Here is a 72,089-nt window from a genome sequence, read left to right as displayed (position 1 = left end):
CAATGAACTTTTATGCGTATTGTCGGACATAGCCGCAAGTAGTTTTAAATGACTTTTTTTCCTTTGAAATGTAATTTTGCTGTCAGACTGTTCTAAACACGGGAAACATGCGCCCCTTTACAGGCATACTATAGACACCCACCAGGTACGAAATTTAAAGGAATATTACACTTTTATTGTTCCACATTAAGCATTATTAAAATCACTGCTCCCGAAAAAACGGCCATTTTTAAAACCTTTTTTTTGCATTTATCCATGTCCCCTGGGGAAGGGCCCAGGTCCCCAAACACTTTTTATGACAATACCATGCATATAAGCCTTTAAAATTAGCACTTTTGATTTTTCCCATAGACTCTTAAAGGGTGTTCCGTGGCTTTCGAATTTGCCGCGAACACACCAAATTGTTTGCTGTTCGGCGAACTGGTGAACAGCCGATCTTCGAGTCGAACATGAGTACGATTCAAACTCGAAGCTCATCCCTAATGCTTTGCAATATCAGCAGCAGAAGAACCATGGCTGTGGGCAGGGCCATCTTTAATATCGATTGTACCCTGGGCAAATATTTTCTTGGTCCCTCCTAAATCCACTTATCAACTATTTGCGGGCAGTGTGGGCTCAAGGGGCAGCTGCTTTGGCCCCCCCACAACAATGACTGGGCCCGGGGCAGCTGCCCCTTTTGCCCTGTGTTAAAGACAGCCCTGGCTGTGGGCATGTGAACATCCCCCTGTATTGTAGGCATTGGGTGGGCAGTCAGGTGGGTGGTAAAACCGTAACCCCCAGATATCTCCATAAAGAGTACCTGCCACAGCCATTTCCATATTTCCTGTGATAACATTAAAAGTGATTAAAAAAAAATTTTTAAGGGACAGTAGAAAAAAAAAGTGATTCCGTGCAAACGCAAGCGTCGGTCCCACACTCATGAAAACAGCGATCGTCCCACACATGTGAGGTATCACCACAAACGTCAGATCAAGGCCAGTAATTCTATCACCAGACCTCCTCGGTAAATCTAAAATGGTAACCTGTAAAGGCTTATAAATCCTCACCTATGGGTAAGAAATGTATGTTGTTTGTCGCCGTTGCAGGGGCCTGCGCAATTTTAACCACTCCCGGACCGTCCACCGTGGATATACGTTGCTACTTTGACGTTAAATACCTTTGTTATGGCAGCTTCCATAACCTTGGTATATTTTTATTCATGGCCGGCGGTCTTCTTTCACATAAAAGAGGTCTCAGCGGTGGATTCACCACGAGATCACTTTTATGGGTGGCGGGAGAGGTGCCCCCCCTCCCGCCGCCTCCTGGGCATCTCCGCCACTTACCAGAGCCACTGGAAGCGGCAGAGACGATCCTGTGGCCTGCTGGGCAGGAAGTCGATTGAGTGCGTGATGGCCCCCACTCGACTCTATGCTCTTGGAGGACCAGAGTGACGTCACTTCTGCCCTCTGGCTTTAAAGGGACATTTTTTTTTTCATTGGAAAAAAAAAAAAGACTTTTTTATTTTATTGGTGAGATCTGACCCCAGATCTCACATTAAAGAGGTCCTGTCATGCTTCTTTTCTATTTCAATGGATATTTACATTCCTTTTAATAGGAATAAAATTGGTTCAATTTTTTTTTTAAAGTGTAAAAATAAAAAATAAAAAGTAAAACAAATAAGAGAAATTAAATAAAAAATGAAAGCGTCCCTTCCCTCCGAGCTCACGCTCGAAACGAACGCATACCCAAGTCGCGCTCCTCATATGTAAACGGTGTTCAAATCACACATGTCAGGTATTGCCACGATCTGGCCTTAGAGGGACATTTTTTTTATTATTGAAAAAAAAAAGAGACGTTTTTTTTTTTATATTGGTGAGATCTAACCCCAGATCTCACATCAAAGAGGTCCTGTCATGCTTCTTTTCTATTTCAAGGGATGTTTACATTCCTTGTAATGGGAATAAATTTGATTCAATTTTTTTTTTAAAGGGATAGTGTAAAAATAAAAAGTAAAATAAATAAGAAAAAAAAAAGAAATTTAAAGCGTCCCCTCCCTCCGAGCTCATGTTTGAAGCGAACGCATACGCAAGTTATGCCCACATATGTAAACGGCGTTCGAACCACACATGTGAGGTATTGCCACGATCTGGCCTTAAAGGGAAATTTTTTTTTTTATTGAAAAAAAGAGACATTTTTTTTTTATTGGTGAGATCTGACCCCAGATCTCACATTAAAGAGGTCCTGTCATGCTTCTTTTCTATTTCAAGGGATTCCTTGTAATATGAATACAATTGATTCCATTTTTTTTTTAAAGGGATAGTGTAAAAAAAAAAAAAAAAGTAAAATAAATAAGAAAAATAAAATAAAAATTTAAAGCGTCCCTTCCCTCCCCGAGCTCACGCTCAAAGCAAACGCATACGCAAGTCGCGCTCCACATATGTAAACGGTGTTGAAACCACACATGTGAGGTATCGCCACGATCGATAGAGTGAGAGCAATAATTCTAGTAAAAGACCTCCTCTGTAACTCAAAACTGGTAACCTGTAGAAATTTTTAAATATCACCTATGGAGATTTTTAAGTACCAAAGTTTGTCGTCATTCCACGAGCGGGCGCAATTTTGAAGCGTGACATGTTGGGTATCAATTTACTCAGCCTAACATTACCTTTCACATCATAGAAAAAAATTGGGCTAACTACTGTTTTATTATTTTTTTTCAAAAAAGTGTATTTTTTTACCAAGAAAATTGCGTTCGTAAGACCGCTGCGCAAATACGGTGTGACATAAAGTATTGAAACGATCTCCATTTTATTCAAACATTAAAACATATATTCAAACATTAAAATATATAATGTTTGGGGGTTCTAAGTTATTTTTTAGCAAAAAAAAAAAAAATGATTTTAGCTTATAAACAACAAGTGTCAGAAATATGCTCGGTCTGCGTAACATCCTCTTTTAAATTTTACCAAACAATTGGGTATTATATTATTTTTTTTGTGAATTAAAATTCTGAAAAGTGTATTTTTTCCCCCAAATGAATTGAAAAACCACTGCGCAATTACTGTGTGACTTAAATTTAATTAAATTAAACCAACATTTTATTCTCTGGGGCTCCTGCTTTAAAAAATATATATATAACATTTGGGAGTTCTAAGTCATTTTCTAGCAAAAAAAAAATGCAGACTTTTAAATTAAAGAAAAAAAAGTAAGGTAAGGTGAGAGTTGTCTTATTTCGGAAATGATCTTTTTCGGAACATTTTGTTAATCCAGAGAAGGATGACCCGTGTCTTGGGGAGATCTATCTAGCTGAACTATCTGCTTACTGGAGAGGAGCATTGATTGGAGGAGTGGATAACCCCTGTCGGCTGACGTTTGTGTGAGCGTTTACGATCTCTATAACCTGAGATCCAACTGTTCTGGTAAGCGGCGCTGATTATATGTGGAAAAGGAGCACCGGGTGAAGCACCGTGTTCATAAACCACTCCGCACTTTTTGAAGCACTTGTTGGACTTTTTTTCTTAAATCAGACTAAGGCTCATGCCGAAACGCGTCATCTGTTTGCTATTTGATGCTCATATGTAGACAATACATTTTTATAACAAGGAGTTTCTGGCTCTTCTCTCCTATATGTTGGACTTTTTTTTAAAATCTTTTACCCTAGTACTGTTTTAAAAAAAAAAATTCCGTTATACATATAGACTTCGAATTTGCACACTTTATATCACATTATTGTTTACATTTGGATTGTGGGCTTATATACTGTATATATATTTTTTCCTAGTTTATTTTTTTAGCTGTTTGTGTCACTTTGGAGAGAAAGGATAAAGAAAAGTGAAAACAAGTATTTCTTTATAAAATGATTAGGGCAATTGTGCACAAACAAGGGCAATTCGTGGCCGGATCACAAGGTGACTATGCAGAGCAGCCACATTCACCGACCTTTGTAGTTCCATTTGTGCACAAGCACCATATTCCCAATTCCTTACCTTGAGAGAGTATCGCAAGGCCCAAAGTCCGATCGGCCAAAAGCAACAAAGAAGATTGCAGATGGAAAAGTAGAGGTAAGTGCTTTGCTTTCTACGTAGACCATTGCCCCCATATCCCGAGACTATCACCAACGCCTGGCCTTGTTGGTTGAGAGGCTCTTCAACTTCACGGTCAATTCCTTGTTGGAAGCCAAGGTGGCAGGTGGGTTCCTTCTGCGGGGGTATGAACGTTAGTGGATAGTACTGAGGAGGTGAAGAGCTCTCATTTGTCTCATTGGCCTCGTCGTTGACCTGGAAACCCGATTTGGTGTATCTGTCAGATTCTTCCATTTTTCACCTAAAATCCAAAGACGGTCTGAGTGACGAGTTAAGGTGTTCAGGTCGTTGACTAGGAAGAGAATTAGGACAGTTTGGAGAGGACTATGTCATTTTGTTGCTCCATTTACATAAACCCACCTACCATATAGGATGCTCCCCTCCTCCATCATCTACCTAGCCCAGACATTTTCCCTGGTGAAAAGGAAATTAGAGCTCCGTTTTATCTTATCAGTGGAAGATATTGGTGAAGAGGAACCAGTTGGGAGTTTCTTTTTATGGTTGGTTTATGGCCACTGACTGGTTTATGTAGTTAGATTTATGTCACTTTTTCAAGTTTGTTTGCAATATACCAGATATATTTATACTGTATATCTAAAGGTCGGCCATACACCTGCTTGCAATCTACTTGAACCATCTGCTAATGATGTGCTAATAACCAACAACACTCCAACAATCCAATTATATACCAACCATTGAGTTCACTTATGCTGTATCTTTGTTGTATTCTTTGAAGCCCTTATGAAAGGCACAGAGCTACGGCCCCAAAATGCATTGGCTTTGCAACCTACACTATATTACCAAAAGTATTGGGACGCCTGCATTTACATGAACTTTAATGGCATCCCAGTCTTAGACCGTAGGGTTCAATATTGTGTTGGCCCACCCTTTGCAGCTATAATAGCTTCAACTCTTCTGGGAAGGCTGTCCACAAGGTTTAGGAGTGTGTCTATGGGAATGTTTGACCATTCTTCCAGAAGTGCATTTGTGAGGTCGGGCGCTGATGTTGGACGAGAAGGCCTGGCTCACAGTCTCCGCTCTAATTCATCCCAAAGGTGTTCTATGGAGTTGAGGTCGGGAATCTGTGCAGGCCAGTCAAGTTCCTCCACCCCAAACTCGCTCATCCATGTCTTTATAGACCTTGCTTTGTGCACTAAAAAAGAGAAAGGCTCTGACAAAGAGCAGTAAACAGTGTGTGCCACATCCCATGAGTCTGAAAAAGACCAAAAAACTCCCCTATGGTGGGATTTTCCAGGCACTACCATAAATAATACAGTATAGGTACAAAAATAGTTTTTATTACAAAAATCGAACAAAGTAGATAATTTAACAAAATATACAAATCAAATACAGAAACTATGTACAATGGGATACTTCAAAAGCAGAGTACATATCGTTGAGAATACAAATAGCATAACAATGGAGAAAAGACCAAAGGTCGGGATATAATAAGTCTCACTGAACCGACGCGTTTCAGAGAATCCTTCATCAGGGTTCACCAAGTGAGAGTTACCATCTATGGGATTACAGAGTAAAAGAAAGTAACATCACACACAAAGCAGATGACAGTCCCCCCTCACCCAGTGAAGGTATGTGTGAAAGTCATACTCACTTCCAAAGTACAAATGCTATAAGAGTATCCAAGGCATAAAATCAACTTCACAAAGGTCTCCCAGGCCGTGTGCATGTAAAGGTAGCCTAATGGCTGGCCATACAGGATGGTATTGTAGAGGACTGATGTAACAGAGGAAATCCCAATTTGTGCTAAAGAACGCCGCGCCTAAGGGTTTGGCGTGGCGTTTTCTGCTCAGGCTGGGGTCCAAACGTCTCAGGACCTGAAACCAAGGACACAACCCCATAAATAATGATAATTTAAACAGTCGAAGTGTGCAGTGATAGCTGCTAGGATCGATAGTATATCAGATCCCAAAATGTGTAAGGGGTATGTACACATATGTAGGGACCAGCAATAGGGAACCTGTAACTGGATCCAGAGGTAAGACCTACAGTTTGTCATATAGGGGAGAGGCTGAAAGTCCGGGCTGGCCACCATACAGCTACAGGTAGTAAAAAAGACCTGGTTTGGAGAAAAGAAGGTGATTCTAATGTAGGTGTGTATATTCCAATAAGGAAAAAAGGCCAAACAGCATCTTGAATAAACATAAAAATAAAAAAGAGGAAAGGAAAATAACCCAAATTGCTATAAATCACCTTCTTAGGCAGCCCAGGGACACAGCATCAGTGAAACGTCCTCCTCCGATCACAGGATCAGAGTGAATGGGCTCATTGTTTATATCCACCAGGTTATGCTGTCAGCTGATTATAATGAAAATCAGCTGAAAGGATGTGTATTGCCCTGAGCTCTCTCATCCCACCCCCCAACAACTGAATAGTTATCAGCCTGAAAGGGATGTGCACTCAGCCTACCAGAGGAAATCCCAATTTATGCTAAAGAACGCTGCGCCTGAGGGTTTGGCGCGGCGTTTGTGCACAGGCTGGGGTCCAAACGTCTCAGGACCCGAAACCAAGGACACAACCCCATAAATAACAATAATTAAAACAGTCAAAGTGTGCAGTGATAGCTACTAGGATCGATAGTGTATCAGATCCCAAAATGTGTAAGGGATATGTACACATATGTAGGGACCAGCAACAGGGAGCATACCTGTGAACTGGATCCAGAGGTGAGACCTATAGTTTGTCATAACAGCTGAATAGTTATCAGCCTGAAAGGGATGTGCACTCAGCCTGGTCCAATCAATGGGCCCCCTGAGTGTGGACCGCACCACGCCTCCCTGCAAGCACCGGCCCCGAAGACGCACTGTGCATGCACGCCAGCCAAGCTGGAACGCAAGGCAGCAGCAAACATCACGGCGCCGCGCATCGGAGTTGCGCGCCGCCGTCCACTCCCACCGGCACGGCAAGCCTGCACTGGAGACAGCCAAGGTCAGGGATGGAGGAGCGTCAAAAAGCAACTCCCCCCAGCGTGTCCCAGAGAGGGACACCCTTGCCGTGCCGGGTCTGCGCACAAAGATAGCAACAGCTAAGTAAAAGTGGGCTTAAGCACCTATACCATCCATAACAAAAAAAGGAAAAAAGAATCTGCAAAAAAGAATCAATGATAATAACATGGCATGCATGCATGAGATTCATGCATGTAGAGATGCACAACCAAGATAGTATATGGATATAACGCAAATGCAACCTCAGCATGGAAGACAATTGTGAAGTCGTTACACGGAAAGAAAAAAACCAAACAGCCACAGATCAGGCATCCAGGGTTCGGACCTACTCATGTATCAATCTTGGAGTCTGATCTGGTAAAGACCACATTAATGCCCCCATCCCCAACAAATGTAGAGGCATTAGGTGTAAGCAAGCCCCTCTAATATCAAAGGAAACTTATATTTGGTATCCCACGTAAAAAATGTGTATATGGGGGCAACAAAAGCCATCATAAAAGTGAGAACAGATAAGGGGGAGATAGGGGGGCCGGGGTCAAATATAGACCCCCTGCATCCAACAGTAAAGCAACATGGGGTGCTAACATGGGAAATGCTGAGAAGTATGCCTACTTCTCCATACCCCCGGAGTCAAAGCCCTCCAAGAATGGCTTGAAGCATGTTGTATCATTGAGTCCCGGGGGCCTGGTCGCCCGCAGATTGTAAATCCATCTCAGTTCGAGCTGGAGGAGATCCTTATTCCAATCTCCCCCCCCTCAAACTGGGGTGCACTCGATCCAAAATTAAAAATTAGATTTTTGGGAACAGTCCCTGATGAACCAGGGCAGTATGTCTCCCCAGTGGTAGATCGGGGTTGCATGTCTGCATGCTCCTGATGTGGCGGTATGCCCTATACCAGAATTCCAATTTGGTCTTCCCGACATAGAAGCATCCACAATCACACCGGAGCATGTACACAACCCCCTTGGTCTTACAGTTGGCAAAGTGTTTGGGCCTGAAGGTACAGCCATCAGGTAGAGTTGGATTTTTGGTAGTATACATATACTTACAGTTCCCACAGGCCCCACACATAAACGTGCCACTATATTTGCAGTGCTGGGCAAAATTCTCATCCCTGAATTCGCTCCTTACCAGCCTGGAGGACAAAGAAGTAGCCCTCCTAAAAGTAAAGAGCGGACTCTCGGGAAGGAGTCTATTCAAGTTTGGGTCCATAGTAAGAATGTGCCAAAACTTAGACACAATTCTTTTGACTTCTGCGTGTTGATTGCAATATTTGGTGATAATACACAGGGGGGTTATCCTGGTTCTTATGTTTTTGCGAATAAATCAGAGCCTGTCTAGTATGCGTAATGGCCCGCCTATAAGCCTTTTTGAGAGAGATATGTGAATATCCTCTCTCAAGGAGTCTTGCACGCAGATTATTTGCTTCGATTTTAAAGGTCGCTTTGTCGGTGCAATTCCTGCGCACACTCAGGTACTGGCTGTATGATATAGACCTTATAAGGCTTGGTGGATGAAAACTAGAGGCATGTAGGATGGTGTTCCCAGCAGTGGCCTTCCGATAGAAGCCACTGCTGAGTCCACCATCCTGACCTCTGTAAACCATAACGTCCAGAAAGGCAATCTCACTGTGACTCGATGACATGGTAAAATTAAGGTTAAAGCGGTTCCTGTTCATGCACTCTAGGCATGACTGCAAGAGCTCTATGGGGCCATCCCAGATGGTGAAAATGTCGTCGATGTATCTGAACCACATAAGGAAGTGGTTCGTATACATCGACGAGTTCTCATCACTGAGAAATGTGGTTTCCCATTCCCCCAGGTACAGGTTCGCGTAGGATGGGGCACAACAAGTCCCCATCGCCACTCCCTGTACCTGGAGGAAATGGGATCCATCAAAAGTAAAAATGTTGTGATACAGGATATATTCTAGCAACTGTAGGATGAATTCGTTGTAGGCCCAATCTCCATCCCGTCTCTGGTAAATAGCCTTCTTGACAGCTCTAAGCCCCCCAGCATGGGGAATAGAGCTGTACAAGGCCTCTACGTCAATGGTTACCAAGTATGCATTATCTGGTATAAAGAGGTTTTCAATGATTTTGAGGAAATGTATAGTATCCTTCACAAAAGATTGTAAGCTGATAACATGGGGTTTGAGATATTCATCAATTAAACGACTTGCGTTTTCACTGATGGACTCTCTACTAGAGATAATTGGTCTCCCAGTTGGATTGTGGCTGTCTTTGTGAATTTTTTGGTAATGAATAAAAAGTTGGTACAACCGGAAATTTGACTCTGATATATTCCCAGATGGTTTTGTTGATGACTTTATTATTGTATGCTGTATCCACCAAAGAGTAATATTCTTGGTGGAACCTATTTACCAAGTCTCTCGTAATTTTCTTGTATCAATTCTTATTCATTAAAATTCTCTGGCACATCGAGATATACTGAGCATTGTCCATCAGGACAATGTTGCCCCCCTTCTCAGAGGGTTTGATAACTATTGACTTGTTGTCACTGAGTTCCTTAAGTGCCTGTCTATCAGCCATGTTGATGTTAATCGTTTTGGGAGTGCGAATGTGTAACCTATCAATTTCTCCATATACCAGTTTAAGAAACATGGAGATGTTCGGGTTGGAGCTGGGGGGTGGAAACTGGACCGATTTTTTCTTAAGTTTGGACCCTTGTTTGGACTCCTGTGCCGACCCCTCCTTATTATCCAAAGGAAGAGATAGCACTGTGGGCAAGTCAATGCGGTCAATGAGATCAGCCGTGTCACTCTCCTCAAGGAGTGACACCAGCTGATCAATAGCCTGATTTTCTTGGGGTGTTAGATCTATGGATCCCTGGGGTTTTTGGTACATGTTCTTTAACATGAGTTTGCGTGCAAACATTTCTAGATCTTTGACGACCTCAAACCTGTCCATGTTTTCATTTGGGCAGAATCCGAGTCCTTTCTGGAGTAAGCGAGCTTCACTGTCCGTAAGAACGTGGGAGGAGAGGTTGACAATGCTGAAAGCCCCAATGGGTGAATCAACACTGTCAGAGAGAAGCCCCTCCCTATCATGATCTATGTTCTGTTTGTGCACTGGTCCAAATCACTCGTTGGGGATTATGGTGTGGGGGGTTGTTTTTCAGGGGTTGGGCTTGGCCCATTAGTTCCTGTGAAAGGAGTTAGCATACCCAGACATTTTGGACAATTTCATGCCCCCAACTTTGTGGGAACAGTTTGGGGATGTCCCTTTCCTGTTCCAACATGACTGCGCACCAGTGCACAAAGCAAGGTCCATAAAGACATGGGTGAGCGAGTTTGAGGTGGAGGAACTTGACTGGTCAAACATTCCCATAGACACACTCCTAAACCTTGTGGACGGCCTTCCCAGAAGAGTTGAAGCTGTTATAGCTGTAAAGGGCGGTCCAACTCAATATTGAACCCTACGGACGAAGACTGGAATGTCATTAAAGTTCATGTGCGTGTAAAGGCAGGCGTCTCAATACTTTTGGTGTATCTTTGGAATAAATTTGTATTTAGACTTGGATATCACGGTACAGCTCTTCAGTTCTTCATGAACGTATCTCATTGTAATAAGAAAGGCCACTGTGAAGAAATAGTTTGAAATATAGCACAAATTATGAAGGAAGGCTTTTATTCAAATAAAATGGTATTTGTATGTATTTTTACCATTTTTATCCAAACGTGTGGACAAATGGTTCTTTCAGGCGCCATAAAAGGTCTTTTGTAAGGGCTAATTCACATTGGCCCTCAGCCAAATCACAGAGCAGCCAGAGCGATTCAACGCTCTGACTGCTCTGCATTGCTGGCTCACTAGGGGGCAGTGTGGTGCACTATTTAGCGCACCACACTGTCCTTTTTTTTGTACAAGCTTTATTTGAAGTGTACAAAATGTAACACTTCATTCAATGCAAAGTGGAGAAGCGCAATGCCCTGCGTTGCCTGACATTGCAGTGCGATTCGGGTGTGTGCGCTATGCGATAAAGTGCAGCATGTCTGCGTTGTATCCCATCATTTGTCCGGTATTTATAGCATTCAATAACATATACCGTTTTGTATCTTTTTTTTCTTAAACCTGAGTGTTCCTCTTTGAAGAATCTCTTCTGTTACCATATTGCAATTTGATTCAGAGGAACTGGTTTGTCTGCTGAGTTTTTTTACAATCAGCACACAGACAATAGGCTTGTGAGTGTCCCCTAGCAGATTGCTAGTTCTAGGTGTGGTTACACACAGAGTCTGACACTCTTATTGTTAGGTGAGACCAGACTAATCTTCTTTTTCATTATCATTGAATAGTGACCCATCATTGGTGTCAATAAGAGGAATAGTGCCCCATCATTGGTATTAGGTGGAGGAATAGTGCCCCATCATTGGTGTCAGTGGGAGGAATAGTGCCCCATCGTTGGTATTTGGTGGAGCAGTAGTGCCCCATAATTGGTGTCAGCGGGAGGAATAGTGTCCCATCATTGGTGTCAGTGGGAGAAAAAGTGTCCCATCATTGGTGTCAATGAGAGGAATAAAGCCCCATCATTGGTATTAGGTGGAGGAATAGTGCCCCATCATTGGTCTCAGTGGGAGGAATAGTGCCCCATCATTGGTGTCAATGAGAGGAATAGTGCCCCATCATTGGTATTAGTGGGAGGAATAGTGCCCCATCATTGGTATTAGTGGGAGGAATGGTGCCCCATCATTGGTGTCAGTGGGAGGAATAGTGCCCCATCATTGGTGTCAGTGGGAGGAATAGCGCCCCATCATTGGTGTCAATGAGAGAAATAGTGCCCAATCATTGTTATTAGTCGGAGGAATAGTGCCCCATCATTGGTATCAGTAGGAGGAATAGTGTCCCATTATTGGTATCAGTGGGAGGAATAGTGCCCCATCATTGGTGTCAGTGGGAGGAATAGTGTCCCATCATTGGTGTCAGTGGGAGGAATAGTGCCCCATCATTGTTATTAGTCGGAGGAATAGTGCCCCATCATTGGTGTCAGTGGGAGGAATAGTGCCCCATCATTGGTATTGGTGGGAGGAATCATGTCCCATCATTGATACTAGTGGGAGGAATAGTGCCCCATCATTGGTGTCAGTGGGAGGAATAGTGCCCCATCATTGGTGTCAGTGGGAGGAATAGTGCCCCATCATTGGTGTCAGTGGGATGAATAGTGCTCCACCCATCATTGGAGCACAGGTGTGTCAGGAGGAAGGTGTCTCTGGAGCTCCTCCAGGTGATCCGTGTGAGAGGGGAGTGGTGGTGAAATCTCTCCCAGCCCTCCTGGCCCCTTTCTGGGGAAGCCATGGAGGACAGCGGGGCCTCTCCTGCTGGAAGCTCGCAGCCATCTCCTGGGCCATCAGGTGACATGCCTTCCTCTGTACAAACCATGGCTTGTGATCTTTCTGCCCCTGGTAAGGATGAAGGCTCAGAGGCAATTCAGGAGCGAGTGGTGGCCGGGATTAAAGCCCTGAATAGGGAGAGAGACAAGCTGTATAAACTGAGAGCGAAGCTGAAGCGCTTGAGAAGGCAGCGTGAGGGCTTGCATAGCCAGAAGCGTGGGTCCATGGATCCGGAGATCCAACTGGCCAAGGTCCGGGTGGAACATCAGGAGACCATTGTGTCCATGATGGAAGGCAGAGATGGGCCATTTAAGGAAAAGTTTTGCAATGATAAAAGGTTTGCGAGGAAGACAAAGATGGAGGTGGAGGAGGAGACCCCCAGTTCTGACCCCCTGCCCCCTCAGGTAGAGGTAAGAAGCCCCATGCCTTCCCAGGACTCAGGAGGCATGCTCAGGGCCATCCAGATAATGGAGTCTCCTGTGCGGGGGGATCATCTGCAATTTGGTGATGAGGACATAACAGATAATGTGCCTGATAATGTCAAGCCCCAAGCAGGGGATGAAACTGTTTTTGTACCATCTAACACCATGAGCAATGTTGAAAGTGTGCCCAGTGACACTCAAGTTTCTAATGCTATGTGTAGCAATGTTGTACCTTCTGATGATGCAGCGCAGCAAGAGCTGCATTTAAAAAAATGACATTTCTGAAAAGGAACTACAGGTGTCAGCAGAGCCTATTAACTCTCCTTTGGCTGAGTCTAAAGCTGTTTGCCCCACAGCTGCTGGAGACTCTACAGTGCAGCATCAGGAGACAGCTGGTATTGCAGCAACTGTGACTATTCCTGATGGGAAATTGAACGTGTGTGTGTGACTGATAGCAATTGTGCAAGTGTGATGGACAATTGTCCCAGCTCAGTCCAAGCAAATAATAATAATGAACAGACTACTGTGACATCAGTGTGGGGCCTTGGCCCTGATAAACCTACATTTGCTCAGGTGGTACGCTCTGCTCCTGGTAGCTCCACTCCCAAGCGGGTTTTCCCCCTGCAGCCTACCACTTTGGGCACCCCGGGATCTGGTCTTGGGTCTCTGGCTTCTGCTGGGGGTCCGAGAAGAAATGTGATAATTCTCAAATGGGAAGGTGGTGCAATCCCTCCAGCACGGCGTGCAGTGGTGGACGTGATTTTGGAGATGGGTTTTGGGGCAAACGACCTGTATGCCCTAATACATGTAGCTGGGACACGGGAATATATTATTAGCTTCACCAGGCCAGAGGGTCTTGACCTGTTCTGGGAGCGATATGAGGCTCAGTGCAGGTCAAGACCTGAATGGGAAGGTCTGGCCCCAGTTGCGGTTTCGCAAAGGTCAACGGTGAAAAAGATAACCATCATACTCACCAATGAGAGTGTTCCTGCTCGGGACCTAGAGGTCTGGTTAAGGAACTATGGTGAAGTTTTGACTAAGCCCAGCAAAATCCTTGATGAGTGTAACATCTGGACTGGGGGCTGGTCAGTAACAGTCAGGTTGGGCAGGGATGGAAATGTTGTCCGTCACCTGCCCTCCTCAGCTTTTATAGGGAGGGATAGGATGACTATTTTCTACCCTGGTCAACCGAAGCTGTGTCACCACTGTGGAGAAAAGGGGCATTTGAGCTCTTCCTGTTCAGCCTTGATATGTTCAGTGTGTCGGGGTCAGGGTCATATGGCTAAGGACTGCACCGAGATGATCAGGTGCAACCTGTGCCTGCGCCTTGGCCACCCCTACAGCAGATGTCCTGAAGCCTGGCACAATATGGAGAAGGAGGTAATTGATGACATGTCAAGGCTGGACGGGATGGAAGGTGAGGCCCCTGGTGTACCATCCTCCTCTGCGGTGACTGACTCCCCTGGTCATGCTCAGGGTCCCTCCCCAGTTCCTGTGGCCACCCCTCCTGTGTCTGTAAGTATTCCTTCTGTATCTGTCTCTGTGTCCCCCCAGCCTACTGTACCCTTTCCTCTTGTGTTAGAACCTTCCAAGTCTGTGCCCCCGAGTCAGTTACCCCCCAGGAGTCTACCCCTTCTAAGTCTGATTCAAAGGGGGCACCCCCCCACCAGGAGTGGTAGTGGGTACTAAAAAGGTTGCTTCTTCCTCTCTAAAGGAGTCTTCTGTAAGGACTTCAAAGAAAAAAACAAGAGATGAGGGCATCTCTGAAGCGAACCTGCAGTACCTGGAGGAGAGAAGGAAGGTTGGAAAGTGGAAGAAGCACGTGGTGAGGACGGAACAGGCTCCAGTGCCTGTCTCCAACCGTCATAGGTCCTCTACGTGGGATATTTCCTCATCTGGAGCTTCTTCGGAGCGAAGTTCCGATTCTGAGATGGAGTTTGTTCAGCCAATTAGACGCTGAAATTTTATTTTTTCAAGAGACTAGGCTCACCTCCTTGGCAGATATTCATATGGCCAAGAGAGAGTGGAGGTATGGTCCATCTTACTGGTCTCTTGTGGCCGAGCCTTACGGCAGTGTGGCGGTGTTGTTTAGAACTGGAATGGTAACTGTCCGGCGGGTTATTGAGGTGGAGATTGGGAGATGTATGGTCTTAGACATCCTTGTGGGAGGGCAGGACCTGTGCCTAATTAATGTCTATGGGCCGCACACAAAGTGGGACAGGAAATGCCTTTTTACAAGGATCAAGCCATTTCTTTTTACATCCCGGCAAGTGGTCTTTGGAGGTGACATTAATACAGTAACTAGACCCAAGGACAGGAAGGACTTCAAGGACAGGCTGGGATATGATAGCTTTTTTTTTAAATAGTATGGTTAGGGATGTGGGTCTTGTGGATGTGCACATTAAGCACCTCCCGGATGACACTGGGTTCACCTTTCATCGAGGTAATAGTCAGAGTAGGATAGATAGGTTTTGTTTGAAGGAGACCTCTGCTTTCTCACCCCCAGTGGTGCAGGCAGTAGAGTTCTCTGATCACTGTATGCTATCTGTGGTCCTGAATGCTTCAGACGCCCCTCAGAGGGGTAAGGGCATCTGGAGATTGAATTCGACTCTACTCAAGGAAGAACATGTTAGACAATCCTTTGAGGAATTCTTTCAGGCACAGGTGACCATCCTGGACTTTTGTAGCAGCAAGGCTGAGTGGTGGGAGCTGACCAAAAAGAGGATTGCTGGATTCTTCAGGGGCCTAGCCAATAGAAAGCAGTTTAATAAATACATGACCTACCAACGTTTACGGAGGAAGCTGGATATTCTTGTCTCGAGAGGAGGAGATCTTGGGGCAATCTCCGAAGTGAAACTTCTTCTCAGGAAGTGTCAATATAACCGGCATGCCTCTTTGGTTCTGGAGAGGGACTATGGGAAGTACCACTCGCCTGACCCTTACCAGAACTGCAAACAAGGTGTAGCAGTTAAAACGGTCGTTGGCCTTAAGGACGGTACAGGTTCCTTGACAAAGTCCAGGTCAGGAATTCTGGAGGTCGTGAGGTCCTTTTATGCTGACCTTCTTGGGAGGAAAGAGCTTGACCGTGACAAGATGGAAAGCTTTTTGCACTCCAGGTCTAAATGATGAAGATGTCCCATTGATGAATTTGACAGAGGAGATCACAGTTGAAGAGGTGATGAGGGCAATTGAACAGCTTGCCATCAAAAAGTCACCTGGACCGGATGGCTTGACGGCTTAGTTTTACAAAGCTTTTAAGCCTATTCTGGCCCCACATTTGGTAGAGGTTTTTAACAGTTGCCTTGCAGAGGGGGTACTTCCCCCTTCCATGAGGCACTCGGCTGTGATTCTTCTTTCAAAGGGTAAAGATCCTTTGATGATTGAGAATTGGCGCCCCATCAGCCTTCTTAATGTCGATAGAAAGATACTGGCAAAGATCATTTTCTGGCGCCTATCGTCAGTAGCAGAGTCTTTGCTTTCTCGCAATCAGCACTGTTCGGTCCAGGGTAGGTGTACCTTCACAGCAGTTTTAGCTGTCCGGGAGGCCTTGGAGCGGTGCAGGGCTGCAGGCTGGGGAAAGTATTTGCTGACATTGGATCAGGCAAAGGCTTTTGATCGTGTTAACCATGAGTACCTGTGGTTGCTCCTTAGTAAGTACGGTCTGCCGGGTGGTTTTGTCGATTGGTTAAAAGTCTTGTAAAAGGGGGCAGAAAGCTTTCCTCTTGTTAATGGTTGGGTTGGGCAGTCCTTTGAGGTTGGCTCTGGGGTGCGCCAGGGTTGTCCCCTGCGTCCCCTGCTCTATGTGTTTGCAATCGACCCCTTCATCAGGAGGCTAGAGAGCAGCATGTTGTGTGGGGTGCCAGTGGGGCTCCCGGATGAGCCTCCTTTGAGGGTTGTTGCCTATGCGGATGATGTGTCGGTGATTGTCACCGGGGCGGGCGAAGCAGAGGAGGTGGTCTCTCTGACATCACAGTATTCTGAAGCATCAGGCTCCAAGATCAATCAGGAAAAGGGTGAAGTTTTCTGGATGGGAAAGGAAGGTGAGGGGTTTGATCTCCCGGACACCTTTCCAGTGCCCCAGGAAAGAATTAAGATTCTAGGCACTGAATTTGGACCGGGCGATTATGGCCTCAAAAACTGGGAAGGCAGACTGGAAATTGCCAATACTAAGGTGGTCAGCTGGAAGAGATGGAAGTTATCTATGAGGGAAAGGGTTGATCTGATTAAGACTTACCTGATTCCGATCTTCTTGTATGTCAGCTTTGTCTGCATCTTGCCAGTGTCTCTCTATGCTAGGGTCAGTAGTGTGTTCTTCCAGATGTTGTGGGGGAACAGACTGAACCCCATCAAGAGGAATGTCACCTATGTATCCAGGAGGGAGGATGGCTTAGGTATGGTCAACCCAGTTCTTTTCTTTTCACTGCTTTTTCTCAAGTTTAATATTGGTAATATGCTTGCAGTGGAACCTCCTGGATGGGCAGGCATATTTAGATCTTGGTTTAGGCCTTTTCTACGACTTTGGGAAGAAGGTGGCCAAGTGAAGAATCTCAGGGGTCATCGTGGTCAGCTACCAGCCTATGTCGCTCCGTGCCTGAAGTTGCTACGGCAGTGGCGATTGTCGGCTGAAGATCTCAGATCGGTTCCGAGGAAAGTCCTTATGAGTCGAGTCTTGAGCGAAGTCTTTCATGACCCACTGGCCTTAAGGGATTGCCCAGGCCCAGTTTTGAGGGCAGGGTTAAGACTTATTCATTTGGACAGAGTACCCCCTAAATTCAGGGATCTGGCCTGGTTGTGCTTCCATGGGAGGCTCTATGTTAGGGGCAATTTGAAATTCCGCAGTGGGATGGATCGTAGCTGTCCTCGGGAGGAGTGTGCAGGTGAGGAGGAGACTATGGACCATTTTCTGCTTCATTGCCCTTTTAACATAGAGGTGTACAAACAGTGTTCCTTTCCTCTCCAGGCTGGGTTATGCTGAGTGGGTGTACGGAGCATTCAATGCTGGTGGGGTTTTTTGTTTAGATACACTTTTTTTAGTTAGCCTAGTAGTCCGTTATTTCACTTGGAATGCACGGTGTCAGGTCAGCATTCGGCATAAAATCCTTCCTGTTCAGGTGGTGGTGTATGACATTCTGCATGAGGTGGAGAAGATTCGGCTGCTTGAGAGAGACAAGCGGAGTCGGGGGGCTTGGTTGAAGGCGTGGAGGGGTTTCAAGCCTCCCTGACTGCCAGGAGTCTCTTTCCCAGGTGTGGCTGTCTGTCTCTTATCACCCTAGATTCTTATTTTTTGGATTAATTTTTGATAAATGGCTGCGTACATAGGTGATGGGTTGTGCCTCTTAGGCCCTCTCTGCTGCTTTATGTAAATAGTTTTGGTAGTGGATTATGTATATATTGTATATATTCTGAACCTGGATGTGTATTCCTTGGATTTCTGTTGAAGTTTTGTACTATGGTTTTGTTTTTTACTTTTGTATAAAATTGGTTACTTGATTCTTTTTAATAAAAGATCAATAGTGTCCCATTATTGGTATCAGTGGGAGGAATAGTGTCCTATCATTGATATTAGTGGGAGGAATAGTGCCCCATCATTGGTGTCAGTGGGAGGAATTGTGCCCCATCATTGGTGTCAGTGGGAGGAATAGTGTCCCATCATTGGTGTCAGTGGGAGGAATAGTGTCCCATCATTGGTGTCAGTGGGAGGAATAGTGTCCCATTATTGGTATCAGTGGGAGGAATAGTGTCCTATCATTGATATTAGTGGGAGGAATAGTGCCCCACCATTGGTGTCAGTGGGAGGAATAGTGCCCCATCATTGGTGTCAGTGGGAGGAATAGTGTCCCATCATTGGTGTCAGTGGGAGGAATAGTGCCCCATCATTGGTATTAGTCGGATGAATAGTGCCCCATCATTGGTATTAGTGGGAGGAATAGTGCCCCATCATTGGTGTCAGTGGGAGGAATAGTGCCCCATCATTGGTATCGGTGGGAGGAATCGTGTCCCATCATTGATATTAGTGGGAGGAATAGTGCCCCATTATTTGTGTCAGTTGGGGCTTGATAAAGGCTAGGCCCTCAGGATGCAGTTTGAGGAGCTCAGTAGTGTCCTTGACATACAAAGGTAACCATAGGGCAAGGGGCATCAGAAAGAAATCCACTTAACAGCTGACATTCCCATTTAGAGATCCAATTCCACAAATTATCGGTAGACCTGGTGGGTATAATATCATTTTTGTGCATTTCGGACAACATGTTTGCAGGAAACGAGTATTAAAGCCCCCGGTTTTGGGAACGGCCCTTTACTTATCTGTTGTCTTCTCCATATTTTTGGGATGTGGCATCATACGCTTTTTCTCCAAAACACGGTCAAATAATTTTTTGCCTTGTAAGATAAAAGGTTAATGATGTCTAAATTTACCCCGGGGGGAGGATGGGTTGTCTGAACCATCTGCAAGTCCAAACTTCCAAATTTTCTGGAGTCGCCTGTCTGGCTTAGACCAAAAAAGGGTGTGGGGGTTGTCAATGGCTGATTGATCTGGATGTGCTCTACTGCATCTTGGGGTATCGCGTGCCCTGCTCTGGGAATGGTCTCCATAGACCTACCTGTGGATAATTTGAGCGTATTTGTGAGAACTAAGGATGAACCGATACAATTTTTTTTTTACGAGTACTGATACTTTTTTTTTTTTTTAGTACTCACCGAGACCAATTACCGATACCTACCGCAACTGTTTTGTCTACACTTCAGCTGTCAGCAATGGTACAAAGCATTGGAAAGTTATTTACAAATTAAATACATTTTTTTATTGTTTTATTTTGCGCTTTTTAAAAATGTGAAATGTGTAAATACATGTTAAAAGGAAGTGCAAAAATATTAATGAACAAAGCCAACAAAAACAAAAGTTTATATTATTAATAATTTTTAAAATAGAAGTGAAGAAAAAAAAAATCAGCAGGAAAATAATAATTAAATGGAGATGGAAGAATAAGGAGTTAATTAGGGCTCATTAGAGTAAATTAAGGGTTAATAAGGGGTTAAACAGAGGAACATGTAATTTAAAAAAAATTTTTTTTTTTTACTTGACAGGTTGCTTTAAACTGACTTCATCTGCAGTTCATCCCTTTGATCTGTAGATGTTTAAACAGAAAGATACAAAAGGAAACAATGTTTCTTTTTATCTTTTTGTTTCAGCAGCTGAGCAATGTTGTTGATAAACATTCCCTTATTTCTTCTTTTGATAGCTCTAATTGCCTGGACTTTGTTTACACTTCAGCTGTGTTGTGCTTTTTTTCAAACGTGACATGTGTAAATATATGTTAAAGGTGTAACAATATTAATAAACAAAGCAAAGAAAAAAAAGGTTAAATTATTTATAGTTTATCAAATAGAACTGAACAAAAGAATCAGAAGGAAAATAATAATTAAATGGAGAAGGAGAATAAGGGGTTAATTAGGGCTCATTAGAGTAAATTAAGGGTTAATAAGGGGTTAAACAGAGGAACATTTAATAAAAAAAATTTTTTTTTACTTGTCAGGTTGCTCTAAACTGACTTTATCTGCGGTTCATCCCTTTGATCTGTAGATGTTTAAACAGAAAGATACAAAAAGAAACAATGTTTCTTTTTATCTTTTTTTTCCAGCAGCTGAGCAATGTTGTTGATAAACATTGCCTTTTTTTCTTCTTCTTTTGACAGCTCTAATTGCCGGGACTTTGTTTACACTTAAGCTGTGTTGCGCTTTTTTTCAAACGTGAAATGTGTAAATATATGTTAAAGGTGTGAAAATATTATTGAACAAAGCAAACAAAAAAAAAAAGTTTAAATTATTAATAGTTTTTAAAATAGAAGTGAACAAAACAAATCAGCAGGAAAATAATAATTAAATGGAGAAGGAGAATAAGGAGTTAATTAAGGATGACCGTGGATTAATGAGGGGTTAAAACAGAGAAAACTGTAACACAAAAAAAAAAAAAAAAATGTTTTACTTGACAGGCTGTTTGAAACTGACTTCATCTGCAGATGGAAGTTCATCTCTTTGATCTGTAGATGAAGAATCCAATGTTTCTTTTTAATCTTTCTGTTTCCGCGGCTGAGCAGTGTTGTTGATAAAACATTGCCTTTTTTTTGTTTTTTCTTTTGACAGCTCCAATTGCCGGGACTTTGCTTACACTTCAGCTTTGTTGTGCTTTTTTCAAACGTGATACGTGTAAATATATGTAAAAGGTGTAAAAATATTATTGAACAAAGCAAACAAAAAAAAAGTTTAAATTATTAATAGTTTTTAAAATAGAAGTGAACAAAAAAAATCAGCAGGAAAATAATAATAAAATGGAGAAGGAGAATAAGGAGTTAATTAAGGATGATTAAGGGTTAATACAGGGTTAAACAGAGGAACATTTAACAAAATGAAAATGTTTTACTTGGTAGGTTGCTTGAAACTGACTTCATCTGCAGATGGAAGTTCATCCCTTTGTTGTGTAGATGAAGAAACAGATACAAAAAGAAACAATGTTTCTTCCTAAGTTTCTTCCTAACTTTCTGTTTCAACAGCTGAGCAATGTTGTTGAAAAACATTGCCCGGCTGCTTTTTTTTTTTTTTTTTGACAGCACCAATTGCCGGGACTTTGTTTTTACTTCAGCTGTCAACAGGGGAACCCCACTGACAGCTGAATGAGTCATCGGTTATTAGGGACACGGTGGACCCCTCTCCATAACAACTGATAATTGCTGGCTTTTTTCTTTTTACATTTCAGCTGTCAGTGGGGGAATCTCACTGACAGCTGAAAGAACCGAGCCTGGAAGTATCAGTTTCAGGTATCGGAACCATTGCAAGAGTACCGATACTCGGGCAAATGCTTAGTATCGGCACCAATAACAATACCATACCAGTATCGGTATCAGTGAAACCCTAGTGAAAAAAAAAACTCCATCTGTTTGGGGGTGTGTCCTCAATTCTGCTGTGTATTTGCTGTGCATTGAAATGTATGGGAGAGCCCAATGGATTTTGAAAAAATGTATCGATTTTTTTTTTTTTCCATTTATATTGTAGGGCTGATGAAAAGCAAAATTGGTGACGCCCCGAAGCGCATTGCACGCCTTTTGCCTTCCTGTTCTTATTTGTGACCAGAATAAAGGGATTTTTGGATTCTCAAGACAATTGCTTGGTCCTTCTTTTGGGTCACTTAATTGTGAATTTCTTAATTTGGGTGACCCCCCCTTCGTTTTGGGGGGGTCCCACTTTTGGGGAGAGCTGTCAATTTTAAGCCGTTAGGCTCAACCAATGATTGCTTTTTGATGGTTATAGATTTGAGTTCGGTACCTCGCCTCCACCTCTCCGATAAAATGTTTTTATATTGACTGAGCTTCGGTAAGATATACAAAAGACAAATCTAAATGAAAGAAGGTGCAGCAGAAAGTACATTTATTCGTTTTTGAATAGAGCTGCAAAATCTTTATGATGACGAATGATATAGAAATAATACCCAATCAGGGCAATCTCTAATATGATCCCAGTCACCAGACCACAGATATTCCAACTGAGAGCGGCAGATCCATGGCGAGCTGCTCCCTCCAGGTCATTCCGATCCGCACATCTCCGTGACTGAAAGAGACAAGTAAAGGGTCACAATGGATGTTTAACCTCGTCACCTCCGGAAGATTTACCCTCTTTCATGACCAGGCCATTTTTTGCCATTCGGCACTGCGTTACTTTTACTGACAATTGCGCGGTCATGCGACGCTGTACCCAAATAAAATTAAAATATTTTTGCCTTCCCCCATACTGTGCCCTCCTACCCACCACATACTGTGCACTCCTGCTTGCCCCCATACTGTGCCATCCTGCCCACCACATACTGTGCCTGCCTACTTGATCCCATACTATGGTCTCCTGCCCACCACATACTGTGCCCTCCTGCCCGGCACTTACTGTGCCGTCCTGCCTGCCCCTTCTGCCTTCCCCCGTACTGTGCCCTCTTGCCCACCACATACTGTGCCCTCCTGCCTGCCCCCATACTATGCCATCCTGCCTTCCCCGTACTGTACCCTCCTGCCCACCACATACTGTGCCCTCCTACCCACCACATACTGTGCCCTCCTACCTGACCCTGTACTGTGCCCTCTTGCCTGCTACATACTGTGACCTCCAGCCTCCCCCATACCGTGCCCTCCTGTCTGCCACATACTGTGCCATCCTTCCTGCCCCTTCTGCCTGCCCCCGTACTGTGCCCTCTTGCCCACCACATACTATGCCCTCCTGCCCATCACATACTGTGCCCTCCTGCCTTCCCCTGTACTGTGTCCTCCTGTCTGCCCCCGTATTGTGCTCTCCTGTCTTTCACATACTGTGCCTTCCTGCCTGCCCCCATACTGTGCCCTTTTGCCTCCCCCATACTGTGCCCTCCTGAACACCACATACTGTGCCCTCCTGCCTGCTATAAACTGTGCCCTCCTGCCCGCCCTCTTCTGCCTGCCCCCATACTGTGCCCTCTTGCCCGCCACATACTGTGCTCTCCTGCCCACCACTTACTGTACCTTTCCTGTCCACCACATGCTGTGCCCTCTTCCCCGCCCCCCTTCTGCCTGCCCCCATACTGTGCCCTCCTGCCCATCACATACTGTACCCCCCTGCCTGACCCTGTACTGTGCCCTCCTGCCCATCACATACTGTACCCCCCTGCCTGACCCTGTACTGTGCCCTCCTGCCTGCCTCCATACCATGCGAAGTTGTACCCAAATAAAATTGATGTCTTTTTTTTCCCCCACAAATAGAGCTTTCTTTTGGTGTTATATTGATCACCTCTGCAGTTTTTATCTTTTGTTCTATAAACAAAAAAAAAATTGAAAAAAAAACCAATGTTTTTTACTTTTTGCTATAAAATATATCCAATTAAAAAAAAGGTTAAAAATCGAATTTAGACTAATATGTATTCTGTTACATATTTTTGGTAAAATCCCAATAAGCGTATATTGAGCAAGGTCCATAAAGACATGGATGAGCGAGTTTGGGATGGAGGGACTTCACTGGCCTGCACAGAGTCCTGACCTCAACCCCATAGAACACCTTTTGTGATGATTTTGAGCGCAGACTGCGAGATGGGCCTTCTCGTCCAACATCAGTGCCTGACCTCACAAAGGCACTTCTGGAAGAATGGTAAAACATTCCCATAGACACACTCCTAAACCTTGTGGACGGCCTTCCCAGAAGAGATGAAGCTGTTATAGCTGCGAAGGGTGGGCCAACTCAATATTGAACCCTACGGACTAAGACTGGGATGTCATTAAAGTTCATGTGTGTAAAAGCAGGCGTACCAATACTTTTGACAATGTAGTGTACTTGCGTCTCTGTGTGGGTGCGTTTACGCGGGCACTGCAGCTCATTCATTTGAATAGCTGCCATAACCCTGGTATTTTTTATTCACGGCCGGCGGTCTTCTTTCACATAAAAGTGGTCTCAGCCGTGGCTTGATCACTTTTATGGGTGGTGGGAGAGGTGCCCCCCCCCCTCGCCGCTTCCTGGGCATCTCCGCCACTTACCGGAGCCGTTGGAAGCGGCGGAGACGATCCGATCCTATGGCCTGCTGGGCAGGAAGTCAAGTGAGGGCATGATGGCCACCACTCGGCTTTATGCCTTTGGAGGACCAGAGTGACGTCACTTCCGCCCTCTGGCCTTAAAGGGGCATTTTTTATTTATTTATTTATTTATTTATTTATTTATTTATTTTTAGACCCCAGATCTCACATTAAAGAGGTCCTGTCATGCTTCTTTTCTATTTCAAGGGATGTTTACATTCCTTGTAATAGGAATAAAATTGATTCAATAAGCGTCCCTTCCCTCTGAGCTCACGCTCAAAGCAAACGCATATGCAAGTCGCACCCACATATGTAAACGGTGTTAAAACCACACATGTGAGGTATTGCCACGATCTGGCCTTAAAGGGACATTTTTTTTTTTTTATTGAAAAAAAAAAAAGACATTTTTTTTTTATTGGTGAGATCTGACCCCAGATCTCACATTAAAGAGGTCCTGTCATGCTTCTTTTCTATTTCAATGGATGTTTACATTCCTTGTAATAGGAATAAAATTAATTCAAAATTTTTTTTAAAGGGATAGTGTAAAAATAAAAAAATAAAAAGTAAAATAAATAAGAAAAATAAAATAAAAATTTAAAGCGACCCTTCCCTCCGAGCTCACACTCGAAGTGAATGCATACGCAAGTTGCACCCACATATGTAAACGGTGTTCAAACCACACATGTGAGGTATCCCCATGATCTGGCCTTAAAGGGACATTTTTTGGGGTGTCTGCTAAAAAAAAAAAAAAAAAAAAAAAAATTTAATGTTTGGGGGCTCTAAGTTATTTTCTAGCAAAGTGTCAGAAATAGGCTCGGTCCTTAAGTAGTTTTAAAGAGTGACGCGTTTGGTATCTAGTTACTTGGCGTAACATCATCTTTTAAATTTTACCAAACGATTGGGTATGTTTTTGTGAATTAAAATTCTAAAAAGCATATTTTTTCCCAAAAAATTGCGTTTGTAAGACCACTGCGCAAATACGGTGTGACATAAAGTATTGCACAATCTCCATTTTATTCTCTGGGGGGGGGGGGGGGGTGTCTGCTAAAAAACAATATTAAAAAATTATAGATGCGCTCTAATCAAAAATACCTTGTGTGCAACTCAAAAATATTCTGAATAGCGCTAAACGTATAAATCAATGTGAACGATGTGTTCATCAATATACACCTTAGTGAGAAATAAATAAGATAGTAACCATTGACACTTTGGTGAGAATTAAAATAATATAATATATAGAATTATATATAACGAGTGATTAAATCTGCAGCTGGAAAAGAAAGGAACATAACCTCTTAGGCTGGATTCACACCTATGCAGTTTTAGTGCTTTTTGCATTTTGCAGATTTGCATTACCGTCCATTTACCATGGTTTCCTATGGAACATGTTCTGTAGTGCAAATCTGCAAAATGCAAAAAGCACAAAAAATGCCATAGGTGTGAATCCAGCCTTAATCAGAACAATAATCACCAAATCATCACATTGATTTATACATTTAGCGCTATTCACAATATTTTTGAGTTGCACACAAGGTATTTTTGATTAGAGCGCATCAATAATTTTTTACTGTTTAAATGGGTGCCTGAAACACTTTTTCTGATTGATTGCAGCTTAATCCCTTTATTAACCCTTGTTTACTTATCATTATATGATTATTTATTTATCTATCTCACCGTTTGACTATTTTACACATCTAGTTGATCATTTCAATCATCTCTAAAACACTTTTGGAGTGATTGCAGTGGTATTTTACATATCTCCTTTTGTTTTATATCACTATATGATTACTTATCTATTTATCCTACCGTTTGAGTAATTTTACACATCTATTTGATAATTCAATCATCTCTGAAAAACTTTTGGACTGATTGCAGCGTTATATATTCCATTTCAGCACTTGAGTATTTTATTTATTTAAAAATATATATATATATATATATATATATATATATATATATATATATATATATATATATATAATGTTTGGGGGTTCTAAGTTATTTTCTAGCAAAAAAAATAAATAAAATGATTTTAGCTTGTAAACAACAAGTGTCAGATATATGCTCGGTCCTTAAGCGGTTTTAAAGAGTGATGCATTTGGTATCTATTTACTCGGCGTAACATCATCTTTTAAATTTTGCCAAACAATTGGGTATGTTTTTGTGAATTAAAATTCTAAAAAGTATATATTTTCCCAAAAAATTGTGTTTGTAAGACCGCTGCGCAAATACGGTGTGACATGAAGTATTGAAACGATCTCCATTTTATTCTCTGGGGTGTCAGCTAAAAAAAAAAAAATATATAATGTTTGGGGTTTCTAAGTTATTTTCTAGCAAAAAAATAAATAAAATGATTTTAGCTTTTAAACAACAAGTGTCAGAAATATGCTCAGTCCTTAACCTCTTCAGATCCGCGCTATTGCCAAATGACGGCAACAGCGCAGACCTACATTGCCGGGTTGACGTCTATTGACGTCGTCCCGTGCACGAGCGGCCTGACGCGCACGGCGTGCTCGGTGATCAGCGAGTCTATGAGACTCGCCTGATCACACATCAGAGTAAGGGGTCGGTCCCGACCCCTTGCCACATGATCAGCTGTCAGCCAATGACAGCTGATCATGTGATGTAAACAGAGCCGGTAATCCATTATTTTTTCTCCTCGCGCTGACGGCGTGAGGAGGAAAAAAAAAAAAACGATCACCGGCGGCTGTGAGAGGGACATCAGTCCTTCTCACGGTGATCATCTGTGCCCCCTGCCAGTAACACAGCAATAGGCAGCAGTGCCGCCTACCAGTGCCCACCAGCGTCACCCATCAGTGCCCACTGTGCCATCCATCAGCGCCCACATCAGTGCCACAACAACAGTGCTGCACATCAGTGCCACCTATCAGTGCCCATCAGTGTCACCTACCAGTGCCCATCAGTGCCGACCATCACTGCCCATCAGTGCCCCCCATCAGTGCCCCCCATCAGTGCCGCCCATCAGTGCCCCCCATCAGTGGTACCTATCAGTGCCCATCAGTGCCACCTATCCGTGCCACCCATCAGTGCCACCCATCAGTGCCGCCTTATCTGTGCCCATCAGTACCGCCTTATCTGTCCCCATCAGTGCTGCCTTAACTGTGCCTATCAGTGCCGCCTTAACTGTGCCTATCCTTGCACCTAAGTGCAGCCTATCAGTGCCCACCAGTGCCACCTCATCAGCGCATATCAATGAAGGAGAAAAATTTCCTGTTTGCAAAATTTTATAACAAAATATGAAACATGATTTTTTTTTTTCAAAATTTTCCATCTTTTTTTGTTTGTTTAGCAAAAAATAAAAATCCCAGCTGTGATTAAATACCACCAAAAGGAAGCTCTATTTGTGGGGAAAAAATGATAAAAATTTAATTTGGGTACAGTGTTGTATGACCGCGCAATTGTCAACTGCGACAGCGCTGAAAGCTGAAATTTGGTCTGGGCAGGAAGGGGGTTTAAGTGCCCAGTAAGCAAGTGGTTAAGTGGTTTTAAAGAGTGACATGTTTGGTATCTATTTACTCGGCGTAACATCCTCTTTTAAATGTTACCAAACAATTGGGTATTATATTATGTTTTTGTGAATTAAAATTCTAAAAAGTGTATTTATGTCCCCAAATGAATTGAAAAACTGCTGCGCAAATACCGTGTGACATAAAATAATTGCATCAACCAACATTTTATTCTTTAGGTCTCCTGCTTTAAAATATATATATATATATATATAACATTTGGGAGTTCTAAGTCATTTTCTATGGCAAAAAAAAAAAAAAAAGAGTAAGGTAAGGTGAGAGTTGTCTTATTTTTTCGGAAATGATCTTTTCCGGAACATTTTGTTAATCCTATCATCATTTATCTGTCTGGCCACCGTCACGTACCTTCTGTAACAGCACAACTCAGGGCTATTGAACCTAATTTTATTCCCCAGCTTCCTGGCAAAGAGCATAACTCAAGTTGCCGATACTTGTTGATACTTGCTGTAGAAGAAGCATTTATTTCTTTTAAGGGTAATATTTGCACATATTCAATATCCCCGGCTTCTTCACCTTAACTTGAACTTGATGAACATGTGTCAACTTATGTAACTAGCCACGCTCACCCTCTTTGTAGCTATATTTGTGTGTAATATTCAATTCCCCTCCCCCCACACCCGTTCTTACCTTGAGAGAATATCTCAGGGCACAAAGTCCGATCGGCCAACAGCAACACAGAAGATTGAAGATGGAAAACCAGAGATAACTGCTATGCTTTGGTTGTGGACTGATGCCCCCAGATGGCGAGACCATCACCGCGGTTGGCCTTGCTGGTTGCTGGATGAGAGGCCCTTCAGCTCCACGGCCCATACTTTGTTGGAGGCCAGGGTAGCAGGTGGGTGCCTGCTGCAGGGGTATGGATGTTATCGGATAGTATGATGGAGGTGGATCTCTCTCATTCGGCTCATTGGCCACGTTGCTGACCTGGAAACCCGGTTTGGCGCATCTGCCTGATTCTTGCATCCGTCCCCTAAAATCCGAAGACTGGTCTGAGTGAAGAGTTAAATTGTTCAGGTTGCTCACTAGGTAGAGAATTGGGTCAGTTTGCAGAGGACCACGTCATTTTGCTGTTCCATTTATGTAAATCCCACCTACCATACAGGATGTCCCCCACCTTCATCATCTACCTAACCCATCCATTTTCCCACATGAAAAGGAAATGAACGCACCTTTTCATCTTATTGGTAGAATAGATATATTGAACAGGAAACATTTGGGGTTTTTTTTATGGTAAATTTCTTGTAGCGCACCTGTCTTCAGGAAGCTTGCAAGAGGTCCGCATGTGCAATTTCTCAACTGAGCAGTAAAATCTAGGTCACCCTTAATGGCTTCTTTATTTTATATGTAGGTTGGACTTGATGGACTTGTGTCTTTTTTTGACCTCACCTACTATGTAGCACCACTTTGACACCCCAAAGGAAGGATGGCACTTCCAGAGGCCAGGGCAGGTGAGCATTTCACCCCTTGGCTAAAAGGGGGGGACTGAGAATGGATATTGGACACCAGTCACTTTTTATTGCAGAGCGATTTAAGGATGTGAGGGTTAGGGGCAGTGCTGGGACAAGGTCATCCAATGCCCAGGGCAAAGATACCAAGCTGCGCCCCCCCTCCCCTTCCCTTAAGGTTACGGTCAAGGCACCCTCATCCCTGCAATAAACCATTGCACCCAGGGCAGCCATCCCTCTTGCCCACCCCTTGTCCTGGCCCTGGTTAGGGGTCCCAGATACCATAGCAGGTCGCTTGCAGATTTTCCAGATCAGTGTCAAGCTTCACAGTGTCAGAGCCTTTAAGCCGATGCTGCTTGCAGGATTGGGAGAAACTGCTGTGGTCAGATGAGACCAAAATTGAGCTCTTTGGCATTAACTTGACTCGCCGTGTTTGGAGGAAGATAAAAAACCAAAGAGCTCAATTTTGGTCTCATCTGACCACAGCACTTTCTCACAATCCTTCTCTGAATCATTTAGATGTTCATTGGCATGACCGTACATGTGCCTTCTTGAAGAGGGGGACTTGCCGTGTTTGGGGAAAGAAAAATGCTGACTATGACCCTAAGAACACCATCCATACAGTCAAGCACGGAGGTGGAAACATGATGCTTCGGGGCTGTTTCTCTGCTAAAGGCACAGGCCGACTTTGCCGCATTGAGGGGCCAATGGACGGAGCCATGTATTGTAAAATCTTGGATGAGAACCTTCTTCCCCCAGCCAGAACACTGAAGATGGGTCGTGGGTGGATGAGTCTTCCAGCATGACAATGACCTAAAACATACCGCCAAGGCAACCAAGGAGTGGCTCAAGAAGAAGCACATTAAGGTCATGGAGTGGCCTAGCCAGTCTCCAGACCTTAATCCTATAGAAAATGTATGGAGGGAGCTGAAACTTCGAGTTGCCAAGAAGCTTGAAGGATTTAGAGAAGATCTGTAAAGAAGAGTGGACCAAAATCCCTCCTGAGATGTGCAAACCTGGTCACCAACTACAAGAAACGTCTGACCTCTGTGATTGCCAACAAGGGTTTCTCCACCAAGTACTAAGTCATGTTTTGCTTGGGGATCAAATACTTATTTTACTCACTGAGCTGCAACTCAATTTATAACATTTGTATCGTGTGTTTTTTCTGGATTTTTGGTTGATATTCTGTCTTTATTATATAAAATACACCTATGATAACAATGATAGACCCTTCATTTCTTTGTAAGTCGGCAAACCTAGAAAATCTGCAGGGGATCAAATCATTATTTTCCCCCCACTGTATGATAAATAACTGTGAATATACAATATACAGTAAGTGAATATATCAGTGAAAATTCCCAAGACAGAATATAGAAAGAAAAATATATAGAAAGAAAAATGTATTTGGGAATTTCCACTGATATATTCACAATTATTTTGCTGATTACTCGGCAATCTTGATTAATTCCTTTGACGCGGTGCATGTTTTTTTTTTTTTTTTAATGATATTCAACACATTTTCCATTGATGGTTTCAGTTCTGCAGGAAGACGGCTACGACAAAATATATATTCACACGACTAATTTTTATTCATTGACGAGAAAGAAATCCATTATGAAAAAGGTAGAACAAGACATGTAATATGGAACCGTTGACCAAAGCCGCAATATTCACACCCAGGGCGCCGTCTCCGTGTTCTTTGGCTCGCGCCATGTCATTCCGGGCGGAGCATTTTCTTGCCTGAAAGACAGTCACAGGTTCAGTCCAATCATTTCAGTCCACTCATAGGGCCACAGACTCAGCTGCTGTATTTTTTTTTTTTTTATCTTTCCCCCCTTAATGGAATCAATATAGTTGACAATATCCTGATTGCAGGCCATAGGCGTGCACACAGGGTGTGCGAATGAAGTGCGAATTGCACTGTGAAAATGTCGTAGCCGGAAGGATGTGAACGGAGCTTATTGCTCACAATGTACACATTTCTCATGCTGTAAAATAAAATGCACTTACTGTATATAAATGAATTTATATTTACTATTTGCAGCCTTCAGGTGGAGCTGTAGGCTCCTTTTCACATACTTAGCAGACTACGCTTAACTCATTTGCTGAAAAACCCTGTTATGCTGAAGAAAAAAAGGTGAAAAGTTGGAGCTCAGATTACACAAACAGCTGAAAGATTCAGAAGGGAGGTGCTCCAGTCCCCTCGCCCACTCACCCCTCTCCCCTAGCATGCTGCTAGGAGGAGAGAGCAGAGAGATGAGCTTGTTAGTCTGCTGCTTCTCCTTCATTGTTCAATCAAAGTTTGTGGGAGGGGACCTGTAAGTGTTATTGACACTGCAGAAGATAAAAAAAAAAAATAGGCCTCCTGACCTGCCAGGCGGGACTGTGATGTGTGGCAGAGCTGTGTAAATCTCAGGAGTTTATGGACACAAATACAAATTCTATGGCAGGTTGAACAGATATCACCTTTCTGTTAAATTAATACATTTAATGAAATGTAATTGTGTTTCTGTAGGTAATTATCTTTGGAGGAGGCTGAGGAGTAAGGAGGAGGCTGAGGAGTAAGGAGGAGGCTGAGGAGTACGGAGGAGGCTGAGGAGCAAGAATAAGGCTGGGGAGTAAGGAGGAGGCTGGGGAGTAAGGAGGAGGCTGAGGAGTAAGGAGGAGGCTGGGGATTAAGGAGGAGGCTGAGGAGTAAGGAGGAGGCTGAGGAGTAAGGAGGAGGCTGAGAAGTAAGGAGGAGGCTGGGGAGTATAGAGGGGGCTGGGGAGTATAGAGGGGGCTGGGGAGTATAGAGGAGGCTGAGGAGTAAGGAGGAGGCTGGGGAGTAAGGAGGAGGCTGAGGAGTAAGGAGGAGGCTGAGGAGTAAGGAGGAGGCTGAGGAGTAACGAGGAGGCTGGGGAGTAAGGAGTGTAAGGAGGAGGCTGAGGAGTGTAAATGGTCTTTGCTACATTAATGAATAAAGAGGAAGTTTCTGCAGCTCAATAAATCATTTGGGATAAACATGTGTGGCAACAGGAAAGCTCTTTTTAAAACTTCTATAAAATATACGATGCGGAAGAGATTTGTTCCATCAGATAAGGAAACAAAGAATTCATTTTATTCATTCTAATGAAGAAGGTTGTCTGCATAGAAATGACGGTCGATCTCTGTTATCCCATAAAAAGTGCTCAATCCTTCCTACATACCTGGGAGTCTTGGCTGTCCCTGCTCCTCCTGTTACATTCTCCATAATAAAATATACATAAAAAAGCTGCCAGGGATGGTGGGAACCCCTCATAATGGGAGCAGCAGATGTACAGACTGGGGAACTCAGTACAGGGGTGGTGGCAACACCTCATAATGGGCACAGCGGGTGTACAGACTGGGGAACTCAGCACAGGAAAGATGGGGACCCCTCATAATGGGCACAGCAGGTGTACAGACCTGGGAACTCAGCACAGGAAAGATGGGGACCCCTCATAATGGGCACAGCGGGTGTACAGACCTGGGAACTCAGCACAGGGATGGTGGGAACCCCTCATAATGGGCACAGTAGGTATGCAAAGCTGGGAGGTCAGCACAGTAATATCCGAGTCCCCAAAAGATAGAAGATACTCTGAGGGGGTTTAGTTCCACAACATCCACCAAACCCCTACGTACAATATCAGTAATGGGTGAACAGATCCTTTTGGGGGGTTTTTTATGATGGGCTCACTGGTTCAGATTTTTTCCCATTTTCCCATCATTGTGAAACTCCATGAGATAGAAGAGTCGGTCAGATAGGTATCTGTGGCGGTTCTCATACGTCCAGGTCATGGTATAGCTAGCGGTAGTTAGTCACCTTCATCTGGCCGTTTCCTGTAATGCTAAAGACTGAAGAAGCTGGTTGGACAAGCAGAGAAACGTCATCAACCTTACAAAGCAATCCCGGTGTTCTGCCGAGAAAGTTCCCCTCGGCGGATAAGGACACCCCTGTACTGCGCAGGCACAACGGTTGCGCAGTACGAGCCGCCGGAAATAGCTGAAGCTGAATAGCTGCGAGTCAGCTGTATGCGGCGCCTGTAACGCTTCGCTCGGCACTTTTTTATTCTACCTCTATGTCCACTTGGATGGCGGGGCTTGAACCTGGACTCAGGGCGCAGGCGCCGTGTATAGCTGACTCAAGGTTTTCAGCTTCGGCTATTTTCGGCGGCTCCGTAGTCATTCGGACTGCGCAAGCACTGCGCCTGCACAGTACAGGGGGGTCCTTATCCGCCGGGGGAACTTTCTCGGCAAGACACCGGCTGAATGTGAATAACTTCTACTAGTTGTCCAAGACCAGATGTCTCCAGCATTCACCAAACCCTGGACCCCAGACTACATAGGATTCTATTGCTGAATTCTCCTTTTTAAAATGCTAGTTGCCTGGCTGATGTGGATGTCACATTCTTTATTGAAAGTAGTGTAATCTTTGGGCCAACAAACAAAAAGCTGGTCACTATATGTTTAATCCTTCTCAGTAAAGTAATGTCACCGGAGAATACCAAGCAAGAAGCATTTGAAATAGTAGGTCTTTCTGAATAAAAATAAAGAAAGAAAGAAAAAAAAAGAAAAAAAAAAAAAGTAGGTCAACTCCCTCCCCCACACACACCTTCCCCGTATTTCTCAGTACGATTTCTTTGTAATTTTCTTCTTTCTAATTTCCATGAAACAGTCTGGTAATTTATCTACATACAGTACGTGTTCCTTGCTAACATGACACAAAGCCTTCCTTTGTTTCTCAATATAATTATAGTAGAATTTAAATTATATTGACACCTATAAAGATACATTTTATTTTCTAATTTGTCCCCTTTAAAATGACACTAAAATTATGTTTCAAATACAAACCATGGCAAAGCTATTTGCAAATGAATATAAAGGTGCTTATTTCAATGTAGCACATTTTTCTTATGAAAAATAATAATAATAATAATAATAAAATACCAAAATGAATTAAAAAATAAAAAATTAACACGGAGCTAAAAAAAAATTACACAAAATTTGAAAAAAAATAATTCAGCAGAAAAATAATAACAAAGGGGAGATGGGAGGAAGAAATGAAGCCTGAATACGTTAATTTTGATAGTCCATAATTGCCAGTAGTGGGGGGCAAGGGGGGAGGAACAGGGCATAGGAGATACGTCCTACAAAACTTTTGTAGGCAATACTGTATCTACTATGTCTAAAATCCACACGTGGTTAAATACAGTATAACATTAAAGTAGAAAGAAAAATTTGCAGAAAAATAATAGCTAAGTGCAGAAAGAGAGGAAGAAATTATGCCTGAATAGAGTTAACTAAGGGTTAATAAGGAGTTAAAAAGAAATATATATATTTTTAAACATTACTAGTAAAATTCCTTAACTGATGTCAGATTATAGCTCACACTTTTGATATGGACATGCATGAGATAGTAAATACAACACAACAATGTAGCTATCTAACAGCTGTAACTGCTATGTAATACATGAGGATTCCCAGCTGTCATTTTGACAGCCGATAATCATCAGTAATGGTGGCAGCAGGGGGAGAAGAACAGGGCATATGAGATACATCCTAGAACACTTTTTTTCAAGGCATTTCTCCTATGTCTAAAGTCCACAAGTGGTTCAATGCAATATACTAATAAAGTAGGAAAAAGAATCAGCAGAAAAAGAATAGCTACGCGGAGAAGAGAGGAAGTAATTAGGCCTGAATTAAATAAGGGTTAATAAAGAGTTAAATAGGAATATATTTTATTTAAAAAAAAAAGTTACTAGTAAATTTCCTTAACTGACGTCAGATTATAGATCACACCTTTTGATGCAGAGATAGTAAATAAAACAAAATAATGTAACTATCTAACAGTGCTACTGCTATGTAATACCTAAGGATTCCCAGCTGTCAATCTGGCAGCCGATAATTGTCAGTAATGGTGGCAGCAGGGGGAGAACAACAGGACATAGGAGGTATACTGAGAATACTTTTTTAGGGCATATCTCCTACGTCAAAAATCAGCAAGAGGCTACATACAGTATAACATTAAAAGCATTTTGTTATGTCTGTGTTAAAAAATTCCATTGATTCTTCCAGAAATCGTGTGAGCTGTAAACATTGGTCACTGTCTTATTGTCTCTGTGATGACTATAGAACACCTCCCTCTATGTTGTGGAAAGAAAGAGAGGAGGACATTTTTTGCTGTTCTAATACATTTTCTCCACTATGGTGACAATGCTGGGGTCACCTTAGGACAAGGAATATGTTACTAGAAGAATCACCAGGTTAAAAAAAAAAAGAAAACATTTTCTCAATTGATTATTTAAGAAAATTGCAACAGTTACATAGTTACTTATTTCTTATAATAATAATAGTCTGGAAGATCCTTTTGTCTCAACCATGGGATCTGAATTCCTCTATGTGGGAGAACTGAAAGGGATACATCCTATACACTGGTGGCCACTAAATAAGAGGCAATGAGGAGGGGCAGGGGTGCTCCAGCCCAAAAAACCTGGTCAAGGTCTATTACAATATACAAAAACATATTTGGGGGCACACTCTACAATGCGTTTAAATTCAAGATGGTGCTGCTATAAGACCTACAAACAGTACAAAATATTTTACAGCGCACACACTCAAGAATGACATTTCCTGCAAGGCTAGTTAAAAACACCTGAACATATTCAAAAAATACGGGGGTTTGGTCACGCTAAATGGTCATATAGTGCTAAGCCCACTTACTTTTTTTTTTTAACAACACACTAGGATCTCTTTTGGCAATATTGTCTATAGCGAAAATTATTGTAATATTATATGTAATATTTATTTAATTATAATTTATTAATAATTGTACAACAATTGAATACATACTTTTTTTAACAACAAACTAGGATCTCTTTTGGCAATATTGTCTATTGCAAAATATATTGCAATAATAATAATAATAATTATTATTATTATTATTACTACTATGTAACTATTGCTAATTTTTTTATAATCAATTGACACAATTCATAAAATCATGCAAAATTACTATTTTGACCAGTGTTTTTGTAACTATTGCTCATTTTTTATAATCAATTAACAAAATTCATAAAATCATGGAAAATTACCATTTTAACTAGTAGTTTTACTGTAAAGAACAATGTCATATATTGCAGCTTAGCGACCTTTAGATGTGATGGTTGCAAATGTTTATGGCTCACTCAATTTCTGGAAGAATCAATGGAAATTTTTAACACAGACATAACAAAATGCTTTTATTACTGTATTTAACCATTTGTGGATTTTATACTGTCTGGAACGTGCTGGCCATAGCATAGCTGAAGTTCTGAAGCACATGCAAATGCACAGGCGTGAGCCTGCAGGTGCCCACCTTACCGTGCTCATGCATTAGCCATTGACACTGGCACCAATTGGTCTGTATAAGTGCAGCAGCTACACTAGTTCATTGCTGTCTGATCTGCAGCTGTACCCGTGTTCCTGCTGATTCTGCTGACATCTGTGTTTGACCCGGCTTTCTCCTGACTTCGCTTGATCACTACCTGCCCTGCCCTTGGCTCTTCTCTGGACTTTGCTCTGCCTTCTGCCCATCTTCCTGATCTTGTGTTGCCAACCTCTGTCTGTACCCTGACAATTCCTTGCCTGCCATCTATGTCTGCATCTGACCATCTGTTGCCAACCTGGCTTGTCTTACCTTGAGTCCATTTGTTTTTCTGCCCTGCCTGCACCTGCTTAGCTCCCGCTGGAGCTTCTTCTACTATGGGCCACCAGTCTTCCTGCACCTTCTACCAGCTGCTGTCTACTGCTGTCTGCTGTCTACCAGCCAAGAGTCTGCTGTTCCTGCTGACATCTGCTGTTCCTGCTGACATCTGCTGTTCCTGCTGACATCTGCTGTTCCTGCTGACATCTGCTGTTCCTGTTGACATCTGCTGTTCCAGCTATCCAGCCAACTCTGGTGACACATCACTACATCTAGCAGAAGACCACACAGGCGATCATACCTCACCGTACTCTTGCAACCACTGTTGCAACATCATTGGTCCCCGAGCCGGGGCTGTGAGGCCTCCCTCTACATGTCAGGCTCAGCCACAACTTATAGGACATAGACGATGGCCCTAAAAAAAAAGTTTTCTGGGACATTCTTAATATGACCTATTCTTCTACCCCTACTGCCACTATTACTGGCAATTATCGGCTGTCAAAATGATAGCTGTTAAATCACTGGTAACTGTTAATATTTAATTATTAATATTTTAGTTATAATTATACAATAATGTAATACATATATATATATATAATTTTTTTTAATAAACTAGGATCTCTTTTGGGCAATGGCAGCTGGTGTTTTTTTTTGGGGGGGTGACAAACAATGCACCAACAGACATCACATCCCCAGTCAGTCGGGTCATCCGCAACACACACCCCCCCGTCGGTCAGTCAGTCGGCCCAACACTTACCCCATCAAGCGGGCAGCACTTCCCTCCAGGCGACGGTCGGCAGCTTCTCCTGCTTCTCCTCACGGCGGCAGTGCGTCTTCTCCCTCCTCCTTCCTTCTCCTCCTAGGCGGCCAATAGTATCGCCTGTCCTTTCAGCCAATCAGGTGATGGGTCTCAGAACCCACTTCCTGATTGGCCAGGAGCAGAATCAGTGTGACAATAGCGAATATTCATTTGCTATTGTCACACAACTGGGTGGGCTCGGGGGGGGGGGAGAGCCCACCATTTTTTGAAGCCTATTGGGAGCCGCTGGCTCTAATCACCTGCTTTAAAAAAACAAAACAAATGGCATCCATGCGTCCGGCGCCTCGCATTTGGATTAGGGGGCCAGACACATGAATAGGGGAAGGGCCGCCACTGCTTTTAGGAATATTGTGTATTGCAAAAATGATTGCAGTAATAATAATAATATTATAATAATTTCTATAGGAGAAATGTAAGGATATAAAGCTACAAAATGGATATTAAATAAATAAATGTAGTGCTATGTGTAAAATTATAAATATAATATTATCTTATTTAAAACATCACAATTTTTTACTTGTGGCGCTGATTGTTTCATCTTATAATTGCATTATATAAAGCTACAGAAGCTGATGTAGTCTACAGACTGAAATAGGGAAAATAAGTCCATTGATAGAGTTTACAGTTATCTGGTTGTCTCCTTTTTTGGCACTAATGCTATATGACCCCCTCACCCCCGTTACCTTTAAAGAAAAGTTCAAGGCAATAACCGCCAGTGGGCAACAAAATAGTATGTTCAAGATGGAGAACCAAAGGTAATCTCTGGGCTTCGATCGAGTGCCATCTCCTGCTGACTGTGACATCATCACCCCATCTGTACTGGTTGGCTGTTGCACGAGGATCTGCTGAGAGCCATGGACCACTGTTTCTGGAAAGCAGGTCTGGAAGTCGGTGGCTTGTGGGGGTAGAGAGTCTAGTGAATAGGAAAGAGGAGGTGGATCTCCTCCATCCAGCGCCTGGTCCATCTTATCTCTTATAATGTGAGTTTGCTTTCCAGAGCTCTCATGGAAAGATCTAATCAGTTTAAAGAGAGTGATTACATTTTCCTTTCCTACCAAAAGCACCTATCAGAGTAGCTGCCTGACTCAAACGTCTAGCCTACCCGCCCCCTTTCACCCACGCCAAGAGGAAATTGGAACATCTGTTCGGGGAGGAATGATTATTTTATACAAATAAAATGTGTCTAAATATTTTGAATGTTCTGTGTTGTAACTCATTGCATCTTTCCAAATTGATCGAAATAATATACCGTTGCTAGACATCAATATATCGTCAATATACCATTGCTGTACGATACTTAATAATATTTCCTGTGCAAAACAAACACATATATATATATATATATATATATATATATATATATATATATATATATATATATATAAAATTACATAAAATTATATAAAATAATAATTACATTTATATTTTATATTGTTATTTATTGTTATTTTATCTGATGATTGTTTGCCTAGGAAATGTTTTTTTCGCAGCAATGGTTTTGTTACAAAGTTGTCAAAATAATATAGCTACAAAACTTTTGTAGCCATATTACAGTGAGGGAAAAAAGTATTTGATCCCTTGCTGATTTTGTACATTTGCCCACTGACAAATAAATTTAGGGGTCTATAATTTTAATGGTTGGTTTATTTTAACATTGAGAGACAGAATAACAACAAAAATATCCAGAAAAATGCATTTCAAAAAAGTTATAAATTGATTTGCATTTTAAAGAGGAGTTCCACCCAAAAGTGTAACTTCCGCTTGCATGCTTCCTCCCCCCCTCCGGTGTCACATTTGGCACCTTTTAGGGGGAGTGGGGAAAGGGGATCCGTGTTTGACAGGTTCCCTTCCCCACTTCTGATCTCCCGGAAGTTTGCCCCCCCCTCCTTCCCCCACTACCAGGCCAATTGGAAAGCACATCGTGCTTTGTGCATGCGCAGTAGGGAACCACTGCTTCACTTTCGGCTTCACTGCTTGGTTCCCTAACCAGGAATAGTGGCGGCAGCACCCGGGAGTTGATCCGAAGAATGGCTCTGCTGCTGACATTGTGGGCTCCCTGGACAGGTAAGTGTCCTTATATTAAAAGTCAATGGTATTTGTAGCTGCTGACTTTTACATTTATTTATTTTTTATTTTTTGGCTGGACCTCCTCTTTAATGAGTGAAATAAGTATTTGACCCCCTCAGCAAGATTTCGGGCTCCCAGTTGTCTTCTATACAGGTAATGAGCTGATATTAAGAGCCCTTTCTTAAAGGGAGTGCTCCTAATCTCAGCTTGTTACCTGTATAATGGACAGCTGTCCACAGAAGCAATCAAGCAGATTCCAATCTCTCCATAATGGCCAGGACCAAAGAGCTGTCCAAGGGGCAAGACCTACACAAGGCTGGAATGGGCTACAAAACCATTACCAAGCACCTTGGTGACAACAGTTGGTGCGATTATTCGCAAATTGAAGAAACACAAAATAACTGTCAATCTCTCTCTGTCTGGGGGGTCCATGCAAGATCTTACCTTGTTGAGTTTCAATGATCATGAGAACGGCGAGGAATTAACCCAGCGCTACACATGAGAATCTTGCCAATGATCTCAGCTGGGACCATGGTCACCAAGAAAACAATTGGTAATACACTACACTGTGAAGGACTGAAATCCTGCAGGGCCCACAAAGGTTCCCCTGCTCAAGAAAGCACATGTACAGGCCCGTCTGATGTTTACTAATGAACATCTGAATGATTCAGAGGAGAACTGGGTGAAAGTGTTGTGGTCAGATGAGACCAAAATTTAGCTCTTTGGCATCAACTCAACTCACCATGTTTGGAGGAGGAGGAATACTGCCTATGACCCCAAGAACACCATCCCCAACCATCAAACATGGAGGTAGAAACATTATGCTTTGGGGGTGTGGGGGACATCGACCGCATCAAAGGGAAGATGGACGGGGCCATGTACTGTCAAATCTTGGGTGAGAACCTGCTTCCGTCAGCCAGGGCATTGAAAATGTGTTGTGGATGGGTCTTCCAGCATGACAATGACCCAAAACACATGGCCAAGACAACAAAGGAGTCACTCAAGAAGAAGCACATTAAGGTCCTGGAGTGGCCTAGCCAGTCTCCAGACTTTAATCCCATAGAAAACATGTGGAGGGAGCTGAAGGTTGGAGTTACCAAACATCAGCCTCGAAACCTTAATGAATCGGAGAGGATCTGAAAAGAGGAGTGGGACAAAATCCCCCCTGAGATGTGTGCAAACCTGGTGGCCAACTACAGAAACGTCTGACCTCTGTGATTGCCAACAAAGGTTTTGCCACCAAGTACTAAGTCATGTTTTAAAATTATAGACTGATCAAAGAAATACTTTTTTTCCCTCACTGTATTTTGATACTTTTGTTTCCATTTAGAAACATTGTTGCACAAATCTTTCAGATGCAATGAGTTACAGCACAGAATGTTTGATGTATTTGGATTTATTTTATTTGTTTGCAATAACCATAGCACTGTCTAAAATACAAAAACACTATAAAATGAATTTACGAGTAAGAAACCACAGCTATTTTCTTTTTGAGGCCAAGTTAATTCTATTAACGTATTATAGCTGTGCTGTTGGAGCGCAGTGATAGCACAGAAGAGGAATAATTATTGCTTAAAGTGATTGTAATGCCGCGGTTTAGCCGTCGTAATAAACTCCGACGGAATTCCATTCAAGCGGTCTTGCCTACACACGTTCAATCCAAAGTTCGACCGTCCAGAACGCGGTGATGTACAACACTTACGACGGGACTAGAAAAAGGAAGTTCAATAGCCAGTAGCCAATAGCTTCCGTCTCGTACTTGCTTCAGAGTGTGCGTTTTTTTTTTTGGTCCATTGGACCAGCATACAGATGATCGATTTTCCCGATAGGAATTGGGTCCGTCGGAAAGATTAAGAACATGTTCCATTTCTAGGTCCGTCAGATTTTTTTTTTTTTTTTTTTAAAGTCCAATGAGGCCTATACACGATCAGTATATACGATGAAAAGCTTCCGTCTGACTTTTTCTGTCGGACAGTCCGCTCGTGTGTACGCGGCATAAGGGTTCATTTTTTTTCTTTTTAACTAACAAACATGTTATACTTACCTCCACTGTGCAGCTTGTTTTGCACAGAGTGGCCCCGAACCTCCTCTTCTGGGGTCCCTCGGCGGCTCTCGCGGCTCCTCCCCACATCAGATAACCCCCTAGGAGAAGCGATCTCCCGAGGGGGTTACCTTGCGGGCGCGCTCCCTAGTTCAGCATTCCAGGCGTCCATAGCCGCCGAATGTATGACTCGGCCCCGCCCCCCGGCGCCAGCGTCTGTGGATTTAATTGACAGCTGCGGGAGCCAATGGCTGCGCTACTATCAATCTATCCAATCAACAGCCGAGAACCCCGGGCAGAGAGACAGCGCATCCCCGCCGGGTGAAGTTCCAGGGCTCAGGTAAATAAAACGGGGGGGGAGGGGGGCGGTCACTGCCAGGTATTTTTCCACCTTAATGCATAGAATGCATTAAGGTGAAAAAACACGAAGGTTTACAAACCCCTTTAAAGCATAACCAAAGTAAAAGAAAAAAAATCCTTTCATTTATGTCTGTGTCTACAATTCGCTCTGCTCTTTCAATAGCTCTTTCGCTCTTTGCTCTTTCTAGCAAACCCTTTAAGATGCACTGAGAGCATTGAGTTTAAGTGATGAGTGGTGAGCCATGAGTGACAGAACACATCCCTGGCATCCCTTTAGATGAGCATGTTCCTCCCTGTCACAATAACTCGGGCTGCAATCGCAGCAACACGCATTGTGGGAACCATGTCACCCAAAAAAACAAGTCCTGGAGCTACTTTTGGGGTGACATGCTTCCCGCAATGTGTGTTGTTGCAATTGCAGCACGATTTATCGCGTGACAGTCGTGGCAGACCCGCGCCACGATTTGAGGTGTCATTCAAATGAGTGGCATCTCAAATGCGAGTCCCGCGATTTGTCATTTACACATCAGCGCTTTCAAATCGCAACCAGATTTGCGGCAAATGTGTCTGTGATTTAAAACGCTGAAGCGTAAATTAGACATGTGCAGAACGAAAACATTTGTTTTGTTTCGATTCGTTATTTACATAAATTCGTTTAGTTAAATTTGTTTCATTCATTTAATAAGTTCTCTGAATTCGTTTCGTTTTCAAATCGATTCAAATTTTTCTAATTGAAATTTGGATCGTTTCGAAAAGTTTTCAAATCAATTTCGAATAGTTTTTAAATTCAAATCGTTTTCTAATTCCAATAGTTTTCCAATTTTCAAAGAGAATAAAATAGATTTTTATTCTCTTTGGAAATTGTAAAACTATTCAAATTCGAAAAGTATTCAAAAACTATTCGGAAACGTATGAATTCGAATTTTGTCTGAATTTTTTTCCGTTATTTTGGATTTGTTTAAATTCACTACTATTCCAATTGGGAAATTCGGATACATGCATTGACACAAACCGCACATATCTAGTGTGAATGCAGCCTTAAAGAGGAAGTAAACCCTGGTGGGTTTTACTTCCTCTCTATTTCCCTGAAAAGGTAAAGCATAATGGACTACTATGCATCGCATTGCATAGTAGCCCATTATGTGTCACTTACCTGAAACCGAAGCCTGCGATATCACTGCTGTCCCCACTAGCAGGGAGCGTCCATCTTCACCCCTCTTCCTTCCGGGGCCGCAAACTCCGGCTCTGTGACTGGCCGGAGTCACATGACGTCACAGCATGACCCCTATTAGAAACAGCACGATGTGCCCTTTCTAAAGGGCGCATGCACCGTAGTCATCGGCTCTCTGCTTTTTAGTAAACATCTCCTAAACCGTGGCTTACCTGTAGGTAAAAGTGGTTGTACAGGGTGTACAACCACTTTAAGGTTAAGAAAAAAGAGGGGGGGGGACTGCACCAAAAAAGCATAAAAAACACACTGGAACACATCAAAAATGGGTCAAAAACGTGCAAGCAAGAAGGGCATCTGGAACGCATCCGGACTGCATTTCTATGGTGTGAACTGGCCCTAAAGGCATTTAAAGCATCACCTATGGAGAATTTTTAGGACCATCGCTTGGCGCTATTCCACGGGCATGCGCACTTGTAAAGCATGCTGTGTTAGGTATCTATTTACTCGGCGTAACATCATCTTTTATATTTTACCAGAATAATAGATTTTTATTCTCTTTGGAAATTGTAAAATTATTCAAATTTGAAAAGTTTTCGAATTCAAATTTAAAAACTATTCGAATTTGAAAAATATTCAAAAACTATTTGGAAACGTATGAATTTGAACATCTAGTGTGAATGCAGCCTTAAGGTTAAGAAAAAAGAGGGGGAAAAAAACTGTACCAAAAAAGCATCAAAACGCACTGGAACGCATCAAAACGGGTCAAAAAACGCACAAGCAAGAAGGGCATCTGGAACGCATTCGGACTGCGTTTCTATGGTGTGAACTGGCCCTAAAGGCATTCAATGCGTCGCCTATGGAGAATTTTTAGAACCATAGTTTGGCGCTATTCCACGGGCATAAAGCATACCATGTTAGGTATCTATTTACTCGGCATAACATCATCTTTTTTTTTTTTTCAAATATAAAATTTTATTTCAAAGAAAGAGCAAGAGAACACGGAATCAAACAAGAAATTAAGATACAATTCCCATCATATTATTTGATGTATATAGGCAAATGTATATCCTAGTAACAGCAGTAGTATCGGTATTTGAAGTGGAACATGCAGCATCAATAGATAACATCATATTTTATATTTTACCAAAAAAATGGCTATTATATAATGTTTGTGTGCAATAAAATTCTTTAAAGTGTATTTTTCCCCCAAAAATGCATTGAAAAAATTCCTGTGCGAATACCGTGTGACATAAACAATTGCAACCCCCACCATTTTATTCTCTAGGGCCTCTGCTAATATATATATATATATATATATATATATATATATATATATATAAATTTAAAATATAATATAATGATGGAGTGGTTTCCAGCTAAAAAAAAAAATAAAAATAGATTTTTACATGTAGGAGAGAAGTGTCAGAACTGGCACGGTAGGCAAATGGTTAATCTTTACAGTACATCTGAATGACCCACAACGTTCCATCACCATGTACTGTACAAAGAGTTCATTATTAAAGGAATCTTTTTTTTTTTTTTTTTTAATAGAAAAAGCATCGTTGACAATAAATTAGAGTCTTGCAGCACAGCAGAGAGTTTTCCAGGATCAGATAAACATAATTTGTTTGTTTTTTTGTTTGTTTTTTTTTTGTTTTTTTGGTTATTTGGTTATAATGAAATCATAGTTGTTATTTCAACATCAGAGAACGTAACATTCGTTGATTCCGGGAATAATGTTCACAATTCATTTTGGCAGGAAACCTCGGGACAAGATGATACAAACCGAAACTCTGCATGTGCTGACTGAAGCTTTACACAAAGTATCGTTTTCTAAAGTGTAACTAAAGCCAAAAAAGCTTCTTTTTTTCTTTTTTTTTTTTTTTTTAGCTTTGGATGGAGTAAGAAAGTCTGAACCTATTTTGGACTTTTTTTTTGCTGTCAGTGTCCCTACTGGGGATAGATCTGCATGATTTTGGCTAAAATGAGAATCACAATTTTTTTTTTTTTTTTTTTTGCTTAGAATAAAGATCACGATTCTCGTGGCGTAACATCATCTTTCACATTATACAAAAAAAGTGGGCTAACTTTACGATTTTTTTTTTTTTTTAATCGCTTCAGCCCCCTTTAATGACCGGGCCATTTTTTGCGATACAGCACTTTGTCGCTTTAACTGACAATTGCGCGGTCATGTGACGTTGTACCCAAACAAAATTGACGTCCTTTTTTTCCCCCACAAATAGAACTTTCTTTTGGTGGTATTTGATCGCCTCTGCGGTTTTTATTTTTTGTGCTATAAACTAAAAAAAAGAGCGACAATTAAAAAAAAAAAAGCAATATTTTTTACTTTTTGCTGTAATAAATATCCCCCCCCCCCCCCCGAAAAATATAAAAAAACTAATTTTTTTCCCCAGTTTAGGCAGATATGTATTCTACATATTTTTGGTAAAAAAAAATCGCAATAATCGTATATTGATTGGTTTGAGCAAAAGTTATAGCTTCTACAAAATAGGGGATAGATTTATGGCATTTTTATTATTTAATTTTTTTATACTAGTAATGGTGGCGATCTGTAATTTTTAGCAGGACTGCGACGTTGCGGTGACAGAACGGACATTTTCAACACTTTTTTGGGACCAGTGACATATATACAGCGATCAGTGCTATAAAAATGCACTAATTACAGTATAAATGTCACAGGCAGAGAAGGGGTTAAACTAGGGGGGCGATCAAGGGGTTAAGCGTGTTCCCTCAGTGTGTGTTTCTAACTCTGGGGGGAGGGGACTCTCTAGAGGAGGAGACAGATCGCTGCTCCTAGCTAGTAGGAACAGACAATCTGTCTCTCCTCTCCTGACAGAATGGGGATGTGTGTGTGTTTACAAACACACACACATCCCTGTTCTGGCTCTCGTGCTCGCGATCGCACATCGGGTCCCCAGCCATGCAGCAGGTGCACGCACGCTATAGCTGTATAAAGGGCTGACGTACAGCTACGGCGATTTGCACAGTAGAATGACAGCGGCTGGTTGGCTAGTGGTTAATTCATTAAAGTGTATTTTTTCCAAAAAAAATTGCGTTTGAAAGACTGCTGCGCAAATACAGTGTGGCATAAAATATTGCAACAGCCACCATTTTATTCTCTAGGGTCTCTACTAAAAAATATATACATAATGTTTTGAGTAATTTTTTAGCAATAAATATTGATTTTAACTTGTAAGCAGCAAGTGTTATGCCCCGTACACACGGTCCGATTTTCCCGACGGAAAATGTTCGATGGGATCCTTTTGGCGAAAATTACAACCGTGTGTGGGCTCCATCGGACAGTTTCCATCGGAATTTCCATCGCACAAAATTTGAGATCTGGTTCTCAAATTTTCCGACAACAAAATCCGTTCGCGTAAATTCCGATCGTGTGAAAAACAATTCCGACGCACAAAGTGCCACGCATGTTCGGAATCAAGCAGAAGAGCCGCACTGGCTATTGAGCTTCATTTTTCTCGGCCCGTTGTAGGTGTTGTACGTCACCGCGTTCTTGACGTTCGGAATTTCCGACCAACTTTGTGTGACCGTTGTGTATGCAAGACAAGTTTGAGCCAACATCCGTCGGGAAAAAAAACGTGGATTTTGTTGTCGGAATGTGCGATCGTGTGTACGTGGGCATAAGTCTTTAAACCACTTCCGAACCGCCCACCGTCGCTATATTCCGGTACTTTGAAGAGGAGTATCGTTGTTATGGTAGCAGCTAGCTACCAACACTCCGGTATCCTCTTCTTCAGTGGGCGGTCTGCTTCAAGATAAAAGTGGTCTCTGCGGCAGATTCGCCGCTCTGGTACCGGAGCCATCGGCAGAGGCAGAGGTGATTGAATGTTGTCCCTTGTGTAATATGGAGCAGAGTGATGGGAAGATGGCCCCCGTCTCCATATCATTGCAGGACGGAAGTGACATCAAAACGTCACTTCCGCCCATAGCTCTTAAAGGGCCATTTTTTTTTCTTTTTAATTTTTTTAAATGACAAAATTTCTATTACATTTTAGTGTTAATATGAGATCTGAGGTCTTTTTGACCCCCAGATCTCATATTTAAAGTGGAGGGCCACCCTACAATAAAAAATCGCATCAAAAATCTTAAAAAAATAAAAAAAAACATTTGAAAAAAAAAATTTACTTATCTGAAACCCCTGTTGCTAGGCAGTCTTCCTAATCTGCCTCTTCCTATTCCGTGGTGCTTCCTCCTCTTCGGCAAGCGGCCCCGTTGCCTTCTGGGAACTGTGTGTGTCCCAGAAAACCACGGGGCCATTCACAAAGCGCCGCGCGACTCGCGCATGCGCAGTAGGAAACGGGCAGTGAAGCCGCAAGGCTCCACTGCCTGTTTCCCTTCGTCAAGATGGAGGCGCCGGTGGCCGATCCGCTGGACGGATCGGCCTCGGGGGGGGGCGACATCGCAGGCTCGCTGGACAGAAAAGTGTCCTTATTAAAAGTCAGCAGCTACAGTGTTTGTAGCTGCTGACTTTAAAAAAATATATATATAGTGCGGCCGGAACCCCCCCTTTAAGAGGACCTGTCATGCTTTTTTTCTATTACAAGGGATGTTTACGTTCCTTGTAATAGGAATAAAAGTGACACAATATTTTTTTTTAAAAAGAACAGTGTAAAAATAAAAAATAAAAGGTAAAATAAAAAGGAAAAAAAATTTAAAAATGTTTTAAACGTGCCCCGTCCCGACAAGCTCGAACGCTCGAAGCGAACGCATACGTGAGTAGCACCCGCAGGGCCGCTGATAGGGGGGGGGACCACGACCCTCCTGTAGGGGGCCCGGGGAAACAGAGGGGCCCAGACAGTGAGGGGTTCAGCGGGCGGGCGGTGGCAATTGCAGGGCAGGGCTTTCAGATGGTGAAGGGGGAGGCACACACCAGTGTAACAAACCAATAGCGCTGCTCATCTGAGTGGGAGGGAGTGGCTCCTGATAAATTGCTCCGCCTCCCACCACCTCTTTAGCCAATCAGCTTTCCTCTGTAACCCTCTCCTTATCCAGGCTGCCGCATTTGATTAGAAAAAGCTAGAGGGCTGGATGGAGAGGATCCAACATATCTGAGTACGAAGAAGGTATTATTATTATTATAAATAACATTAGTATTATACAGGTTTTTATAGCGCCAACAGTTCACGCAGCACTTTACAACATGAGGGCATTTATGATCACATTTACATTTTAAACAGCTGATCATCGTCACTATCATGTCACATGTAATGCTGGCTGCAGAAGTCATCATCATCAGTGTGTTCTCCCATCCTGTGTGCAGATTCATCACTGAACACGCTGAACATGGGATGACTTCCCCTCAGTCTTCTCACACTTCTTCTTATCTTTGTTTTTATTTAATCTGCACACAGGATGGTGGTGAACACACTGATGATGATGATGATTAAACTTCTGGCAGAAGCTGGATTAGATATGAGGATGTGACATGTTAGTAATAAACTTCAGCTGTTTCTTCAGAGCTATTTGTGCAGCAAAGTCCTTATGTTATCTTTGCTGGAATTAGACTGGTGAGGAGGATATGAGCTTCACAGACCTATTAACCATTTATTATCCTCCTGCGCTGGAGCAATTGACTGTTTAGTAAAGTGTTTCTGTTTTTATTTGGCACTTTGTTATATATTGTAAACCCCTGTAACCCACAGTAATCAATGTTTTTCCACACTGGGCACTGCTAGGACTGCTTGTAACTATGTCCGCAGTCTCTGATCGTCTCCTATAGTATTGCTTGCAGTCTCTGATCATCTCCTGTATTATATCTGCAGTCTCTGATCATCTCCTGTATTATATCTGCAGTCTCTGATCTTCTCCTGTATTATATCTGCAGTCTCTGATCATCTCCTGTATCATGTCTGCAGTCTCTGATCATCTCCTGTATCGTGTCTGCAGTCTCTGATTATCTCTTGTATCATGTCTGCAGTCTCTGATCATCTCCTGTATCGTGTCTGCAGTCTCTGATCATCTCCTGTATCATGTCTGCAGTCTCTGATCATCTCTTGTATCATGTCAGAAGTCTCTGATCATCTCCTGTATTGTGTCTGCAGTCTCTGATCATCTCCTGTATCATGTCTGCAGTCTCTGATAATCTCTTGTATCCTGTCTGCAGTCTCTGATCATCTCCTGTAGTATGTAGGCAGTCTCTGATCATCTCCTGTAGTATATCTGCAGTCTTTGATCAGCTCCTGTAGTATATCTGCAGTCTCTGATCAGCTCCTGTAGTATATCTGCAGTCTCTGATCAGCTCCTGTAGTATATCTGCAGTCTCTGATCATCTCCTCTATCATGTCTGCAGTCTCTGATCAGCTCCTGTATATCCGCAGTCTCTGATCGTCTCCTATAGTATTGCTTGCAGTCTCTGATCATCTCCTGTATTATATCTGCAGTCTCTGATCATCTCCTGTATTATATCTGCAGTCTCTGATCTTCTCCTGTATTATATCTGCAGTCTCTGATCATCTCCTGTATCATGTCTGCAGTCTCTTATCATCTCCTGTATCATGTCTGCAGTCTCTGATCATCTCCTGTATCGTGTCTGCAGTCTCTGATCATCTCTTGTATCATGTCTGCAGTCTCTGATTATCTCTTGTATCATGTCTGCAGTCTCTGATCATCTCCTGTATCATGTCTGCAGTCTCTGATCATCTCCTGTATCATGTCTGCAGTCTCTGATCATCTCTTGTATCATGTCAGAAGTCTCTGATCATCTCCTGTATTGTGTCTGCAGTCTCTGATCACCTCCTGTATCATGTCTGCAGTCTCTGATAATCTCTTGTATCCTGTCTGCAGTCTGTGATCATCTCCTGTAGTATGTAGGCAGTCTCTGATCATCTCCTGTAGTATATCTGCAGTCTTTGATCAGCTCCTGTAGTATATCTGCAGTCTCTGATCAGCTCCTGTAGTATATCTGCAGTCTCTGATCAGCTCCTGTAGTATATCTGCAGTCTCTGATCATCTCCTCTATCATGTCTGCAGTCTCTGATCAGCTCCTGTATATCTGCAGTCTCTGATCAGCTCCTGTATGATCATCTCCTGTATCATGTCTGCAGTCTCTGATCATCTCATATATCATGTCTGCAGTCTCTGATGATCTCTTGTATCATGTCTGCAGTCTCTGATCATCTCTTGTATCATGTCTGCAGTCTCTGATCATTTCCTGTAGTATATCTGCAGTCTCTGATCATCTCTTGTAGTATGTCTGCAGTATATCTGTATATCGTGTCTGCAGTCTCTGATCATCTCCTGTAGTATATCTGCAGTCTCTGATTGTCTCCTATAGTATGCTTGCAGTCTCTGATCAGATCCTGTATCCTGTCTGCAGTCTCTGATCATCTCCTGTATCATCTCTGCAGTCTCTGATCATCACTTGTATCCTGTCTGCAGTCTCTGATCATCTCCTGTAGTATGTCTGCAGTCTCTGATCATCTCCTGTAGTATGTCTGCAGTCTCTGATCATCTCCTGTAGTAGGTCTGCAGTCTCTGATCATCTCCTGTATCATATCTGCAGTCTGATAATCTCCTGTAGTATGTCTGCAGTCTCTGATCATCTCCTGTAGTAGGTCTGCAGTCTCTGATCATCTCCTGGGATGCATGGATGGATGCAAGGGGCCGGATGCATGGATGGGTGGCAGCAAAGTGTGCCCTTTATGGACGGGCCGCCCCTGATGAGGACACCAGTTCTGGTGACAACTTTTTTTTCTGCGTCAAAAACACATGGAAAGTAGGTTATATGGTTTTCAATGGCATCGTTCCCACCAGTGCTTGCAGTTCAAGTCAGGGGCGGATCCAGGGGGGGAAACGGGGCAATTGCCCCCTCCGAGAATGAGGGTGATGAGAGAGCCGGCTGGCTGCTCCATAGGTGAGAGAGCCGGCGGGCGGCTCCATGGATGAGAGAGCCACGGGGCGGCTCCGTAGATAAGAGAGCCGGCGGGCGGCTCCGCGGGAGAGAGACAGCGGGCTGGTCCAGCGGCTCAGTTGGTGAGAGCGCGGATGAGCAGCTGTGCGGCTAGATGTGTGAGCTCGCTGCTGGCCAATCAGGGAGCCGGCGGGCGGGGAGCAGAGAGATGACATCATCTCTCACCGCCCCACGCCCGCCCTGCATCCCTGCAGTTCCCCCCTCACTGTGAAGGCAGCGACGGCAGCAGAGAGATTACATCATCTCTCTGCTGCCTGAGAGGTATTCTGCTGCCTGACTCTGGGACACAAGAGACCACCTTAGCAGGAAAGTGACAAAACAAGTGACTGTCAATCCGCAATGTGTGGCAGGTGACGTGACAATCTGCATCTGGTGACAGGCGATGTGGCAAGTGACAATCCGCAACGTGTGGCAGGTGATGTGGCAAGTGACAATCTGCATCTGGTGACAGGCGACGTGGCAAGTGACGTGGCAAGTGACAATCCGCATCTGGTGGCAGGCGATGTGGCAAGTGACAATCCGCATCTGGTGGCAGGCGACGTGGAAAGTGACATTCCGCAACATGTGGCAGGTGATGTGGCAAGTGACAATCCGCATCTGGTGACAGGCGACGTGGCAAGTGACAATCCGCATTTGGTGGTAGGCGACGTGGAAAGTGACAATCCGCAACGTGTGGCAGGTGACGTGGCAAGTGACAATCTGGATCTGGTGACAGGCGATGCGGCAAGTGACAATCCGCAACGTGTGGCAGGTGACGTGGCAAGTGACACACTTGGGGCTCCCACTGATTCTGCATTATGGTGAGTTAAACTATTAAATTTTTTATAACAATGTAATAATAGTAATAATGCGCTTCAATCATCCTGACACCATAACAACCATGGTGCCATGATGACTGAAGCGCCAACACCAGCCATTTCCCAAATAGATTTACCCCAAAAAAATATATGTTCTGGCAGTGCCCCTCCCGAGACTAGACTCTGGATCCGCCCCTGGTTCCAGTGCGTTCCAGTTACAGGAATAAAAAGTAGAACATGCCGCATTTTTCCTTCACTGTAAAATGCATCAAAAACGCACTGGAACGCACGTTCTTATTTAGTGCTAGTTCACACCAGATACAGTTCTGTGCGCTTTTGTTCTGCACTAAAAATGCATGCACAGTGTTTTCCATGTATTCCAATGGCTCTAGTTCACACCAATGCAGTCTGTTTTCAGTGCAGAAAATAAAGTAGAGCATGCTGCATTTTTTCTGCACAAAACTGTACTGGAACCTGGGAAATTGTATCAAAAAGGCACTGGAACTGCATGTGGTGTGAACTGTAAGCAAAAACTGATCCAGAACGTATATATCTATATCATTATTTACAGTGGCGGCTGGTGAAGTTTTGGGATGGGGGGGCGCCAGACCCTGCCCTTCCTTTTTGACCCCTCCCACTTGGTGAAAATGGGTGTGGTTTCAGCGAAATAGTGGGCGTGGCTCTAAGGTGGTGTGGTTAGCGTCTGAGATGAACGAGGGATGGAGGGAGAGGGAGAGAGGGACAGCAGCCCCAGATCCTACACAACAAAAGAAATGTGTATTCTACAAAGTTTAACAATCAGCATATAAAGATACTCCAAACACCTGGTGTTAGCGCTTCAATCATCCCGGCACCATGGTTGTTATGGTGTCAGGACGATTGAAGCTCATTATTACTATTATTACATTGTAATATAAAATGAAATCGTTCAACTCACCATAATGCAGAATCAGTGGGAGCCCCGAGTGTGTCACTAGCCACGTCGCCTGCAACCAGATGCCATCAGGTGTCCCCAGCAGTCCCTTCTTACATGCAGCCTCTGTCACATCAAATGCAGCCTCTGTCACATAAAATGCAGCCTCTGTCTCCCCATAAAATCCAAATGCAGCCTCTGCCCCCCCGCAAATACAGCCTCTGTCCCCTTACATCAGAGTTGCCATCAGTGTCCCCCCACAGCATGTGTCCCCATCAGAGCCCCCCACAGCAGGTGTCCCCCACAGCAGGTGTCCCCATCAGAGTCCCCCCACAGCAGGTGTCTCCATCAGAGTCCCCCCACAGCAGGTGTCTCCATCAGAGTCCCCCCACAGCAGGTGTCCCCATCAGAGTCCCCCCACAGCAGGTGTCCCCATCAGAGTCCCCCCACAGCAGGTGTCCCCATCAAAGTCCCCCCACAGCAGGTGTCCCCCATCAGAGTCCCCCATCAGAGCCCCCCACCAGAGCCCCCCACAGCAGGTGTCCCCTATCAAAGCCCCCCACAGCAGGTGTCCCCTATCAAAGCCCCCCACAGCAGGTGTCCCCCATCAGAGCCCCCCCACAGCAGGTGTCCCCCATCAGAGCCCCCCACAGCAGGTGTCCCCCATCAGAACCCCCCACAGCAGGTGTCCCCCATCAGAGCCCCCCCACAGCAGGTGTCCCCCATCAGAACCCCCCACAGCAGGTGTCCCCCATCAGAGCCCCCCCACAGCAGGTGTCCCCCATCAGAGCCCCCCATAGCAGGTGTCCCCATCAGAGCCCCCCCACAGCAGGTGTCCCCCATCAGAGCCCCCCCCACAGCAGGTGTCCCCATCAGAGCCCCCCCACAGCAGGTGTCCCCCATCAGAGCCCCCCCACAGCAGGTGTCCCCATCAGAGCCCCCCCACAGCAGGTATCCCCCATCAGAGCCCCCCACAGCAGGTGTCCCCCATCAGAGCCCCCCACAGCAGGTGTCCCCCATCAGAACCCTCCACAGCAGGTGTCCCCATCAGAACCCCCCACAGCAGGTGTCCCCATCAGAGCCCCCCACAGCAGGTGTCCCCATCAGAGCCCCCCACAGCAGGTGTCCCCCCCATTCTCCACACAGCGGTACTTACCTTGGGTCTCCTGCGGTGTCCTCCTCCTCACACTGGCACCAGCATTCTTCCTGTTTCCTCTCTCGGGCGCAATGAGAGAGAGAACCAGGAAGTGACATCTGACTCAGGGCAGATGTCAATGAAATCTGAAGTGCCAAGTAGCTTCCGCCCGGCGCCTGTAGTATGTATTGCTATGGCCGAGCAGAAGCTACTCGGCGCTTCGGAAAACGCCCCAAGGCGGGCTAAACGCCCGCAAATGCAGCGCCACGTCTGCAATCTCGTGATTGCATAGACGTGGCGCTTCCTATAAGTGCACTGTGTCCGGCGTCGCACTGTATCCGGCATCCGAACACAGTGCACTTAAGGACCTTTTTTTTCCTTTTTTTTTTTTTTTTAAAGTGCCAGTATTAAAATTTTTTTTTTTTTTTACTTTTTTTTTTTTTGCTGCCTGGAGGGGGGGGGGGGGGGGGCGGCGCCCAGGCGCCCCCTATGGATGGGCCGCCACTGATTATTTATAATTTATCATATATTCATAAATAGATTTAATATGCATAGGATATCTATATACAGTGCCTTGAAAAATTATTCACACCCCTTGAAATTTTCCACATTTTGTCATGTTACAACCAAAAAATGTAAATGTATTTTGTTGGGATTTTATGTGATAGACCAACACAAAGTGTCACATAATTGTGAAGTGGAAAATGATAAATGGTTTTCAGAATTTCTTTACAAAAATATATGTGAAAAGTGTGGGGGGTACATTTGTATGGCGCCCCCCCGGAGTCAATACTTTGTAGAACCCCCTTTCACTACAATTACAGCTGCAAGTCTTTTTGGGGATGTCTCTACCAGCTTTGCACATCTAGAGAGGGACATTTTTGCCCATTCTTCTTCTTTCCAGAACATCTCAAGCTCTGTCAGATTGGATGGAGAGCGTCTGTGAACAGCAATTTTCAAGTCTTGCCACAGATTCTCAATGTGATTTAGGTCTGGACTGTGACTGGGCCATTCTAACACATGAATATGCTTTGATCTAAACCATTCCATTGTAGCTCTGGCTGTATGTTTCGGGTCGTTGTCTTGCTGGAAGGTGAACCTCCACCCCAGTCTCAAGTCTTTTGCCGACTCTAACAGGTTTTCTTCTAAGATTGTCCTGTATTTGTCTCCATCCATCTTCCCATCAACTCTGACCAGCTTCCCTGTCCCTGCTGAAGAAAAGCATCCCCACCACATGATGCTGCCACCACCATGTTTCACAGTGGGGATGGTGTGTTCAGGGTGATGTGCAGTGTTAGTTTTCCCCCACACATATCGTTTTGCTTTTAGGCCAAAAAGTTTAATTTTGGTCTCATCTGACCAGAGCACCTTCTTCCACATGTTTGCTGTGTCCTCCACATGGCTTCTCACAAACTACAAACAGGACTTCTTATGACTTTCTTTCACCAATGTCTTTCTTCTTGTCACTCTTCCATAAAGGTCAGATTTGTGGAGAACACGACTAATAGTTGTCCTGTGGACAGATTCTCCCACCTGAGCTGTGGATCTCTGCAGCTCCTCCAGAGTTACCATGGACCTCTTGGCTCTTCTCTGATGAATGCTCTCCTTGCCCGGCCGGTCAGTTTAGGTGGACGGCCATGTCTTGGTAGGTTTGCAGTTGTGCCATACTCTTTCCATTTTCCGATGATGGATTGAACAGAGCTCTGTGAGATGTTCAAAGCTTGGGAGATTTTTTTATAACCTAACCCTGCTTTATACTTCTCCACAACTTTATCCCTGACCTGTCTGGTGTGTCCCTTGGCCTTCATGATGCTGTTTGTTAACTAAGGTTCTCTAACAAACCTCTGAGGGCTTCACAGAACAGCTGCATTTATACTGAGATTAAATTACACACAGGTGGACTCTATTTACTAATTAGGTGACTTCTGAAGGCAATTGGTTCCACTAGATTTTAGTTGGGGGTATCAGAGTAAAGGGGGCTGAATACAAATGCCCCCCCCCCCCCCCCCCACACTTTTCACATATTTATTTGTAAAAAATGTTGAAAACCATTTATCATTTTCCTTCCACTTCACAATTATGTACCACTTTGTGTTGGTCTATCACATAAAATCCCAATAAAATACATTTAAGTTTTTGGTTGTAACATGACAAAATGTGGAACGTTTCAAGTGGTATGAATACTTTTTCAAGGCACTGTATACAGTATAAGCGTATCTTATACATAAAATATAGTAACTGTAACAGAAATGTATTTTAAAAAATATATTCAATTTATTTATGAATGTATAATAAATTATAAATATATATATATATTTTTTTATAGATTTTGCAACATCCATTCCTTCAAACTTACAAGTTTATTGGAATTAGGATCTCTTGGGTCAAACCTCTATTGGGTAACACAATGTACAAGAACTTCCTTATTTATACTATTACTTCCCTAATGAGAATGGCAAAGGGGAAGTTGGACATTCAATGCAAATATTAACTGTTAGGAAATGCTAAGAACTTTGAAATGCAGTCCTCCAATCAGAGGTCCCCTTACCTTGGTGTAGAGTAGCTAGCAATGGAAGGAGGATGCTGATTGGCTGCGTTTGCCTATTCAGCCCACTTCTGCTCACTTTATCAGAATGCCATGGAGTGTTACTTTTTGACATGCAGCTGTTTTTGTGGGGAAATATTTTTCTATTTTATTAATAGAAACCTAGAATGAGGAAACACAGAGGTTGCTATGTCCGTCTTTCAGAAAATTGCCTGGCTGTTCTACTTTCATCCAGTGTCTTCAGTACTTTCTAAGGCCCCATTCACACCTGAGCGTCCCTGCTTGTGTTTTTTTTTTTTTCACCCTTAATTCACTGGCAGTGTGTCCATTAAGGGCGCAGGAGTGCCGTCCCCTCTCTCCTGTCACCTCTCTCTCACCTCTGAACCTATCTATAGTCGCCGCTGCCACCCCTTATTCAGGAGTCCGGCCCCTTGTCGGGTGCCGGGCACCTGAATTACAGCGGCAGGGGTTTTTTTTTGGAAGCGCCTGATTAGAGCTGTGGGCTCTAATAGGTGTCCTGATTAGAGCCGTGGGCTCTAATAGGCTTCCAAAATTATAAACAGCGGGCGCAATGCTGTGCGTTCGTTGTTTACTCAGTGTTGTGTTAGGAAAGCGAATTAATAGCTTCCCTAACACTGGCCCACCTCTCAGCCAATCAGGTGCTCGGGTCTGGTTACCTGCAACCTGATTGGCTGAAACAACAGGCGCTTTGATTGGACACCTGATAGAGAGGACCGGAGACATCGAGGACAGCATGGACATGGAGGAAGCCACGGTGACCTGCTACGAGACAGGTAAGTCCCGACTCCCGGGCGATGCACACTGGCAGAATTTGATGGGGCACAGTAGCGGCAATTGATGGGGCACAGTAGTGGCAATTGATGGGCACACTAGCAGCAATTGATGGGGCACAGTAGCGGCAATTGATGGGGCACAGTAGCGGCAATTGATGGGACACAGTAGCGGCAATTGATGGGCACACTAGCAGCAATTGATGGGGCAGAGTAGCGGCAATTGATGGGGCATACTGGCACCAATTGATGGGGCAGAGTAGTGGCAATTGATGGGACACAGTAGCGGAAATTGATGGGCACACTGGCAGAAATTGATGGGCACACTTTCAGCAATTGATGGGGCACACTGGCAGCAATTGATGGGGCACAGTAGCGGCAATTGATGGGCACACTTGCAGCAATTGATGGGTACAGTAGCTGCGTTTGATGGCACAGTGGCTGAGTTTGATGAGCACAGTAGCTGCAATTGATGTTTTTTTTTTTTTTTTTCAGTTTATTTGCGCCCCCCCCAGAACAGCTGTATTTATACTGAGATTTAATTACGCATAAGTGGACTCTATTTACTAATTCGGTGACTTTTGAAGGCAATCGGTTCCTCTAGATTTTAGTTTGGGGGGTATCAGAGTAAAGGGGGCTGAATACAAATGCCCCCCCCCCACACACACTTTTCACATATTTATTTGTAAAATCTTTCGAAAACCATTGATCCTTTTCCTTCTACTTCCCAATTATGTGCCACTTTGTGTTGGTCTATCACATAAAATCCCAATAAAATATTTATGTTTTTGGTTGTAACATGACAAAACGTGGGAAATTTCAAGGGGTATGAATACTATTTCAAGGCACTGTATACAAAAAAAAAATTACCCCTCCTAGCACAAATCCTCTACCCCTCAAATTTCATCTCTGAGCACAAATCCTCCCCACCTAGCACAAATATCCCCCAATCATCATGCACCGCAAGGGGACTCTCTGCAAGGGGATTTTTTTGCGGTAACTCTAAAGCCTCGTATACATGATTGGAATATTGGCCAATAAAACCGTGGAATTTTGTCAGAAGGACATTGGCCCAAACCTGTCTTGCATACAAATGGCCACACAATTGTTGGCCAACAAATACGAACGTAGTGACGTACTACATGGTTTTTCAGATCTTTAGCGTCACCCTTTGGGCTCCTTCTGCTAATTTCGTGTTAGTAGAAGTTTGGTGAGTGTTGATTTGCGCTTTTCTTTTCACGCTTTTCATTTCGTGCTCTTCAGTTCGTTTCTGAACGGCCGTTCGCTGACCAGACATGTTGTGGAATCGGAGGAGATAACGTGTTATTTATTATTGGCCTTGGAGTTATTGCTTTGACATAATTTTTGTGGTTGAATAATAATGATTTGATTTGGTATATTTTCTATATTTTTGGATGCATAGAATGCACTTTTTGGTTAAGTTCTATTGGCAGATATCATGTCTAATTTTATTTGTTTTCTTTTTTAAATGCACAATAAAAAAAAATGTGTAGAATAATACTTGGCTGTGTGTTTTACTTCAAATGACAGTTTGGGAGTAGACAGTTACATTTTAAAAAATACAATGTAACATTAACCATGGACACCAACATAGTTGTATCTTTGATCTTAAAAACTACGGGATAATGGTGTTGTGGTAACTTGCACAAATAAAAAAAAACATAATAATATTATTCTTGATATCACTACATAAAAAAAGCCTTTGAAAGTTTGCAATAACTCCATCAGTATCACCAGCAAAGCAGCTTCAATTGACTAATAAGCCATACTGCTTTGACATACAACTTTCCCTGAAGGACTATCTTCTGCACAATGCCATACCCGATATATCGCCTGTTCTTTTATGGGAGGCTCACAAACCTGTTATTAGGGGAACTTGTATTCAGGTCTCCTCTCAGATTGTGATAAAACATTTTGGTTACAGCAGCTAGAGTCCCAAAACCATAACCTCTTTCTTCGTTTCCAATCCCACCCCTCTGACCAAAATAAACTCCTTCTGGAAAAATCCAAAATTGAACTAGACTTGCTGTTAGCTGAGTCAGCGGAGAAAGCCCTTCGCAGGTCTCGTCACACGGTTCACGCCGAGGCTAATAAGCCAGATACTTTCTTGGCTCTTCGCCTTCGTCAACAGGATCAGTTTCGCAGGCCAATTAGACTCCAACTCTCAAAAAAATGTATACTCAAGTAAACCTGTGAAGGTACTTTCTGAATTTCCAGAAACGGCTTTCACAATTATACGCAGCTAAGCCTGCTTTCACTGCTGATCACTCTCTGATTCATGATTTGGATATGCTTAAACTCTCAGGTGCCAACCGAAAGTCATTGGAGTGAATGGTATCGGTTGAGGAAGTTTTGAAGGCTATTATATTCCTTAAACCCCATAAACGGCTGGCCCCAGACAGCTTTCCAGCCACTTATTATAAAAAGGTTTGTGGGGGAGGGGGCGTGGCTTGCTACGGAGACGGATGGTGGCCTATAACCCAGGAGCTCCGGTAAAAACGGGGATACAGCGGCACAAAACGACCCGCCAGGACGCACTTTAAACTGCTTTTCCAGGCGATCTGGCTCCGGAACACCCTGGGATCATGCCCAGAAAAAGAGAGGAGGAAAGGAAGCCCCAGCACCTAACGGACTTCTTCATCCTTAAACAGCAAGGAGGTAGGCAAAATGGCGCCGGACCGCCATCTACCCCTGCACCTCAAACACAGCCTAAATCACACAAATCAGGTGGCTCCCCTGACAGCCCACGGTCCTACCCTCCATCCCCAGCCTCTAGAAGCCCAGCCAAAGCCAAATTTAGGATGCATGGAGACGGACAGGGCCGGTGCTACCACTAGGCAAACTAGGTGCCCTGCTGCCTAGGGTGCCCGGTCACTTGTCTTCCTACTCTTCTCTCTCTGCAGCAAGTAACTAATGCCCCGTACACGCGGTCGGATTTTCCAATGGAAATGTTCGATGGGAGCTTGTTGTCGGAAATTACAACCGTGTGTAGGCTCCATCTGTCATTTTCCATCAGAATTTCCGTCACACAAAATTTGAGATCTGGATCTCAAATTTTCCTACAACAAAATCCGTTGTCGTAAATTCCGATCATGTGTACACAATTCCGCACTGACTATTGAACTTCATTTTTCTCGGCTCGTTGTAGGTGTTGTACGTCACCGCGTTCTTGGTGATCGGAATTTCTGACAAGATTTGTGTGACCGTGTGTATGCAGGACAAGTTTGAGCCAACACCTGTCAGAAAAAATCCATGGATTTTGTTGTCAGACTGTCCGATCGTGTGTACGGGGCATAAGTCTCAGTATCAGCAGGCAGCCGCAGCTCCGTTCGCACATAGTGTGAGAGGTGTAGCGGCGGCAGGGGACTGTGTCTGTATCCCATCTACCGAATGAATGGAAGCAAGCAAACATTCATTGATGGGCGCCAGTAGGCTGCATTGATGAGCTCTGGTAGGCTGCATTTGATGGGTGCTGGTGAGGCTGCATTTGATGGGTGCTGGTGAGGCTGCATTTGATGGGTGCTGGTGAGGCTGCATTTGATGGGCGCTGGTGAGGCTGCATTTGATGGGCGCTGGTGAGGCTGCATTTGATGGGCGCTGGTGAGGCTGCATTTGATGGGCGCTGGTGAGGCTGCATTTGATGGGCGCTGGTAAAGCTGCATTTGATGGGCGCTTCATTAAAAAAGTGGGGTTTACATGGGCAGGGGAAAGGGGGTGGAGTCAGGGGTGGAGCCAGGGGGGTGGCAAAATGAGGTTCCGCCTAGGGTGTCAAAAATCCTTGCTCCAGCCCTGGGGAGGGATACAATCCAGAAGCAAGCCCTGTCGCTGAATCAGGGAATGACACAAGGGAACTGCCAGATTCTATTGAATCCTTACTTACCTCTATAGGCGTGGGCACAGGGTGTGCCAGGTGTGCCTGGGCACACCCTAATCACCCCGTGTGCATTAGCATTATCCAGGGACAGCACCAGGTGGGTGGTTGGGGGTGCTAGTGGTCAGTGTAAATCACCCCATTATATTAAAGGCTAGGTTCAACAGTAGGAACACGTTACACCCATATTTAGGGCTTAACGTAATATGCTCCCAATCAACTGTCTCCCACCACCAGAGCCTCCTTTCTGTGACAGCAGGTGGCGTTCATGCGTGTTTGAGATTTGGGGTGCACACCCTAATGCAGTAGACTGCGCACACCTATGCTTACCTCACACCAACCTGTGATGGACACTGTCCTAAAAGACATGCTTCTGTCTCTCAGGAGCTCACTGCAGGCTGATATGATCAAATGCATGCATAGATTTAACAGTGACATACTTTTGCTACCACCATTAATGAATTAGTAGACTGCAATGAAGAAATAGAGGAGGATACTGAATGGATAAAGGCTAAGTTAGCAGATATCGAGGACAGGTCCAGGAGGAATAATTTGAAAATATGGGGGGTCCCCGAGTCAATCCAACAACCTGACCTGCGCACCTATGCTTCTTCTTTGTTTAAGTCACTCATCCCTGATCTCCCCGATTTAGATGTCACCATTGACAGAATCCACCGTTTACCAAAACCGAAACATCTACCTGAACAAATACCCAGAGATGTGATTCTACGTCTCCATTTCTATCATGCCAAGGAGCAACTTATGATGATAATGCGTAAGCGGGAACAAATTCCCGCGCAATATCAAATTCTGCAGTTCTACGCCGACCTGTCCCAATATACCTTGCAAAAGAGGAAAAACTTGAATACTATTACAAAGGTACTCAGAAACCATAAAATTATCTACAGATGGGGCTATCCTACCAAACTCTCCATGACAAAGGAAGGACGCACACACATTGTAGAATCCCTGGAGAAAGGCCTTTCACTCCTCGAAGAATGGAAGATTCTTCCTGAACTCACAGAAGACCAGAACTCTGCCAGGCACGCAAGACAGATTGAACCCGACTGGAAAAGGGTTACAAATAAAAATGACAAATCACACAATTAAACCCAGATGGGAACCGCAGCACACTTTAATCCCCGGAAGGAAATCCAGGAGGACCTACGGGCTTGAACTCACCCCTCGCCTAACTTGAGCAGCAACAGCTGCATTCGGGTATTTCGTTACCCATCACTGTTAGGGACACCCCTTGCATGTGTTGTTTTTCCACCAGATGTGCGGTTATCTCTTTTTACTTTTGTTTTCAGTTTTTTTGTTCCTATGACCTTTCTCCCCTGTTTTCACCTATTGACACAGCTAACGACTTCATGACTCTCACAAAGAAAAGAAAACTCTACATAGCAGAAGTTCATAACAGGTTTCCCCTATGATTGAACTCACGATCTTGCCAACATTCAACTCTCACAATTGTAAGTACAGTGCAAAACCTCACTCCACACAAACTGCTTACTTCACGTCATATTTAAAGTGGCCACAAGAGGGAGCCCTCTGCACAACACTGAATGCCCTCACTAAATACTGTACTAGCTTATTAAATCCTCCAAAACGGGAATAAAACTTCTCTCTATAAACTCAAAAGGACTCAATCACCCAGCAAAGTGGAAGTCCCTGTGGAAGGAAGCACTCTCTAACAAATGTGACATTTTGTATGCACAAGAAACACACTTTCATTCCTCATCACCACCAGTCTGCTCACACAGAAACTTTCCACATAAATTCACCGCCAACGCGGAAAACAAAACAAAAGAAGTAATTACTGAAATTAAAGACTCGGTGGCGTTCACCCTACACGAGGTAGTAAAAGATCCTCGTGGCCGCTTTCTCATTCTAGTATGTGATCTCAATTCGGTCACTTACACCATTGTGAATGTAAACTCCCCCAATCAACATCAAGTGCGCTTTGTTCACACATTATTGCGAAAGGTGCATATCCAAAAAAAAAGGAATGCTAGTCCTGTGTAGCGATTTTAACACGACACCAGTCCCTTCTATAGACTCTTCCTCTGGCGCGAAACGAACAAGCCCATCTCTCCACAACCAGGACTTATTTGAAGCTCTGGTTGTGGAGAGATGGGCTTGTTCGTTTCGCGCCAGAGGAAGAGTCTATAGAAGGGACTGGTGTCGTGTTAAAATCTTGGAGATGCCTACATGCTTGGAGATGCCTACATGCAGAGACTTTACCTTCTTTTCTTCACTACACAAGACTTACTCCCGGATTGATCTATTCCTGGTTGACCAAAGAACCTTGTCTAAAGTTACCTCTGCATCCATAAATACAATCACTTGGTCAGACCATGCCTCCATTACTCTATCTATAGAGGACTCAGCAGCCAACACCGCAACTCAAGTATGGAGGCTTAACTCGTACCTTCTGCAAAAAATAAAATTAAAAATAAAATAAAAATGATCTTGAAAAGCATTTAAAAGGGTTTTTTAAAAACAACAATTTTTCTGTACAGGACCAATTTACTTTATGGAATGCCCATAAAAGCATATATAATAGGCATTTTTATATAACTAGGTGTGAGGGCCAACAGGCAGCAGCAAAAGCATGTGAAAGAGTTCACTGGCGAAATTTTCAGGTTAGAAACAAGCAATAAACAAAAACCCTCCCCATAAACCTCCCAAAAACTAACTCAGTTAAGATACGATCTTAGACTCCTCTTAATGGAGGACTCCCCTTAACGTCACTCCACAACCAGGACTTATTCGATGCTTGGAGATGCCTACATGCAGGAGAAAGAGACTTTACCTTCTTTTCTTCACCACATAGGACTTACTCCCGGATTGACTTATTCCTGGTTGACCAAAGAACCATGTCTAAAGTTACCTCTGCATCCATAAATACAATCGCTTGGTCAGACCATGCCTCCATTGCTCTATCTATAGAGGACTTAGCGGCCAACACCGCAACTCAAGTATGGAGGCTTACCTTCTTTTCTTCACCACATAGGACTTACTTCTGGATTGACTTATTCCTGGTTGAGCAAAGAACCTTGTCCAAAGTTACCTCTGCATCCATAAATACAATCACTTGGTCAGACCATGCCTCCATTACTCTATCTATAGAGGACTCAGCGGCCAACACCGCAACTCCAGTATGGAGGCTTAACTCGTACCTTCTGCAAAAAATAGAATTTAGAAATGATCTTGAAAAGCATTTAAAATGTTTTTTTTTAAAAACAACGATTTTTATGTACAGGACCAGTTTACTTTATGGAATGCTCGTAAAAGCATATACGAGAGACATTTTTATATAACTAGGTGCGAGGGCCAACAGGCAGCAGCAAAAGCGTGTGAAAGAGTTCACTGATTAAATTTTCAGGTTAGAAACAAGCAATAAACAAAATCCCTCCCTATAAACCTCCCAAAAACTAACTCAGTTAAGATACGATCTTAGACCCCTCTTAATGGAGGACTCCCCTTAACGTCGCTCCACAACCAGGACTTATTCGATGCTTGGAGATGCCTACATGCAGGAGAAAGAGACTTTACCTTCTTTTCTTCACCACATAGGACTTACTCCCGGATTGACTTATTCCTGGTTGACCAAAGAACCTTGTCTAAAGTTACCTCCGCATCCATAAATACAATCACTTGGTCAGACCATGCCTCCATTGCTCTATCTATAGAGGACTTAGCGGCCAACACCGCAACTCAAGTATGGAGGCTTACCTTCTTTTCTTCACCACATAGGACTTACTTCTGGATTGACTTATTCCTGGTTGAGCAAAGAACCTTGTCCAAAGTTACCTCTGCATCCATAAATACAATCACTTGGTCAGACCATGCCTCCATTACTCTATCTATAGAGGACTGAGTGGCCAACACCACAACTCCAGTATGGAGGCTTAACTCGTACCTTCTGCAAAAAATAGAATTTAAAAATGATCTTGAAAAGCAATTAAAAGAGTTTTTTAAAAACAACTATTTTTCTGTACAGGACCAATTTACTTTATGGAATACTCATAAAAGCATATACGAGAGGCATTTTTATACAACTAGGTGTGAGGGCCAAGAGGCAGCAGCAAAAGCATGTGAAAGAGTTCACTGACGGAATTTTCAGGTTAGAAACTAGCAATAAACAAAAACCCTCCCAAAAACGAACTCAGTTAAGATACAATGTTAGTCTCCTCTTAACCCCCCCGCCACACACACACACACTATATGACCTCTTCTAGCACCCCCCCCAAATTCTTTCTGCTAGCACTAATCCTCCTTCCCACCCTCCCACACCCCCCCAAGCAAACCCCAGCCCCTCCCCCCCAAAAAAAATGTCTCCACCTAAAACAATTCTTACCCCCAAATTCCCCCTCCCAACAAAAACCCCCACCCCAACCTCTTCTCCTAGTACAAATCCTCTACCCCTCAAATCTCCCCTCCTAGCACAAATATCCCCCAATTATCCCTACCAGCACAAATCCCCCCCCAAAAAAATGTCCTCTCCTAGCACAAATTCCCTCCCCCTCCACCATATGACCTTTTCTAGCACAACCCCCCCCCAATCCCTCCTCCTAGCACAAATCCTCCTCCTCCTCCCCATCCCCCCTCCCAGCACAAATACCCTAAATCTCCACTTCTAGCAAGCTCCACCCCCTCCAAATTTTCCCACCTAAAACAATTCTTACCCCCTGCTATCCCCCTCCCAACAAAAATCCCCACCCCCAATCTCCTTGCAGCACCTCCCCAGCTCACCTGATACCACAGTGCCCAGGGCAGCCATCCCTCCTGCCCGCCCCTTGCCCGGCCCTGCTAGGCTGAGATGATGTCATCAGTCTGCCGCAGGCAGGTGGAAGCATTTCGGCAGTCTCCTCTCCCCCCCCCAGTGATCACTAAGACATTAATAACTCTGTAGCAAATCACAAGGAGAGAGGCTGCAGCAGGGGGCTGATCTGTGTCAGGCAGAGTGTTTGATGTTCTGGGTCTGAAGCTTTGTCATTTCATTCGCTCTTTTTATTTTCCTGTGTGATTGGAGGATGTGGACTGCGACTTTTCTATATGACCACCTGAGCAGGAAAGTGTGGGTTTTGTCTATGCTCTATGGTTGATTCTGAGTGCAAAGCTGTGTCTGAGCAATACAGACATCGGCTCTGGTTTGCCCTTTTTTTTTTTTCTCTACTTGAACTTTGTATAACCCGGAGGTGTGATCTACTTTCCGATTATATCACCGCATTGTATAGGACATTCCCATGTAGTCCCCTCATTTCCATCCCCCGCTCTCCCCTCTTGCTTCAACCCCTTTTTCTTTCCTCCTGTTCTCTCTCTTGGGGTCACCATACACATTACAATCTGACCGTACAATCTGTGCACAATCAACTTCAGATCAGATTTACCAAAACTATGTAATATGAGCGCCTGCCAAAACTACCCAATCCATTATTATCCAATCAGGGAGGTTCTTGTACTACATAGTTGTTGGGAGATCTGAAGGGGATTGTACAATCAGATTGTAACATGAGTGGTGAGCTTTACTGTCTCCTTTCCTCTAATTCCTACTCTCTCGTCCCTCCCTCTCCCTTCACTCCTACTCCCTCTACCTTACACGTTCTACTCTTTCGCTATTCTACCCCCCCCCCCCCCCAAAAAAAAAAATTTCACTCTTACGCTATCTCCCACTTTTTAGTTCTTACTCTTCTCTCTTGTCTGTCCCCCTCTTACCCCCCTCCCCTCCCCCTCACCATTACTCTCTCTTACTCTCCATTTTTTCCTTTCCTCTCCTCTCTTCCCTGCACACTCTCCCCTCTTCTGTTTCCTCTCTCCTCTCTCTCCACTGTCCCTCTTTCTTCCCTCTCTTCCCCACACTTTCTTTTTCTCTCCCCTCTCTTCTCCTCTTCTCTCCCCCTCTCCTTTTTTCTCCTCTCCTTTTCTCTCTCCCCTCTTTCCTCTCTCTCTTCCCCACATGCTCTCTTTCTCTTGTCTCCTCTCTCTCTCTCCTCTCTCTCTTTTCCACCTCTTCCACACACTTTCACTTTTGTCTCCTCTCTCTCTCCTGTTTTCTCTTCTACTCTGACCTCTCCTCTTTTCTTCTCTCATCTTCTCTCTCTCCCCTCTCTCTGTTTTCTCTTTCTCTATCTCTTCCCCACACACTCTCTCCTCTCATCTGTTCTTCTCCCCTCTTCTCTCCGATCTCCTCTCCTCTTTTCTCCTCTCCTCTCTCTCTTGCCTCTCTCTTACACACACTATATCTCTCTCTCTTGTCTCCTCTCTCTCTGCCTCTTTCTCTTTTCTCTCCTGTCTTCTCCTCTTCTCTCCCCTCTCCTCTTTTCATCTCTCCTTTCTCTCTCTCTTTTCTTCCTCTTCCCTCTCTCTGTTCCCTCTTTATCTCCCTCTTCCCTCTTTTTCACCCACACTCTCTCTCCTCTTCTCTCTCATCTCTTCTCTTCTTCTTTCTCTCCTCTCCTCTCATCTCTCTTTCCTCTCTACATTCTTTCTCTCTTGTCTCCCCTATCTCTCTCTTTACCTCTGCAACATCAGACACACAGAATATTTTTTTTTTGGATACAAAAACCTTCTGCGGTGTCTCTTCATTTATTTCCCCCGCTAGTAGGTAAGTGTCATTTCCTTCTCTGCCATCTCCGGGTATAATGGTTATCAGACGGTCCTTATCTCCAGGTATGATGATCATCAGGTGGTCCTTATCTCCGGGTATGATGATCATCAGGTGGTCCTTATCTCCGGGTATAATGGTTATCAGACGGTCCTTATCTCCAGGTATGATGATCATCAGGTGGTCCTTATCTCCAGGTTTAATGCTCATCAGACGGTCTTTATCTCCGGGTACGATGGTCATCAGACGGTCCTTATCGCCGGGTATGGTGCTTCAAAGAGAATAGTAATGCGGCGCGCATAGTGCCCCCTCACCCACCTGCCAAGCCCTGTTCTGAGCCACATTCCTGTCTGAAAAATGTGTCCGGGTTTCAGGGAGACTAAAACCCGGACACATGATTCAAAACCCGGACCGCTTGGGTGAATCCCAGACAGGCAGAAGCCCTAATACAAATGCAGCCTAGATAGGAACACCCACTTCTCCACCGGTCAAGGCATCGACTCCTCCCAGGAGCCAGCCCACTGTCTGCATCAGGACTTTTGGGAGGAGGCAAGGTGCTGGGATGTTTTCAGAAAGCTATGTACAGCCCCCTTCCGGCCCCTCCCACCAGCCACGATCTGCCGGTGTTCTGCCGAGAAAATTCCCCTCGGCGGATAAGGACCCCCCTCTACTGCGCAGGCGCAGCACTTACGCAGTAGGAGCCGGCGGAAATAGCCGAAGCCGAATAGAATAGAAATCAGCTGTACACGGCTGCCACGCTTCGGGCACGGCCTCGCTTCGCTCGGCACTTTTTTATTCTCCCTCTAGGTCCACTTGGATGGTGGGGCTTCAACCTGGACCCAGGGCGCAGGCACCGTGTACAGCTGATTGAAGTTTTTCAGCTTCGGCTATTTTCGGCAGCTGCTAGTCCTTCATACTGCACTGGCGCTGCGCCTGCGCAGTACAGGGGGGTCCTTATCCGCCGGGGGAACTTTCTCGGCAAGACACCGGCATTGCAGTGAGAAACACACAGACCCAGTGATGAGTTCATTGAGTCTAAAAAAAGGTTGTGTAAATAAAAATAGAAAACTCTTATTTAAAAATGTAATTAGCGTGTTAATGAAGGGGGAGGGAGAAACTGGAGAAAACAAAATATAGGCAGATTAAACATCAGCTTTAATAATTATTTGAAAGATTTTATGTGAATACCAAAAGAATATAACAAAATACAATGTAAAAATATATAAATCTAAAAAAAATGGACTTAAAACTGTCATAAAGTGCCTTCATGAAAATGGTTGGGCTAGTGCAATGGACAATCATTCTAGGTGCTGCTTGTAAGAGAATAGGTCTTGTTTTCTCTGCCACCTGCTGGTTATAAATGGCATTACGGCACATTTTACTCCCCTTAAAGGAAACCTCCAGAGATTTCCCCATTGCTGACTGCTTTATGTCCAAAGGGACACTTTATTTTATTAAACTGTACAGAATATCTGATATTTTCCCAGTAATATTTTGTACTTTTTTTTTTTCATAATACTTCGCTTTCTCAATGTAGCAGCATCCACTTTTTCCATATTAACACATTGCCGTAGCCTATACAGTACCTAGGCTGTAGGCAAATAGAATCCCATGTACAGTGGGGGAAAAAAATGATTTGATCCCCTGCAGATTGTGTAAGTTTGCCCACTTACAAAGAAATTAAGGGTCTATAATTTTTATCATAGGTGTATTTTATATGAAAGAGACAGAATATCAACCAAAAATCCAGAAAGAAAAAACCACACAATACAAATGTTCTAAATTGAGATGCAGTTCAGTGAGTAAAATAAGTATTTAATCTCCAAGCAAAACATGACTTAGTAGTTGGTGGAGAAACCCTTGTTGGCAAGCACAGAGGTCAGACGTTTCTTGTAGTTGGTGACCAGGTTTGCACACATCTCAGGAGGGATTTTGGTCCACTCTTCTTTACAGATCTTCTCTAATTCCTTAAGTTTTCTTGGCAACTCAGCTCCCTTCATACATTTTCTATAGGATTAAGGTCTGAAGACTGGCTAGGCCACTCCATGATCTTAATGTGCTTCTTCGTGAGCCACTCCTTTGTTGCCTTGGCGGTATGTTTTGGGTCATTGTCATGATGGAAGACCCATCCACAACCCATCTTCAGTGTTCTGGCTGAGGGAAGAAGGTTCTCCTCCGAGATTTTACATTTCATGGCCCTTTTCATTGGCCCCTCAATGCGGTAAAGTCGGCCTGTACCTTTAGCAGAGAAACTGCCCCAAAGCATCATGTTTCCACCTCCGTGCTTGACTGTAGGGATGGTGTTCTTAGGGTCATAGTCAGCATTTTTCTTCCTCCAAACACAGCGAGTCCCCCTCTTCAAGAAGGCACATGTACAGTCATGCCAACGAACATCCAAATCAGTGGTTCCCAACTCCAGTCCTCAAGTACCCTCAACAGGCCATGTTTTGGGAATATCTCTTAGCTGTCCAAAATACCAAGCCATTGACTCTGATCATGGCCTGTTGGGGGTACTTGAGGACTGAGGTTGAGAACCACTGATCTAAATGATTCAGAGAAGGATTGGGAGAAAGTGCTGTGGTTGGGTGAGACCAAAATTGAGCTCTTTGGCATTAACTCGGCTCACCGTGTTTGGAGGAAGAAAAATGCTCACTATGACCCTAAGAACACCATCCCTACAGTCAAGCACAGAGGTGGAAACATGATGCTTTTGGGCTTTTTCTCTGCTAAAGGTAAAGACCGACTTTGCCGCATTGAGGGCCCAATGGACGGAGCCATGTATTGTAAAATCTTGGATGAGAACATTTTTCCCTCAACCAGAAGGACTGAGGTTGAGAACCACTGATCTAAATGATTCAGAGAAGGATTGGGAGAAAGTGCTGTGGTCGGGTGAGACCATAATTGAGCTCTTTGGCATCAACTCGACTCGCCGTGTTTGGAGGAAGAAAATGCTGACTATGACCCTAAGAGCACCATCCCTACAGTCAAGCACTGAGGTGGAAACATGATGCCTTTGGGGCTGTTTCTCTGCTGAAGGCACAGGCCGACTTTGCCGCATAGAGGGGCCAATGGACGGAGCCATGTAGTGTAAAGTCTTGGATGAGAACATTTTTCCCTCAACCAGAACACCGAAGATGGGTCGTGGATGGGTCTTCCAGCATGACAATGGCCCAAAACGTGCCACAAAGGCAACAAAGAAGTTACTCAAGAAGAAACACATTAAGGTCATGGCGTGGCCTAGCCAGTCTCCAAACCTTAATCCTATAGAACATTTATGGAGGGAGCTGAAACTTCGAGTTGCCAAGAAACCTTAAGGATTTAGAGAAGATCTGGACCAAAATGCCTCCTGAGATGTCTGCAAACCTGGTCACCAACCACAAGAAACGTCTGACCTCTGTGCTTGCCAACAAGGGTTTCTCCACCAACTACTAAGTCATGTTTTGCTTGGGGATCAAATACTTATTTTACTCACTGAACTGCAACTCAATTTATAACATTTGTATTGTGTTTTTTTCTGGATTTTTGGTTAATATTCTGTCTCTATCACATAAAATACACCTATGATAATAATTATAGTCCCTTCATTTCTTTGTAAGTGGGCAAAACTTACACAATCTGCAGGGGCTCAAATCATTATTTTCCCCCCACTAAAGGATGATGGACACCTTGCAAGTACCCCAACCAACTTGTAACTGACGGTCATGCACAGCGCAGCTCACTGAACCTTTATGCAGGAAATGCGTGCAGTTTGTTATTTTTTATTTATTTATTTTTTAACAGTATAAGTGAGGGTTAGAACCCCTCCCAGGTTTTTATTACTGTCCCCTTATTATCTGAATGATCGCTTAAAAGATTTAAAAAACATATATCAATAACAATCAATGCCCCCCCCAAAAATCTGAGAATACAATATATTTAAATCTTAACTGAATTATTGACACCTATATCAAAATTGCTAGGACTAT

The 72,089-nt window shown here is 43.7% G+C and overlaps 2 long non-coding RNA genes across 2 annotated transcripts; both read right to left on the bottom strand.

Annotated features, from left to right (window-relative positions):
• Positions 1–22,190: 22,190 nt before the first annotated feature.
• Positions 22,191–29,052, bottom strand: LOC141109785 (uncharacterized). The gene is made up of 2 exons (XR_012236190.1): positions 28,533–29,052; positions 22,191–22,387 (listed from the first exon to the last, which is right to left on the bottom strand). It is a non-coding gene; the product is annotated as an uncharacterized lncRNA (long non-coding RNA).
• Positions 29,053–30,919: 1,867 nt separating this feature from the next.
• Positions 30,920–38,973, bottom strand: LOC141109784 (uncharacterized). Its single transcript, XR_012236189.1, has 2 exons — positions 38,538–38,973; positions 30,920–31,093 (listed from the first exon to the last, which is right to left on the bottom strand). It is a non-coding gene; the product is annotated as an uncharacterized lncRNA (long non-coding RNA).
• Positions 38,974–72,089: the final 33,116 nt, after the last annotated feature.

The sequence above is a fragment of the Aquarana catesbeiana genome, linkage group LG10, assembly GCF_042186555.1.
Source record: "Aquarana catesbeiana isolate 2022-GZ linkage group LG10, ASM4218655v1, whole genome shotgun sequence".
Taxonomy (NCBI): Eukaryota; Metazoa; Chordata; class Amphibia; order Anura; family Ranidae; genus Aquarana; species Aquarana catesbeiana.
The sequence above is the reverse complement of the archived record's forward strand: the minus strand, read 5'-3'. Positions and strand labels throughout refer to the sequence as shown.